At 40.3% G+C, this 72089-nt stretch overlaps 2 protein-coding genes across 2 annotated transcripts; one reads left to right on the top strand and one right to left on the bottom strand.

The window, feature by feature from the left end:
* The first annotated feature begins 48232 nt into the window (after positions 1-48232).
* LOC109214338 lies at positions 48233-49165 on the top strand. The gene has a single exon (XM_019378248.1). The coding sequence runs from the start codon at positions 48305-48307 to the stop codon at positions 48872-48874; it is 570 nt and encodes a 189-aa protein (XP_019233793.1). The 5' UTR covers positions 48233-48304; the 3' UTR covers positions 48875-49165.
* A 3929-nt stretch (positions 49166-53094) lies between these two features.
* LOC109214337 (sucrose-phosphatase 1) lies at positions 53095-60817 on the bottom strand. Its single transcript, XM_019378247.1, has 9 exons — positions 60572-60817; positions 58545-58628; positions 58180-58479; positions 57923-58024; positions 57569-57763; positions 57174-57464; positions 56539-56725; positions 53594-53640; positions 53095-53519 (listed from the first exon to the last, which is right to left on the bottom strand). The coding sequence occupies exons 1-9, from the start codon at positions 60668-60670 to the stop codon at positions 53424-53426; spliced, it is 1401 nt and encodes a 466-aa protein (XP_019233792.1). The 5' UTR covers positions 60671-60817; the 3' UTR covers positions 53095-53423.
* Between the last annotated feature and the right edge of the window lie 11272 nt (positions 60818-72089).

The following is a 72089-nucleotide window of genomic DNA, read 5'->3' as shown; positions in this document are numbered from 1 at the left end:
CCTACTCCTCCTCCCAGTCCCGTCAGACACAAAAACAAAAGAAGAATGGAAGATTCAAACAACTCAGCTGAACGGGTAGAGGTCACTCATGGTGCTATGGTCCCCAAGGAAAATGCTTCTCAAATAGAACAAAAACTACTGAAATTCCAAGAAGAGCTTGATCAAGTCCGGAATTTGGCAAGTCTGTCATTTTCCCTTACCACTCCAGAAGTCACCTTCCCAAATACTCAGAACCCCACACCTCCACAAAATATCCCGAAGCAGCCCGCTCATCACCACCACTGCAATACTTGCCACACTCCCAACAACACTCCACTGCTCATCCCGGAACCATTGAACTCCACAAATGACCACTGCCACACCCAACACAACACCCCCATCTACGTGGAGACCGTGCCACACTCCACCCAGCCCATCTCAAGCACACCCGAGTCCGATGATAAGGACTTGCTCATCAGAAATCTGGCCGAAGAGCTTAAGAAGTTTACCACCAGAATTCAAGGCGTTGAAGGTAGTAAGGGAGTTGAGGGGCTAAACTATGAAGACTTATGCATACATCCCGATGTCGAACTGCCCGAGGGGTACAAACCTCCCAAGTTTGAAATGTTTGATGGTACAAGGGATCCCAGGGTTCACTTGAGGACATACTGCGACAAGCTGGTCGGAGTAGGGAAAGATGAGAAGATCCGCATGAAGCTTTTCATGAGGAGCCTGAAAGGAGATGCTCTGTCCTGGTACATTAGCCAAGACCCAAAGAAGTGGTCAAACTGGGTAAGTATGGCATCTGACTTCATGGACAGATCAGCCCACTCCAAATTTCAAAACACCCGCACCCTCCTACCAAACACCACCGCCTACCTTTCAATCGCCTCCACCTCCTACATACCAACCTGCTTCACCCAGATATTCCCAACCCGCACACGTCTACCAAGCTTACAACACTCAACCATCCCACCATCAATCACCTCCCACTCGCCAAAACTTTCCTAGACCTCGACCAAATTTCAACCGCAGACCTCCCAAACAGTATACTGCCATTGCTGAACCAATCGACTAGCTGTATGAATGGCTCAAAGCTGCTGGTTACGTCACCCTATCCCTGCTATAACCCCTGAAAACCCTTCCCGATGGGTCAACCCAAATAAAACTTGTGCATACCATTCTGGCATGAAGGGGCATACCATTGATGAATGCCTCTCTCTAAAGGATAAGATCCAGACTTTGATTGACAACAAGATCATCGTGGAAAAGGAGCCAGCCCCGAATGTCCGCAATAACCCTCTACCAGACCACAAGGGTGGAGGTGTCCATATGATTAAAATAGAGGATGATTGGGATCCCAAGGGATCAATCGGTTTGATCACCGAAGGCGACGATCCAAAGAAACCAACAGTCACCCTTAATTCGATTGTAATCCAGATTCAGCCTTCTGAAGATGCTGAGGTAACATGTCCATACCACTTGAGTTTGAAACACCGGCCTCTACAAAGATGCCAACACCAATTGAGGTCGTGTTTGGGTCCCCAAAGGCGCTTGAGCCATTTGAAGTTGCTGTATTACCTTCCAAAGAAAGGGTGCCCATTCCGGTGGCAATGACAGCCGTAACGCCATTCCACACAAAATCCATACCATGGGACTACACAGCCGAGGCAAGAAGGAAGGGGAAAGCCAAGTTCGGGGAAACGGTTGCGGCACAAGGTATGACAAGAACCGGCAGGGTTTATACTTCGGAACACTTGGCTGAGTCGAGTAAGCAGACCTCTGGTCGACAAGCCATCACTGAAACCGGGCCCGATGATCTCTGGAGAAAGATACAAGCAAAGGAATACTCAGTCATTGATCAGTTGAACAAAACACCGGCGCAGATTTCTATCCTTGCTGTGCTACAGAATTCTGATGCACACAAGAATGCCTTGTTAAGAGTGATGAGTGAGGCATATGTACCAAGCAATATCACTGGAGGAGAAATGGCAAACATGGTGGGTCAGGTATTGGAAAGTCACAAAATCACTTTTCATGAAGATGAGCTACCACCAGAAAGGTTGAGTCACAACAAGGCATTGCATATCACCGTGCAGTACGAAGATTGTTTTATCACCAAAATCCTGATTGACGGAGGGTCCAACCTCAACATTTGTCCATTGGTAACTCTCAGAACGTTGGGAAAGAGCCTGCATGAGATCAAGGATGGAGCCATCAACGTCAAAGCTTTCGACGGTTCCCAAAGGTCCACTATTGGGGAAATTAGCTTACGTCTACAAATGGGGCCTACTTGGTTTGATGTTCATTTTCAAGTGATAGACGTGCTCGCATCTTACAACTTGCTTCTGGGGCGACCTTGGATTCATGCCGCTGGGGCCGTAGCATCAACCCTACATCAGGCAGTGAAGTTTGAATGGAATCACCAAGAGGTGATTATTCACGACGACGGTAGCAATCCCATATACAGTCGCCAGACTATTCCAGCGATCCGAGGAAGAAGGAAGATAGGTGGGGAAACCTATCATCACATCGAGCGAGTCAACGCCGTTGATAAGGACAAGTGGTGGGACAAAGAAATTGAAAGCATATTGAACTGGAGCGGGTATGAACCTGGCAAGGGACTTGGAAAGAATCTCCAAGGAATCTCTAAGCCCATCAAGCTCAAGAAACATGGCACCACCTTCGGATTGGGATATGAGTATACCTGGAAGGAATTCAATGAACGGTCGCCACCTTGGCGCGGTCCTTACTATCCATTGGAACAACCAATACCTCACTTAGAGCAGACTTTCCAGCCAGCCGATGTTATATATGGGTCAGAAGAAGAGGAAGCACTAGCAGCAGTGAGGAACCTATTCCTAGAAGATGATGACATGGATTGCTGTTTTATTTTTGAGGAGGAGGGGGAGGAAGGCCCTTCCATACAGGCTGTAAGCGGAGGAGCATGCCTCAACAACTAGACCATCAGAACCACCAGAGCCCGGCGTGCCTCGGGGTAGCAAGGCTGAACAAGCACCATGCACTATTTTACTTTTACTAGTTTACTTTCCTTTCGCATTTTTGTTTTGGCAAAAAAGAGCTCCGATGTTTAAAACATTTATGTAATTTATCAAAAGCATTTTGGTTTTCTTATAAATCTTAGTCCTATTATTTTCTCTCATTACTTTACTTATACAACATTACAATTACTTATCTTAATGAACCGTGACTGTGACTTGCAACGAGACAACGCAACAAACGGACATAGATTCAGAGGAAGATGATATACTGGAAGAAATTGTTAAAGAAGTTGATAATTTTGAGAATAGACCTAAGTCTAATCTAGACGAGATCGAAATCATCAACCTGGGAGATGCGGGAAACATCAAAGAAACACGAATCAACTTTCATTTGTCACCATCAGAGAAGGAAGAATATACAGAGTTTTTAAGAGAGTATGAGGACATATTTGCCTGGTTATACGATGACATGACTGGTCTGAGCACATCCATTGTGGCTCACAAATTGCCGACTAATCCGGCCTGTCCGCCAGTAAAGCAGAAGCTCAAAAAATTCAAGCCAGATATGAGTTTGAAAATCAAGGAAGAGGTCACTAAACCGGTCAAAGCTAAGGTTCTCAGGGTGGTAGAGTATCCAATATGGTTAGCCAACATTGTGCCAGTACCAAAGAAGGATGGGAAGGTCAGAGTCTGTGTCGACTACCGGGATCTCAACCGGGCCAGTCCAAAAGACGACTTTCCCTTGCCGAATATACACATCTTTATTGACAACTGCGCCAAGCATGAGCTGTAGTCATTTGTTGATTGTTTTGCTGGGTACCATCAGATATGGATGGATGCAGAGGATGCTGAGAAAACAGCTTTCATTATGCCATGGGGGATGTATTGCTCCAAGATGATGCCGTTTGGATTAAAGAATGCAGGGGCCACATACATGAGGGCCATGACCACCATTTTCCATGACATGATACACAAGGAGATCGAAGTGTATGTAGACGACGTCATCATTAAGTCCAAGAAAGTCGCTGATCACATGGAAGATTTGAGGAAGTTCTTCAATAGACTGAGAAGGTACAACTTGAAGCTGAATCCGGCGAAATGTGCATTTGGGGTTCCTGCAGGAAAACTACTTGGGTTCATTGTGAGTCGCCAAGGGATAGAGCTGGATCCATCAAAAGTCAAAGATATTCAAGAATTTCCACCGCCAAAGAACAAGAAAGAAGTAACGAGTTTGTTGGGAAGACTTAACTATATCAGCCGGTTCATAGCACAACCTACCGTTATTTGTGAGCCAATCTTTAAGATGCTGAAGAAGGACGCCGCTACCAAATGGATCGATGATTGCCAAAAGGCCTTTGACAAAATCAAGGAGTACTTGTCAACACCGCCAGTTTTGGTCCCGCCCGAGCCAGGTAGACCCCTAATACTCTACCTTGCGGTATTGGATGGAGCATTTGGATGTGTTCTGGGGCAACATGATGAAGCAGGGAGGAAGGAGCATGCCGTCTATTATCTCAGTAAGAAGTTCACCTCATACGAGGCCCGGTATTCTCTGTTGGAACGCACCTGTTGTGCTCTGACTTGGGTAGCTCAGAAGTTTAGGCACTATTTCTGTGCTTATACTACGTATCTCATATTAAGGATGGATCCTTTGAAGTACATCTTCCAGAAGCCTATGCCCACTGGCAAGCTAGCCAAGTGGCAAATCCTATTGAGTGAGTTCGACATTGTCTACGTAACTCAGAAAGCAATCAAAGGACAGGCTTTGGCAGATCACCTTGCAGAGAATCCCATGGACGGAGAATACGAACCCCTAAGGACGTATTTTCCTGACGAAGAGGTGTCATTCATAGGAGAAGACATTGCAGAGTCCTATGATGGTTGGAGGATGTTTTACGACGGAGCAGCTGTTGATACCCAATTTTTTCCTATATAATTTTTATATACAAAATACTTTCAAAATAGCATATATATGCATACATAAGCATACCTAAGTGTTTTGGTAGTTTTCCAAGCTTTTTAAGATTTTTAAAATTAATCTATTGTCCATTTTAGCAATACAAAATTAGTAATTATTCCCAAAACTATCAATATTGGTGAATAACCTATTTTATTCTCATATTTATATATCAAAATATATTTAAGGTGATTTTTGTATATTTTTTTACGAATTTATTTGGCATTTTCTAAGCTAAATTACATGCAATTGCAATTTTAGCCTATTGTAGCATTAATAGCATTTTATAATTATAAAATTGGGTCCAGTATTTTTAATTNACCCAAACTGATTGTCGGATATAGACTATAGTCGGATTATATGAAGTATAACAAAGAGCAAAGATCATTATTTTACCAGAATGAGGTAATAGTTCTTGTTAGAGGTGTAGACTCAATTATTTGTTGACTCAGCAGTTGGTTATGAGTTTCCACGCATCTCTTCCATCGTGAAGGTATTCCAAAAGTTGGGACAAGACTTAAATATATCATGCGGTGCATTGTGAGCATCAGATTCAGGGAATGTCGGCTATTATGATCAGAGAATGTTATTATGGTTCTGCGAATGACGTGGTGCATAGTGTGAATTCAAGAAAGGTATGCAATCTTGTATCGGTGTATCGTGTGGTGATTTATACGGTGTTCATATGTTGAAAGCAGGCCTGGCAGAGAATTTCGGATGTTGAAACTGGGCTCTAAGGCTTATTTGCCGTAAATGAAAGAGGTTATCTTTCGATTTGATCGAGCTAATGTGCCAACTGAGTTGTGGTAGCATGGGTAGGTGCACGAGGTGTTAAGCAAAGATTTCAGACTACTTCAGTGCAGTTCTCGGCACGTTCGAGGACGAACCTATATTTAAGTGGGAGAGAATGTAACGACCAGACCGGTTGTTTGAGCTCTGCGCGTCGATTCACTACCTTAGAAAAGTCCTTGATAAACCGCCGGTAGAACCCCGCATGCCCAGGAAAACTCCTCACCCCGACAGAAGTGGGGGGAGGAAGCCTTGAAATTACCTCTATCTTGGCTTTGTCTACTTCAATCCCATGCTTTGAAATTTTGTGGCCCAACACTATGCCCTCTTCAACCATGAAGTGGCATTTTTCCCAATTTAGCACAAGGTTGGTGTCTTCACACCGGGCCAAAACTCTATCCAGATTTCCTAAGCACTCTTCAAAGGAATCACCAACCACACTAAAATCATCCATAAAGACCTCCAAAATGTCTTCCACCATATCGGTGAAAATAGCCATCATGCATCGTTGGAATGTCGCCGGAGCATTGCACAACCCGAACAGCATATGAGAGAAAGTAAAGGTGCCATATAGACAAGTAAAGGTGGTCTTCTCTTGGTCCTCCGGAGCAATTAAGATTTGACTATACCCCGAATATCCATCCAAAAAGCAATAAAAGGCACGCCCCGCAAGGTGATCAAGGAATGGCAAAGGGAAATGATCCTTGCGGGTCACCTTGTTTAGCTTCCGGTAGTCCATGCATACCCTCCATCCGGTAACGGTCCGAGTGGGAATAAGTTCATTGTTGTCATTTGTCACCACAGTCATCCCACCCTTCTTCGGTACACATTGCACCGGAGAAGTCCATGAGCTATCGGAGATTGGATACACCACACCTGCATCTAGCCACTTGATCACTTCTTTCTTCACCACTTCTTGCATTGCCTCATTGAGCCTCCTTTGATGTTCCAAGGAGGGCTTTGCATCATCCTCAAAAATAATCTTGTGCATGCAAAATGCGGGGCTTATTCCCCGGCCAGAGTCCATCCAATTTCCCTTTTTCGCCTTTGAAGCACCTCCAAAGTGGCCTCAACCTGCATGTTTGTAAGGCAGGAAGAAAGAATAACTGGTAAAGTTGAATTAGAGACCAAGAATTCATACCTGAGGTTTGGAGGTAATGGCTTCAACTCCAACACCGGGGGTTCCTCGATTGAAGGGTTTGTTGGAGGCGTCTTTCTATTTTCAAGATCCAAAGAACGTTTCCTAGGCTGATAAGAATAAGAGCCCATTCCATGTAACGCATTCACGCACTCCACTCGGCCCGCATCATCATTGACATCCAAATTCAACAATATGGCCTCCAAAGGGTCCTCAACGTTGATCATTGCACTGGTATCATCAATTATCACAACCGTGACTAAATCCACAAATGAACACACTTCGGTACAATTGGGCTGCTTCATTGACTTGCACACATGAAATACTACCTTTTCATTACCCACCCTGAAAGTGAGTTCCCCTGCTTCCTCATCCACTAGAGCCTCCCCCGTAGCAAGGAAAGGTCTCCCTAATATGATCGGGACCTCATAATCTACCTCACAATCCAATATCACAAAATCAGCTAGCAAGATGAATTTTTCCNGGTGAATAACCTATTTTATTCTCATATTTATATATCAAAATATATTTAAGGTGATTTTTGTATATTTTTTTACGAATTTATTTGGCATTTTCTAAGCTAAATTACATGCAATTGCAATTTTAGCCTATTGTAGCATTAATAGCATTTTATAATTATAAAATTGGGTCCAGTATTTTAAATTAATGTTTATATATTATTAATTGTTTCAGTATTTTTAATTAGTTTTTAAAATCATTTTTACTATTTTTTTATAAATAAAAGGGTAAAACTGGCTATTTAACATTTAGCCCTATTTCCATTTCAACTACAGCCCCATTTTTTGTTTCAATTTTAGCCCTAATCGACCCAATTATGCCCAATTAAACCAGTCCAGTTCCGATTTGGACCCAACCCACGACCCAATTCCAAACGACCCAACCTGTTCCCCACCTACCCACTTAAATCTGGACCGTTGATCACTCAAGATCAACGGTCAGAATTGACCCTTCCTTAATTAACCTACCAACCTACCCGAATCCCCATCATTCTCACCGAACCCGCCGCCCTGAAACCCCAAAATACTCTCAAATCCTCTCAACAACTCTCCGAAACCCTAGCCTCCTCCCACCTTCTTTCACCGGATTTTCACCGGAATCCATGGCTTCCCAGGCCATGGATGGTCTCTACCCACCCTCTCCACCATTAGACCTTGGGTGTTCAAGGTCCGGAAAGATGACTTCGATGTTTCTCCCTCTGATCTTCTCCGGCCTTTGATTCCATGGCTTCTCCGGCCATGCTCCGGCACATTCGAGACTCAGGAGCCTGATTCTTGACCTCCCCGACTCAAGATCGGACCTGTCACCAAGCCTTTCTCATTTCTAGGGTTTCTCCGAAACTCTAAATCATTCGAGGTTCTTTTGCCGTTATTTGTTTAGATCTATACTATATCTATGCTTTTCTTGCCATTTAGAGTGTTTTCCCCAAAAGTTTTGTCAAAAATAGTTCCTCTCTGATTTTTAGGGTTTCTGCAAGGATTTTTTGAAAAAATCTTACTGATTCTTTTTCTTCTTTGCTTTATGTGTGTTTGTTTATGCCTTGTTTGTATGATTTCTTTTATGCATGTATTGTCTTTTACCTCTTCTTTTCTACTCCTATTAATCTCTGCTATGTTTTCACTACTCTTCTACTATATGTGCCTACCGTTAAAGTTATTTGATTTTGTGACTCTGTTTATGTCCTTACATGCTTCACCTACTTATGTTCAAGTTGTATTATTTCCTTCTTCTGAACTCGCTTAGGTTCTGAGTTTCCTCAAGTATGTTCTTCATAATTTCTCTTCCTTTGTCGTTCAAGCATGCTCTCATATCTGTTATGTTGAGACTCTGAAACAAATGGTTTGTTTTCTCACCTTCATGTCTGAGTCAATCGTGAAACCCTAGGATTTGGGGGTTTCTTTTTGACGATTTATGTTTTGTGTTCGAGTCAGGGTTCCACATTGGGACACTGGACTCTCAGACTCACTATGAGTCTGCAGGTCGAACCTATATCTTTTGCCCATGTTTCTGAACTTCTCTTTGATTAAAATTCTCTTTCAAATAACTTGACAGTCTCTTCTTGATTTACATGTTTGTGTGTTTATATATGAGAACTCTTCTTTCAAAAAAGGCTTTGCCAACTACTGATTGATTCCGGATTCCTTTAATTGTGCTCACTTGATTGTTACTAGGTTTCCTTAATTGAACCTTCCTTTACCCCTTTTTCTTGACTTGATTCATTCGAGTAAAGGTCTGAATTTTTAATTTTTACTGTTTGATTCCCTTTCCCTTTTTTACAAACCGTGTACTGTTAGTTGGTTGCCTTAAATAGCTTCTATGTACTTAACCTTTATTATACTACTAGGAAAATATTTTTTAAAATCCCTTTCCATAATTGTTTTGCCCGTTTGAAATCAGAATCCCTTAACTAAAGGGAGACTGATCACAATGATATTTCCTTACCTTTTTCTTGCTTATTTGCTACACAATAAAAAGGGCTCGACCCTTCTGCATTGACAGAGGCTTTAAGTTTTAAGCTTTGAAAAACTTTACAACTCTAGAACTTTGAATTTCCAATCACAATACTTTTTCAAACTCTCTACTCTCTGCTAAGACTTTTGTACTGCTTTGCAATTTGGCTTTTCAAGGCTGCTGTTTTACTTACCTATTTTCCCTAAAATTGGTATGTCCCAATTCAATTTCAGCTCCTTCCCTATGTGTTTACTTTACAGTTGACATGTTCTGGTTTACTTTGTTGTTTATACTCTGTATTAAGCATATTCTTTCTTTTATGTTTACTGCTTACCATAAAATCCCCATACCCCAATTCCCTATGTGTGCTGAGTTAAAGTTCATGGCCTGGCAGCATCCAAATTGCTACCCAGGTCTGAACCTGACCTTCAATAGGTCCTAACTCCCAAACTCAAGCTAACAGGCTGGTCAGAGGTGTGCCAGCATCCTAATTGCTGGGCATGACTACTAGTTTTGTCATGGATTTCCCTAATTCCCCCTCTATTGCACTTACACTTATTCTTAGACTCTAAGTTCTGACCCCCTCCTATGAGCCTTGCCTTGGAGACCTTGAGTTCCCTCTGAACTTGGACATTTGAGGGCTGGCCCTTCCACACTGCACTATAATCTGATCCTGCAAATGTAATTGGGTGTGAGCAATACCTGGAGTTCATGAAGCTCCTTGGAACTTTGACACACCCAAAGGATGAGAAAGGCTTTGGAAATCTGATCTTTGGAAGTTGGTTTATCTCATGTTTCAGACTAGGAGTCTGAATTAGGCTCTCCTTGCTTGGAACTTTAATTTCTGATGTAATTTTTTATTTTTCTTGATTCATTCGGGTTGTAATGATTTGTAATAACTTATGGGGGTGTATAGTGAAAAGGGGAAGGTCACTCATGTTATGCATGTGGGTAGACATCATGCTTTAGGTATTTATTTCTGCAATCACAGCCTGTTTTTCGCTTATGCATCTACATATAGAAATTCTGCCTATATGTTTATGCATCTACATATAGAAATCCTGCCTATAAGTTGATTCATTACTGCATTAGAAATCCTGCCTATAAGTTGATTCATCACTGCATTAGAAATCCTGTCTATAAGTTATGCATTTCATTAGAAATCACGTCTATAAGTTTCTGCACTTCTGCGTATAGAAATCATGATTATAAGTTTTCTGCACTTCTGCACATACAGATGTCATTAGGCAAACAATCCACAGGTTAAAGAATAATCAATTGCATCCTAGATATCATGCTCATAGGATTCCTGCACTTACATAACCGTTTTAAAATCAATAACGCTTAGAATTCATGCCTATAGGAGCAATCGTTTAAATCTAATACATCCGCAAAGTCTAAAATCAGTAATAATGTTGTTAACATCTGCAGAATTGGTTTATTTCTAAAGTCAGTAATCTTCTTTAAAATCAGTATGTTTGGCCTTGTTAGATATCATGCCTATAGGTTTCACCTAGGCAAACCATTAGGTAATCAATTAATTACACCAGTCTTTAATAATTACAACCAGCAGGCAGGCCTAATTCGGACTTCTTATCTGAAAATATGTAATAAATCAGCCACCCCCTTTACATAAGTTTAATTAAAGACCTAACCAGTACTTGTAAGTCATGCTAAACAATTTCTGCTTTGAATGAGGGGGCCTATTTGAGCCTTAACTGCTATGCGTTTTCCCCTTAACTGCTCTTATGTGTTTTGTTTGTCGCACTAGATTTTGTCCTTTTTAAACTTCAAAAGCCAATATCCCTTCCCTCTAGGATTAGTAGTCCCAACTGCCTCCGGGACTGATAGGATTAGGGCGGGTAGTAGCATGTAATAAGTAACGAGACCATTCCGCGCTTTAGTACCTTGATGGGGTGGGTAAGGGTAGACATGGATATGATGATCACGCGATAACACTACATGTATAATTGGTTATCGGGTGTTGCATGGGTGATCCATGTTATTTATAAGCCTAGGACCCCCTCCCTCTTTATGTGTTTACTTCTTTCTTTCGGAATTTTTAAATTGTCAGTTTTCAGTTCTTTTAAACCTTGTCCTTTGCTTCAATCATTTAAAAATCTCTTTATGTGTCCAAGTACTGTTTTTTTTTTCTCCCGAATTTCCGCCCCATTTCATCCCTTTGTTTGATTATTTGTATCAACTATTTGACCCCCATTTTTCTGCACTTGTATATTCTTTAAATGAATTATGAAATTGCCTAGTCCCAAATTTCAGCTCGTTTATTTAACTTTTATACTTTTCCTACTTGCAATCGTTATGTGAGAATTGTCTTGTATGTTTATTTGTTGTTTATATTTAAAGTCACAATTGTAGCATGGCCGGGAACCACACTAGTGGATCTTGGGGGGTGCCTAACACCTTCCCCCCGAGATAATTTCAAGCCCTTACCCATTCTCTGGTTCTTCTTCTTTTCATTTCCTTCTTAGTGTCCTAATGCACTTAATCATTAGGTGGCGACTCTTCTAAATCTCAAACCCAATTCCCAAAAGGAAAAGAGTTGTCCTCCCAAATGTCGTAAACCCGATTTCGCCTTTACAAAAAGGGGGGGCATCGACAGCATGGCGACTCCGCTGGAGATTTCTTTAGGCTTTTACCATTTCAGTTGCTTGTGACGTTACTGCTTATTATTGCCTTTAGTTAATGTCTTTATATCTTTTCTATTACGAAAATGACTTGGTTCTTTGTTTCTTTTCTTTAATGCTTTCTTTTACCGCGTTCCTTCAATACTGTTGTAACTACGAGCAATTATTGTAACCATTATTTTATGAACGTGAAAGTACATGACAATTTGTTAATTATTGTATTGCATTTTTTTCGACATCATATTCCACTCGTTCCAGACAAAAGACCATAGCAACGCTTATAATGAGTGGTTGCGCTCTTCCGATATTATCACCCCTAAATCCGGGTCGACCGTTCCGCGCCTTTCCCTCTTGAGTTGTCTGCTCAAGGGTTCTAGTCTAAAACCCCATAGAAACCCTACTCTATTTAATTGTGCATGTATCATGGTCAAACCTAGCCGAGTCAGTTATGTTGTCCGCATAATGACTCTTTAAGATAGCCTTGTCCAAAGTCCACTGGGTTTCCTTGAGACCCAAACGGACCTTACCACGTTCTGTGCATTCATTTGGAGAACTAAATGCTTCTTATGCTAATTATTGATGTTAAATAGTAGAGTCTGGTGGGGGAAAGGGGCCTAACCTTTTTGTTTTGCAGAAATGAGGCACGAAGTCCCCAGATTCGGCATGGTCACCCACATTCACCCAAATTGCTAAGCTGGTGGAAGGATCTTCATTCCAGCGATCAGACTCTTGTCCAGAAGAATCTAGGAAACCTGCCTTCTCTCCTAGACATTCAACCCAACAACAAAATCATAGAAGCTGCAACTCTGTTTCGGGACTGTGATAGGTCGGTATTCCGCTTCGGAGACATTGAGACGACACCTTTGCTTGAGGAGATAGGAGGACTGGCTGGGATACCATGGGAAACTTCAGGTTTGCTAATGTCGAAAAATCGTAAGGGTAGGGGTTTTCTTAAGATGATGGGTCTAAAGAAGAATCCCGACTTGACATGTTTGGAGAAGTCTTACATTCCCTTTGACCATTTGTATGAAAGGTACGGCCATAGCAAATCATACCGTACCTATCCGGATGAGTTCGCCATCACCTCATTGGGGCACATCCACCGAAAGGTATTTGTGTTTATGTTCTGTTTCTTGGGGATGATAGTTTTTCCAACAAAGAAAGCAAGAATCCATACCAGACTGGCCATGGTCACCAAGACCTTGATGGAAGGAATTAACAGGCAGCCATTCAGACTTGTGCCAATGATAGTTGCAAAAATATACTGAGCCCTAGAAAGATGTCAACAGGGGGGGCAAACATTTCGAGGGATGTAATTTGCTACTCCAACTATGGCTCATGGAGCACCTCCAAAGGGGTGAGTACCGGCAGGAAATCCATCGTAGAGACTGGGATGATCATATCACTTTTCATCACCCAAAGCGGATGAATTATATGCCCAACATGTTCACCCAACCAGAGAATGCTAGAGAGTGGGTCGAGCTCTTCGACAATCTTACTGAGACCGGGTGCAATGGATGTTTGAGTGGTTCCCTACTGAAGAATTCATCATACGGTCTAGGGATACTCCATTTCTGATACTGATCGGTTTAAGAGGGACCTACCCAAATGTCCCTATCCGGGTTATGAGACAGGCAGGCAGGAAGCAGGTTATACCAAGGGTCGACAAGATGAGTCATTTCCGGGCTGACTTCCAGGCTGACGATAGTTCGTACAAGTGTCAAGCTCAGCATGTGTGGCACTGCAAAATCATCCTGGGAAAGGATTCCATAGAACTAGACAGGTACCACGCTGGTTATAATCCATACTATCCAAGCTGGTTGGAGGACGATCATAGTGGGTTAGGACAACCCGGGCTTGTTCGAGGTCCAGGGTCATCGACGAAAAGGATGAAGTACAGATTAAGTACAACCAATTGCACAAGCGGATACGGGATGTGAAAATGAGCACCGCGAAATACAAGAAACCAATCAAAAGCTAATTGGAGAATGGAAAGATATGGCTGTCAGCGCCAACAAACGACTGATTTGTTTGGAGCGGGGCATAGTGGAGCTGGAAAAGAAGTTCCTGAAGAGGATTGAAGATTGCCGGGTTGCTGAAGGAAATGAAGGCGGACATCTGGCGAAGGCCTACTTGTTGCTAGGATTGCGCTAGTTGGGAGAATTGTACGAGGAAGCCAACAATGCCGAGTCTGGGGAAGGTCCTTCTGGGACCAAGTAGATAGGAGTTTATTTTTTGCTTTACAAATGTAATAGGGCCTATGGCCACTAGTGACACTTTATTTCCTGTTATTTAGTGTCGTTTTGGGATTCGTCTTATTTTGATCAATAAAATGAGGCATTTAGCATTCTAAGTTCTCCAAATTTACTTGTCGCTAGGCCTACCTCGGGCACAACGAGGCTCCCAATTTAGGACACGATTTATATTCTTACACTATGTGTTTAAATATTGCAACGTTTTGTTCTCACGATCCCTACTAACTTGTTACCTTTTGTTTTTGCTTTTGCTTATTCCCCTCCCCAAAGGTTAGTTCGTGCACTCTGGCATCGTCATCATATTCCATAAGATCCAAGGGTCCTCCTCCTCCTCCTCCTCCGAGTCCTATCAGAAACAAGAACAAAGTAAAGATGGAAGATTTGAGCAACATCAGAAAGGGAAGCTCAGTTGAAAGGGTAGAGACTTCTCAAGGTATTCAGGTTTCCAAGGAAAGTGCCTCCCAGCTCGAACAGAAGTTATTAAAATTTCAGGAAGAATTGGACCAAGTTCGGAACTTGGCAAGCTTGTCATTTTCCCTCACTACCCCGGATATCAGCTTCCCCAACACTCAAAATCCCATACCTCCTCAAAACATCCCGAAACCACAAAACCAACCCACTCCCCATCACCACTGCAACACATGCCACACTTCAAGCAACACCCCACTGCTCATCCCCGAACCACTGAACTCCACAAATGATCATCACCACAACACCCCCATCTATGTGGAAACCATACCACACCCCATTCAGCCCGCCTCAAGCGCACCTGAGTCTGATGAGAAAGACTCTCTTATCAATAATCTGGCCGCAGAACTCAAGAAGCTGACTAGCCGAGTTCAGGGTGTTGAAGGAAACAAGGGGATTGAGGGACTGAATTACGAAGACCTTTGCATTCAACCAGATGTCGAACTGCCCGAGGGGTACAAACCTCCCAAGTTGGAAATGTTCGATGGCACTGGGATCCCAGAGTTCATTTGAGGACATACTGCGACAAGCTGGTCGGAGTAGGAAAGGATGAAAAGGTTCGCATGAATCTCTTTATGAGAAGTCTGAAAGGGGATGCGCTGTCTTGGTACATTAGTTAAAACCCGAAGAAGTGGTCGAACTGGGTAAGTATGGCGTCCGATTTCATGGACATGTTCAGATTCAACACGGAGAATGCGCCAGATGTGTTCTACATCCAGAACTTGAAAAGAAACCCACGGAGACATTCCGCGAGTATGCTACTCGTTGGAGATCAGAAGCTGCTAAGGTCAGGCCGGCTTTAGAAGAAGAACAAATGAACAGGTTTTTCGTCCGGGCTCAAGACCCACAGTACTACGAAAGGTTGATGCTGATTGAAGGCCAAAAATTCTCCGACATCATCAAGCTAGGGGAGAGGATCGAGGAAGGTATGAAAAGTGGTACGGTCACTAACTTTGAAGCATTACAGTCTACCAACAAGGCTCTACAGTCTGGTGGCACGTCCAAGAAAAGGGATGTGAGTGATGTGATGGTTGCACAGAGAACAAAACCCCCAATCAAATACCAAACCTACCCAATACCCCCTCTTACATATCAACCTACCTCAAATTACCCCGCACCTTCCTACCAAGCTCCACCACCTGCCTATCAATCACCTCCACCTCCCACATACCAACCCACTTCACCTAAATATTCCCAACCCGCATAAGTCTACCAAGCCTACAACACTCAACCATCCCACTATCAATCACCTCCTACTCGCCAAAACTTTCCTAGACCCCGACCAAATTTTGACCGCAGACCTCCCAAACAATACACCGCCATTGCCGAGCCAATCGACCAGCTGTATGAAAGACTCAAAACCGCTGGTTATGTCACCCCTGTCCCTGCCATAACTCCTGAAAACCCCTCCCAGTGGATTAACCCAAACAAAACCTGTGCATACCATTCTGGCATGAAGGGACACACTATTGATGAGTACCGCTCCCTGAAGGATAAGATCCAGGCTTTGATTGATAACAAGATCATCGTGGCAAAAGAGCCTGCTCCGAATGTCCGTAACAACCCTCTACCAGACCACAAGGGTGGAAGTGTTCATATGATTGAAATAGAAGATGATTGGGATCCCAAAGGATCAATCGGCTTGATCATGGAAGGTGACGATCCAAAGAAACCAACGGTCACTCTTAACCTGATTGTAGTCCAAATTCAGCCTTCCGAAGATGCTGAGGTGAACATGTCCATACCGCTTGAGTTTGAAGCACCAGCCTCTGCAAAGATGCCAACACCAATCAAGGTCGAGTTTGGGTCCTCAAAGGCGCCTGAGCCCTTTGAAGTTGTTGTATTACCTTCCAAAGCAAGGGTGCCTATTCTAGTAGCAATGATAGACGTAACACCGTTCCACACAAAAGCTATACCGTGGGACTACACAGCCGAGGCAAGAAGGAAAGGAAAAGCCAAGTTCGGAGAAACAGTTGCAGCGCAGGGTATGACAAGAACCGGTAGGGTTTATACCCAGAACACTTAGCTGAGTCGAGTAAGCAGACCTCTGGCTGACAGGCCATCATTGAAACTGGACCCGGTGATCTCTGGAGAAAGATACAAGCCAAGGAATACTCGTTCATTGACCAGCTTGGCTTTATTAGAAAGTTCTGATGCACACAAGAATGCCTTGTTGAAGGTATTGAGTGAGGCGTATGTACCAAGCAACATCACTGGAGGAGAAATGGCGAACATGGTGGGCCATGTGTTGGAGAGTCATAAAATCACCTTTCACGAGGATGAGCTGCCACCGGAAGGATTGAGTCATAACAAGGCATTGCACATCACTGTGCAGTGCGAGGATTATTTTATCACCCGGATCCTGGTCGATGGGGGGTCCAGTATCAACATTTGTCCTCTGGTAACACTCAGAACATTGGGAAAAGGGCTGCATGAAATCAAGGATGGGTCCATCAACGTCAAAGCTTTCGACGGATCTTAGAGGTCCACTATTGGGGAAATTAGCCTACGTTTGCAAATGGGAACCACTTGGTTTGATGTTTGATTTTCAAGTGATAGACGTGCCAGCTTCTTACAATCTGCTGTTGGGACGACCATGGATTCATGCCGCTGGGGCCGTGGCATCAACACTATATCAGGCAGTGAAATTTGAATGGAATCACCAGGAGGTGATCATTCATGGTGACGGTAGCAACCCCATATAGCCGACAGACCATTCCAGCAATTGGAGGAAGAAGAAGATTAGGTGGGGAAACTTACCACCACATCGAGCGGGTCAACGCATTCGACAAAGACAAATGGTGGAACAACAAAATTGAAAGCATACTGAATTGGAGCGGATATGAACCTGGCAAAGGACTTGGCAAAAACCTCCAAGGAATCGCTAAGCCTATCAAACTCAAGAAGCATGGTACCACCTTCGGGTTGGGGTATGAGTATACCTAGGAAAAATTCAAGGACTGGTCGCACCATGGCACGGCCCTTACTATCCATTGGAGCAACCGATACCCCGTCTAGAGCAGACTTTTCAACCAGCTGAGGTTATCTATGGGTCAGAAGAAGAGGAAGCATTAGCGGCGATGAGGAACTTGTTCCTGGAAGATGATAATATGGACTGTTGTGTCATTTTCGAGGAGGAGGGGGAGGAAGGCCCTTCCATACAGGCTGTGAGCAGAGGAGCACACCTCAGCAACTGGACCGTCAAAACCACCAGAGCCCGACGTGACTCGGGGTAGCAAAGCTGAACAAAGCACTACGCACTATCTTGCTTTATTAAAGTTTATTTTCCTTTCGCATTTTTCTTTTTCTTCGCAAGAAAGAGCTCCAATGTTCAAACCACTTATGGAATTTATTAAAGTATTTCAATTTTCTTACAAATCCCTCTCTTATTATTTTCTCTCATAATTTTACTCAAACAGCATTACTATTACTTATCTTGATGAACCAACGACTGTGACATGCAACGAGACAACGCGACAAACGGACACAGATTTAGAGGAAGATGATATACCGAAAGAAATTGTTAAGGAAGTAGAGAATTTTGAGAATAGGCCTAAGTCCAACCTGGACAATACGGAGATTGTCAATCTGGGAGATGCAGAGAACATCAAAGAAACACGAGTTAGCGTTCACTTGTCACCGTCTAAGAAGGAAGAGTACACAAAATTTCTAAAGGAATATGAGGACATATTCGCATGGTCATATCGCGACATGACTGGTCTTAGCACGTCCATTGTGGCTCACAAATTACCCACTGATCCGGCCTGTCCGCCAGTGAAACAGAAGCTCAGAAAGTTCAAGCCAGACATGAGTTTGAAAATCAAGGAAGAAGTCACTAAGCAGGTCAAACTAAGGTCCTCCGGGTAGTAGAATATCCAACATAGTTAGCCAACATTGTGCCAGTACCAAAGAAGGACGGGAAGGTTAGAGTTTGCGTCGACTACCAGGATCTCAATCGGGCCAGTCCAAAAGACGACTTTCCCTTGCCGAACATACACATCTTGATTGACAATTGCGCCAAGCATGAGTTGCAGTCATTCGTTGATTGTTTTGCCCGGTACCATCAGATATGGATGGATGAAGAAGACGCTGAGAAAACGGCTTTCATTACGCTGTGGGGGATGTATTGTTACAAAATGATGCCGTTTGGGTTAAAAAATGCAGGGGCCACCTACATGAGGGCCATGACCACAATTTTTCATGACATGATACACAAGGAGATCGAAGTGTATATAGACGACGTCACCATCAAATCCAAGAAGCCACTGATCACATGGGAGATTTGAGGAAATTCTTCAATAGACTGAGAAGGTACAACCTGAAGCTGAATCCCGCAAAGTGTGCATTTGGGGTTCCTGCCGGAAAGCTACTTGGGTTCATTGTGAGCCGCCGAGGGATAGAATTGGATCCATCAAAGGTCAAAGCTATTCAAGAACTGCAGTCGCCGAAGAGCAAGAAGGAGGTTATGAGTTTCTTGGAGAGACTTAACTACATCAGCCGGTTCATCGCTCAGTCCACTATCATTTGTGAGCCAATCTTTAAGATGTTGAAGAAGGACGTCGCTACCAAATGGACTGACGACTGCCAGAAAGCCTTCGATAGAATCAAAGAGTACCTGTCAACACCGCCAGTTCTGGTTCCGCCCGAACCAGGTAGACCCCTGCTACTCTACCTTGCAGAAATGGATGGAGAAGTTTGGCCAAAACCAATAAATTCAGATGCAGTCAAGTGATGCTATGTGTAGCCATTTATGATTTCCTTTATGATGTGATTTGAACTACGTCTGACCTGATTCTGTTTAAGAGGGGATACGTAGGCAGCCTTAGGGGTTCGGTCACAATTCAATAAAATTTTCATTTCCCCCCTCCACCCCCCCCCCCCCAATTGGAAACTAGGGCAGAATTTTGAGGAGGACCCTCAAAATTCCGTAGCAAGAAAGGTCACAATATTTTGAACCACGTCGCGGTCGTTGGTTCATCTAAAGCTGTTTTTTTATATATACATATATCATATTTTTATATAACTCATGCATGCCTATTATCGAAATCGCTTTGTTTAGCAACGGTACCCGAGGGTACCCACAGTATCACCATAAACAGAGCCGAGCCAGTCAAGCGAAGTCCACGGGGATACGAACTAACCTTCCCCCTCTACAAAACTCACTATTTTTCTTTGGATGCAGGCACCCAAGTCGCAGATCATCGAATACATTTATACACTAATATTTTTCGGGAATACGACTCTTAGAACCATCACCTATTTACATTTGATATCCGCACACAACATCCCCAGCAGCCAGAATATCAATGTCAAATATCAGCTATCAGCTATCAGCTATCAGCTAAGAATTTTTTATTATTACTATTCATCTTTCATCTTTTGCATATGGCTACTACTCTGCCTTCCGAGGTTAAGCTCTACCTCCATCTGCACTCCTGCATTGCATAAGGCTACTATTCTGCCTTTCGAGGTTAAGCTCTACCTCCATCTGTATTTCCTGCACTGCATAAGGCTACTATTCTGCCTTCCGAGGTTAAGCTCTACCTCCATCTGCATTCTTGCATTGCATAAGGCTACCATTCTGCCTTCCGAGACTAAGCTCTGTCTCCATCTGAATTCTTGCATTGCATAAGGCTACCATTCTGCCTTTCGAGACTAAGCTATGTCTCCACTTTGCATGGCTGAAATATCGCCATTTTATTTAAATCCTGCATTGGCTAAAATATCGCCACTTCATTTAAATTTTGCATGGCTGAAAGATCGCCACTTCATTTAAATCCTGCATCGGCTGAAAGATCACCATTTTTATTTATGTTTTGCATGGCTGAAAGATCGCCACTTCATTTAAATCCTGCATCGGCTGAAAGATCGCCATTTTTATTTATGTCTTGCATTGACTTAAATATCGCCACTTCATTTAAATCCTGCATCGGTTGAAAGATCGCCATTTTTATTTATGTCTTGCATTGGCTGAAATATCGCCACTTCATTCAAATCCTGCATCGGCTGGAAGATCGCCATTTTTATTTAAGTCTTGCATCGGCTGAAAGATCGCCAAATCCTGCATTTCATGGGCTGAAAGATCGCCGAATTATCCAAAGGCGTCATTGTTCAGAGGCACCATTTTCATAGCCCGAGAACGTTATGCCATGGCCTGAGGACCCCATTTTTTTCTCTGCATCGCATTATTCAAGGGCATCATGGTTCAGAGGCATCATTTTCATAGCCCGAGAGCATCATTTCATAGCCTGCGAATCCTTTACTATGTGTTTCATGGCCCAGGACACCATAGTCCGAGGACGTCATCCTAACCGTCCAAAGACAGCATTCATGGTCCAACGGGAACTTGCATCACGTTTAAATTCACGCACAATATATGTTGGTATTATTCATTTGCAGGTACACCAGCTAGCAACGGCCGTCTCAGCAGGAGCGATCCCGCTCCCGTTCCCGCAGCCTATCAGACTCTGACCATCCTTCTCAACCGGAACATTGCGCCCTTCTTGGAAAATCTCCATCGGCATATTCCGTCGATGGACCCTGAACTACATATGGCCTGATTCCTGTAAGAACAGGGATATATAGGCAGCTCAGGAACCAGAGCACGCTCAAATTCTTCAAATTGTTTCGTTCGGTCAAATTGGCCATCATATCTTTACCCGACAATTCTTTCATCCTTCCCGGGTAAAGAGGGGCAGCTGTTGATACCCAATTTTTCCCTATGTATTTTTCATATACAAAATACTTTCAAAATAATGTATATGCATATATAAGCATGCCCAAGTATTTTGGTATTTTTCCTAATTTTTAAAGGGTTTTTAAATTTAATTTATTGTCCATTTTAGCAGTACAAAATCAATAATTATTCCCAAAATCATAGTGAACAATTTATTTTATTCCCATATTTATACCAAAATATAGTTAAGGTAATTTTTGTATATTTTTACAAATTTATTTGGCATTTTAAAAGCTAAATTGCATATAATTGCAATTTTAGCCTATTTTAAGATTAATAGCATTTTATAATTATAAAATTGGTTCCAGAATTTTTAAATTAATATTTATATATTGTTTACTGATTCAGTACTTTTAATTTAATTTCAAAATCATTTTTTACTATTTTTATAAAATAAAAGGGAAAATTGGCTATTTAATATATACCCCCAATTCGTTTCAATTGTAGGCCATTACATTTCAATTTTAGCCTCCAATTGACCCAATCTTAACCCCCAATTGGACCGGCCCAATTTCAATATTAACCCAACCCCTTAACCCGCTTATCCAACTCGCCCGGTTTTCTTTTAATCCAGGCCGTTGATCCTTTTGATCAACGGCCACGATTACCCCTTTCCTTTTTAATTCACCTAACCCTACCCTAATCCCCCCATTTCATTCTGTTAGCCGCCTTTGGATACTCTCCCTCTCTCAAACTCTCTCGAAGGTTCCCTGGAACCCTAGCCTCTCTCATCCTCTCCGACTATAACCTCACCGGAATCCATGGCTTCTCCGGCGATGGATGGCCTGTACTCACCTCCCTTCACTCTTAAACTCCTGGTACTCGAACTCGAGGTCTGACCTCGATAGTGTTCTTTCAGATCTTCTCAGATCCATAGTTTTGAGGCCTTTCCGGCCTTGCTCCGGCACATCCAAAGCATTAGGAGCCTGATTCTAACTCATCCGACTCAAGATTGACTTTCTTCCAAGCCTTTCTCATTTCTAGGGTTTCTCTGAAACCCTAAGCTATTCGAGGTTTTTCTCTGGTTGTTTTCTTAGATCTATGCTATATATGTGTTCTACTGGAGCTTTTAAAAAGTTTTCCCCAATCTTTTCTTTCAAAATTTGTTTCACTTCGATTTAAGATTTCTGAAAAAGTTTTAAAATGTTTTCTGACTCTTCTTCTTCTTTTCTTTGTGTGAATCTGTCTATGCTATGTTCATATGTTCTCTTTTCTACCTCGCATGTTCTTCTCCTGTGTTTTTATGTTTGTCGTATTATGCATGTTCTTCTATTCTGCTCCGTTCTTTCTTCTACTGGTTTCTATATTATGCTTTCACATGTCTATCTTATGTGTTCTTTTACCCCTGTGTTCTTTTACTGTATTTTTTACTGAGCTTTTAATCCTTTGTTTGCCTTTAGTGGACCTTTGTTTGAGTTCTAAACATGTTTCATATACTGTTTCTTAAGTTTATATCACCTATTTTCTCTTCTGAACTTGCTTAAGTTCTGAGCTTTTCTTAAAACATGTTCTTTATGCTTTAAATCAACTTTTCCACTCTGTTGCTTCAAAACTTGCTATTGTATCTGTGTGATTTCTCATGAGACTCTGAAAGAGACCTCTGAGCCTGTTTCAATGGCTTGCCTTCTCGTCTCTGTATCCTACTCGAGTTGGAAACCCTAGGGTTTGGGGTTTTTGGCGAGTTTGATCTTGTGTGTGGACTGGGGTTCCATTACGGAACCCTGGATTTTCTCAAACTCATTCTGAGTCTATGAACTGAACTTGAACCTCTTTGTTATGGCTCTGAACTTTTCTATGCTAGACTCTTTTCTAATTAGCATGACAACTCCTTCTTGTTTGACATGTCTGTATGCTTTATATATGAGGAATCCTTCCTTCAAAAAAAAGGTTTTGCCAATTTGTGATTGATTCAGAATTCCTTTTAATAAGGTCCGATTGATTATTACTGATTTTCTTTAATTAAACCTTTCTTCACCTTTTCTGGTTGGATTCATTCATACCAAAACCCAATTTCTGATTTTTACTGGCTGTTGATTGATTGTCTTTCCTTATTTGCACAAACCGTGTTGCTATCAAACTCTTTCCTTAAATAGTTTCTGTGTATTTTCCCTTCTTGTACTACTTTGGAAAAGATTTTGATCAAATTCTTTCCTTAATTATTCTGCCCGTTTGAAATCAGAATCCCTTAATTAAAGGGAGATTGATTTCAATGTTATTTCCTTACCTTGTTCTTGCTTATTTGCTGCATTATAAAAGGGGCTCGACCCTTCTGCATTGAAACAAGTTTCAAGATTTGAAAAAACTTTACAACTTTAGAACTTTTGAACTTTTGAATCCTAAGTTCAGTACTCATACTCTCACACGCATACTCTCAATCACAATACTCTTTCAATTCTCTACTCTCTTCTGAGACTGCTTTGCTTGCAACTTGGCTTTTCAAGACTGCTATTTTACTTATATGTTTTCCCTAAAACTGGTATGTCCCAATTTAATTTCAGATCCTTCCCTATGTGTTCACTTTACAGTTGCCATGTTCTAGTTTACTTTGTTGTTTATACTCTGTATTAAGCATGTTCTTTGTTCTAGTTTACTTTGTTGTTTATACTCTGTATTAAGCATGTTCTTTCTTTTATGTTTACTGCTTGCTGTAAAATCCCCATACCCTCATTCCCCTATGTGTGTTGAGTTAAAGTTCATGGCCTGGCCGCATCCAAATTGCTGCCCAGGTCTGAACCTGACCTTCAATAGGTCCTAACTCCCAAACTCAAGCTGACAGGCTGGTCAGGGGTGTGCCAGCATCCTAATTGCTGGGCATGACCACTAGTTTTATCATGGTTTTCCCTAATTCCCCCTCTATTGCACTTATACTTATTCATAGACTCTAAGTTCTGCCCCCCTCCTATGAGCCTTGCCTTGGGGACCTTGAGTTTCCTCTGAACTTGGACATTTGAGGGCTGGCCCTTCCACACTACACTACAATCTGATCCTGCAAATGTAATTGGGTGTGAGCACTGCCTGGAGTTCATGAAGCTCCTTGGAACTTTGACACACCCAAAGGATGAGAAAGGCTTTGGAAATCTGATCTTTGGAAGTTGGTTTATCTCATGTTTCAGACTAGGAGTCTGAATTAGGCTCTCCTTGGTTGAAACTTTAATTTTTGATTGTAATTTTTCTTTTATTTTTCTTGATTCATTCGGGTTGTAAAAATTTGTAATAACTATTGGGGGTGTATAGTGAAAAGGGGAGGGTCACTCATGTTATGCATGTGGGTAGACATCATGCTTTAGGTATTTATTTCTGCAATCACAGTCTTTTTTTTGCTTATGCATCCACATATAGAAATCCTGCCTATAAGTTGTTTCATTACTGCATTAGAAATCCTGCCTATAAGTTGTTTCATTACTGCATTAGAAATCCTGTCTATAAGTTATGCATTTCATTAGAAATCATGTCTATAAGTCTCTGCACTTCTGCATATACACATGTCATTAGGCAAACAATCCATAGGTTAAAAAATAATCAATTGCATCTTAGATACCATGCTCATAGGACTCCTTCACTTACATAACCGTTTTAGAATCAATAACGCTTAGAATTCATGCCTACAGGAGCAATCGTTTAAATCTGATTCACCCGCAAAGTCTAAAGTCAGTAATAATATTGTTAACATCCGCTGAACTGGTTTATTTCTAAAGTCAGTAATCTTCTTTTAAATCAGTATGTTCGACATTGTTAGATATCACGCCTATAGGTTTCACCTAGGCAAACCGTTAGGTAATCAGTTAATTACACCAGTCTTTAATAATTACAACCAACGGGCAGGCCTAATTCGGACTTCTTATCTAAAAATATGTGATAAATCAGCCACCCCCTTTACGTAAGTTTAATTCAGACCACAATCAGTATTTGAAGTCATGCTATACAATCTGCTCTTTTTGTGTGAGGAGGCCTATTTGCGCCTTAATTGCTATTTGCTCTTCCCCTAACTGCTTATGGGTTGTTGCTTGTCGCCTTAGACTTTTTATCCTTTTAAACTCTGAAAAGCCCCAATTCCCTTCCCTTTTAGGATTGGGGGGTGCCTAACACCTTCCCCTGGGTTAATTTCAAGCCCTTACCCATTCTCTAGTTCTTTTCTTTCTTGTTTACTCCTTGGTGTCCTAATGCACTCAATCATTAGGTGGCGACTCTTCTAAATCTCAAAAATCCAAATTCCCAAAAGGAATAGAGTTGTCCGCCCAAATGTCGTAAACCCGATTTCGCCTTTAGAGAAAAGGGGGGGCATCGACAGGTCTTCTATTATTCTATCTTAATCAAACTACTAATTGAAAATGCAACTAGATTAAGCTAAGAGTAAATTGCTACAAGTTGTATCTAATGGTTTAAAAGGCACTAGGGTAGTGACATCCGCCTAAGTGGGAAAATGACGGGTACTTGAAACTAACGCATAATTGACATGATTGGGGAGTATGAAATAACCGCTGCACTACTATACCCACTCTACACCTCTTGGTGGTTCGAGTGATTTTGCCTGAATTGGCTCTCTCAAGACCAATTGGGTATGCCAATTTGCACAAGCAACTTAGGGTTCAATTCGAGTATTACTCTCTCGAGGTTTAACGCTTTAATTGGGGCTATCAATCTCTTGAGTACGCCCCAATTTATTGTTGCACCAATTTCAGAGACTTAGGCTCTCTTTCTCGAGAAGAGCTCAAGTCAAGTCAACACAAACTAGTGTTTGCAACCACTAACTCAGAAATTAACCATGAAATTGGCCCAAATAACAAACACCCATAGTCAATTTAACCTTAAATTACAAGACCCATCAATTGCCCACACTAGGGTTGAGCCACAACCCTAGCTATGGGGTTTAGCTACTCATTCTTGAAGAGAAAATCAGAGAAATAGATGAAGAGAAAGACATATTAATTAATTACTAAAGTAAATACAACGGTTCAGTGATTAAAACTACGTAAAAGTGCCCAAAATGGCTAAGAAAAGTCTTCTCACGAGCGCAGCTACTGTATTACAACGTCAGATACCCTAAAAATGGAAAGAGAATCTATTTATACTAAGCTGGAAAAACTGGACAAAATTGCCCCTGCGGGGATAGTGCGGACCGCACAAAATGGTGTGCGGCCGCACTAGGCTCTTGAACTTGAAATTTCGACTCTCTGAACCCAGGCTCCGCGGACCGCACAGAATGGACTGCGGCCGCGGAGGCTTTCAATGCGGTCCGCACAGAATGGACTGCGGACCGCACAGGCTTCATCTTTTGAATTTGGCATCTCTCTGAACTTTGGTTCTGCGGACTGCACAAAATGGCCGTACGGCCGCGGTGCCTCAGTGCGGACCGCACAAAACCTTCTGCGGCCGCATTGCCTTGATGCCTGAAAATCTAACTCTCTGAACCTCCCTAGGGCGGAACGCACAAAGTGTAATGCGGCCGCACTAGGCCTATTTCTTCTTAGTTTTGTCTTGTCTTTGGTACTTGTGCAGGTTTCACTCCTTTTGAGCCGATCTTTGACATCTTGTCACTTTGTTGATCAAACCTGCAATCAAGCACAACTTATGAGCCTTTTGGGGACTATTTTGTATGAATTTATAATCAATGCATAAGCACAAAGGGGTATAAAATGCCTCAAAATCCCTAGTTATCATTGAGCCTTGACCAAAAATAGTGGCAAGAGACCTTTATAAGGATTTGACCCAAGTGGTGCCTCTTGGAATCCTACTCTTGGGAAGGGCGGGATTCGATCGTGACTTTTCTTGTCACAGGCTTCCATTTACGGGACAATCAAGCCTTTAATTGAGCTTAATTAAGAATCTGAATATTTGCTTGTAATAGTCCTTGATTTGTAATCTTATTTCCTTTGATTGAGGCTAAATGGATGTGCTAACTTTTTATTCCTTCTTCTCGTCCATTAATTCAGCAATCACAGCTTCTCATTTGTTTTCTTTCCTTTTGATGATTCCTGCAAAACAAGATAATTGAACATTGTCATCATTAAAACTTTGGAATTTAACTTAGCAGAATGTTGGCTTAACATTAGTGTATCTTTAGGGTATAAATTGTCAAAAATAGTTTGAATATTCTTATTTTTCCCTTGAGTTAAAAGTTATATCATATTTTAAGAGTGATGCAATCTCTCTCACTTTCTAACTGGCCGAAACTTTCAACTTTTCAATTTATCATATTACACTTTTATTTTATTAATAACCGTAATATTTATGAGGTTTTAAAACAATTTACTTATTAGAGATAATGTACACACGCAACGCGCGTAGTTTAAGACTAGTATTTAAATATTTTCTAATTATTTTAACTAAGATAACCTGAGGATGTTTAAAACCTCTCTGCAGATGACTATACATCTCCTAGTTATTTGAACCAAACAACCAGATGTTGTTTAACCAATTTTCCAATTGTTCTTGATGGATTGCAAAATTTTCTCCCTCTATTTTGAATTTTTTTTTAGCGTTCTTCACATCCAATTCGTTAGAAGAAGAAGAAGATGATGACGACAAAAATGCTAGAAGAACATAATGAAAGAGGAAGAATACGAACAAGAGGAAACACAGAAGAAGAAGAAGAAGAAAGAAGATGGAAGAGGGAGATTTTTAAATTTAAAATTTGAACTATAAATGTGGGAAGTGGAAATTTTGGAATCTTAATATTTTCCCCAATATTTTAGAAGTTATAATCAACCCTCAATTTTTTAATCAACTTTGGCTAGGCAAAATCACTTCCCATATCCTTCTTTCAAGACTCAAGGATCGAATAGCTTAAACGCATCTTATATTATACCTATATCCTTTTGTATTTGCATGAAAGAGTTTATATGTTTAATATTGATATTAAGGAAAAGGATAATACCATAGGTTTCCCCTCAGGTTTCAAGTTGTAATATTAACTTCCTTTAAGGTTTATGATATTACATAATAATTGTTTTTATTATTCATTAATTATGTAAAACAATTCAATATGACAAATAAATTTCACTTACTAATATTGAATTCTTTTGCTGAAAATTAAATTAGTTGATTGTCTGAATAAACTATTTAACAAATTTTAAGAATAAAAAACCTAAATCTCTAAACTCGAAAGTCCTCCTAGTTTCTCTTCCACGTTCTTCTTCCTCTTCAATCTTCTTCGCAAGTGCAATAAGCTATCTACTCTGCAAAACAAATCAAATTAGGTAATTTCTTGCAAATTTATGATTCCCTTTCTCCTGTTCAAGATTTGATTAAAAGTATACCAATTGGTAAAAGCGTTGAAATTTGTGAAATGACAATCGACAGAGTAGTTGGGATGATCCCAACAGACAATATATTACTACTGCAAGTAAGGGTACGTACAGTAAGATGGAAAACTCAATCAGTCGAAATACCAATCCGAAGGAAACTATTGAATTCTCAAGTTTCTTCTAACAGAATGAATCCATATCCTTCATGAACACGAATTCTTAATCTTTTATCATCCTGTAACAAAAATCTCGTCTTTCAAAAAGAAGGTAATGAGTTTTAACTAATTTGGCATATGTATGGGTCAAAATCTATCTTTAGAATACCTAAGTCAAAATAGTATTGCTGGAACGTTCCCAGTTGTCGCTTGTCGAAGTAATCTAAGAAACGGTGAAGTCTGTGGTCGAAGAGTCAACAAGGGCTGAAGCCGAGAAGTCATCAAGGATGAAGGTCTAGGTCGAGCACCCTTGAAAGAGTTATAACGGCTAGTTTCAAGATAGTACATAAAAGAGAATATTCTAGTGGATATTCTCTGCACTTATACAGTTAGGGTTTTTAGAAACACGTTCCCTATAAATAGAAAGAAACACAATGATAGAGGAAATGTGATATTCATTTGTAAAATACACTCTGACTTTAAAGAGAGAATCGGATCTTATTGCAGGCATACAAAAATAACCTTTTCACTAAGATTCTCATCCATACTTTCCCTTTGGATTCGAGAATAACTCAGATATTCAAAGGCTTATCTATCACACATCAGTGTCAGAAGGAACATTCACTTTTTTCATCCTTTCTTGGGTGACTCGTCCGTTCAATTTAGATAAATGTCATTTATTGTTGTTCATCACTATTTAATGCTATATTACTCCTTTTGACTTCTTAAATATTGATTGTGTGTCGCCGTTGCTATTGAGAATGTATATGCAAATCATTTATTGCACTTCAGAGAATTTCATCTTTGAAATATTATTGTTAAATAAGATTAACCCTCATTAGTATAAATTCAATTAGTTGAACCAAGATCTATATTTTTGGTCAAACAATTTGGCGCCGTCTGTGGGGATTTCTTAGTTAAATTTTTAGTTTCCTCTAGATCTACAGCAAACGCTAGTCACTAACATTACAAACCCCGAGATCTCCTTTCTTTGTATGTACAAAACCCTACAAGGCAGGTAACCAAGGAGAAAGGACAAAAATAACAATTGATTTCCGTAGCAACCTCATGAATGTTTTCAACGAGAGTTGTGAAACAGTAGATTAGGACGTGACGCCCAACACGTCCCCTAGGCGCGAGAGGTCGCCTCCCTCCTACTGCAGCATATCAAAACCCAATGGAATAGGGGCCTCCTAGACTGTAATGACCTGACCGGTCGTTTTGAGCTCTAGCGCATCGTTTGGCGATTTGAGGCCCTGATTAGCTTCACTTAATATATTATGACTTGTACGTATCGTCGGAAAAGAATTTCATGAAGTTCGGAGTTGATTTGCAAAGAAATTTCTAATTTCGGAAGCTTTACGTTGGAAGAATTGACTAAGGTTTGACTTTTGAGTAAACGACCTCGGAATTGGTATTTAAAGGTCCAATAGGTTCGAATGATGATTTTAGACTTGGGCGTATGTCCGGATCGGATTTTGGATGACCCGGGAGCATTAGGGCGCTTATTGTGGAAAGTTGGCATTTTGGAAGAATTTCATGAATTTGGGTTGAAGTGTATTTTAATGTTATCGATGTCCGTTTGGGATTTCGAGCTTTGGAATAGCTCTGTATGGTGATTCTAGTATTAGGAGCGCGTCCGGATGTGGATTTGGAGGTTCGTAGGTCATTTCGGGGTCGTTTGGCGCAAGCTGGAAGTTGAAGGTTTTTGGAAGTTTGACCGGAAGTGGACTTTTTGATATCAGGGTCGGATTCGATTTCGGTAGTGGGAGTAGGTCCATAATTTGAGGTCATTCGTGATTGATTTGATAGGTTTCGGCATCGAATGTAGAGGTTGGAGTTTCTTAGTTTCATTAGGCTTGAATTGGGGTGTGGTTTTAGTATTGTTTGATGTGATTTGAGGCCTCAACTAAGTCCGTGATATGTTTTGAGACTTGTTGGGATGTTTGAACGGGGTCCCGAGGGGCTTGAGTGAGTTTCGAGGTAGTTTCGGACTACTTCTAGGCCAGTTTTAGCTGTTGGTTTTTGCCTGCAGCAGTGTGCTATGCGATCGCTGGGAATTGGCCGCGATCGCGATGAGTAAAATGGGAGAAATGGGCCAGTGATTCGCGATCGCGGAAGACAGTTCGCGATCGCATAGAGGAAACTTTCTGCTGCAATGACCCAACTTTGGAAGCTTATATCTCGCAATCTATAAGAAATTGGAGATGATCCAAAACTGAAATTTGTAGCCTTTCGTGTTTAATTTTTAAAAAATCAAACCATTTGGCATTTGGAGTTGTGTACAAAAAGTTATGGTTGGTACACTACAGGTTGTCCGGGAAGATGTTTGGAAATCACGAAGAAGAAATTTGTATTGCACAGGGCTGACTTTGGCAGCTTATATCTCGAAATATATAAGGAATTGGGAGATGACCAGAACATGAAAGTTGTAGATCTTGGAGTCTAGTTTTCAAAAATTTAAACCATTTTTTTCGGAGCTTTGTACAAAGAGTTATGACCATTATACTAGATATTGTCCGGAAGAGTTGGAGAAGGCTGTTGGAAAAACTTGTTCTTCGCGATCGCGGGAGAAAGGCCGCGATCACATGGAGTAAAAAATGCACAAAAATTTTTGTGCTTCGGATCGCAGGAGTTTTGCCGCGATCGCATAGGGTAAATGATTGGGCAGAAGATTTAAGTTCTAAAAATGGGACTTCGTCCCATTTTCCATTTTTAACGATTTTGAGCTCGGGAAAGGGCGATCTTTGAGAGATTTTCAAGGCAAAACATTGGGGTAAGTGTTCCTTATCCTATATTGATTATATTTCATGATTTCATACTTAATTACTTCATGAATCCGTGGATTAATGGAAGAAAAATCAGATTTTTATAAAATCTTCCAAAAATGTAAAATGAAGATTTGAAAGGCAATCTGATGTCGGAATTTGATAATTTTAGTATGGTTGAACTCGTAATTGAATGGGTTGCCGGATTTTATGAGTTTCATGGGGTTCCGAAACGTGCGCCCCACTGCCAACTTTTCGAGTGGAGTTGAGAATTTTTATAAATTGTTAAATTTCAAGCATTGGAGTATATTTTTGACTAATTTGCACGTTGTTTGACTAGTTTCAGATTGAACGGCGCCAAGTTGGGCTTTAGAGCAAGGTATTTTATTGTTAGCCCATAGTAAGTGTCGAAGTCGACCCCTCGTCACTACTTCTTCGAGGTTAGACTAGATACTTACTAGGTACGCGTTGACATTTGTACTCATGCTACACTTGCTGCACATTTTGTGCAGGTACATATATGTCTAGTGGTCTTATGGGCGTAGAGGCGCGGCTATTGCGAGGACTTACGGTGAGCTGCATTCCATGTACGAATCTGCAGCATACAAAGTCCCCATCAGAGTTATTTACATTCTCCTGTCTATCTTGTATTCTAGACATGTGTTGTATGTTATCATATTTCCTGTGATGCTCATGCACTTGTGACACTGGGTCTTGGAGGGTCCTACTGGATGTTTAGTATGGTGGTTCACGTAATTATCATCGTTTCACCCTGTAAATTCTATTTCATATTATTTAAATAACGGAAATTATGATTTCAAAAGTAATAAAAATGAGTAATTAAGTGGATCAATCAATGTTGGCTTGCCTGAAGGCGGCGTTAGGTGCATTCACGACCTATAGTGGATCTTGGGTCGTGACAGAGACTGGATGAAAGAACACCAAGAATGAGTCGACAAGATACCAGGAGCACCTATGGTGTTGCCAAAAAGGGACATCGGCAGGTTCGTAGAGCAGCATAGCGATGATGCAGCCCCGCGTGCCAAACCAAAGACCTTCAAAATGTTGCCTACCTTAGGATATACGACGCAACAACCGATCTTTAGGATCATGTGACTTATTACGTCACCGCCGTGAAAGGAAACGACTTCGCCAAGGAACAAGTGTCCTTTTTTTGCTGAAGAAGTTTGGAGAAACCCTTATGGGAGGGGCACTAAAATGGTATTACAACTACCAGCCCGCTCCATAGAAATTTTCAAGGAAATGGCCGATAAGTTCGTAACTACCCATGCCGGAGCCAAGAAGACCGAAGCAAGAGTAAACGACATACTCGCTATCAAGTAGTCCTTGGGAGAGAGACTAAGGGACTTCCTCGCTCGATTCAACATAGTAAGGATGACTCTGCCGAACGTATTCGAAGGGATGGTTGTTGCAGCTTTCCAGAACGGGTTGAGTAGAGATTGTTCAAGAGAGATTAGAAAACTATTGAGCAGATTGATGAAGAGTGTCGGCAGCCAGGTCTGGCTCCTTGGACTGGCCAGCTGGTGCTACTGAAGCTAATGGTGCTACTGGATCTACTGGTGTTGCTGGAGCTGTTTCCATCATCATATCAAATGGAAGGTCACCAGCTGTCGCTATTTTAGTCACCTCTCGATATCCTCAATCTGTCTACCGATTTCTTAGACACCTGGGATTTCCTCATCTTCTTTACCTGCTTCCCAAGCTCCTCAATCACTCCTCCATGTGCCACCAAAGTGTCCATGATGGTCTTCTGGTTCTCCAGAATCTTCTTCAAAGTGTCCTCCACTGTTGGAGGAATCTAGGGTGCCAAGGTAGATGTCTGTGCTGCAACATCACTAGACAGGTCAGACAGCTTTGCAGTAGCTGTCTGCATCCAGTTGTTGAGGCTCTCCAGTGTCTGGGAGACTCGCAGCGCAGAAAGTGGATGAGCAGGCATAGGCACCGGCCTCAAGGTAGAAGTGGAAGGAACTGATGCTGACGGCTATGAAGATAGAGATGGAGGCATGGCGACTGTACTAGTGGAAGGCATGGCGACTGAATCTGCAACTACCACTGAAGGCTCATCAGACTAGCCCGGTAGTAGTTGACTGACCCTTGTTCTTCGGATTCCTCGGGTCCTTCAGAGAGTACCAAGTGAAGGGCTTCTTTGCCCGAACCTTCGTGTCAAAACTCTTGGACTCCGCCCCCGCATCCGTAAGATACTCCATGATAGTGTTGGGATACGGGTAGGAGTTGTCACCTTGCCATCCAACCAGAGACATGTTGGCCGACATCACGACACCCACATTGATTGGGTACCCGGCCATGATGGAAGCAAATAGAATTGCCCTCAGAATTGGGAGATTGGTTTCGTTCTGGCATGGATCTAGTCTGCTGCACACAAATTTCTACCACCCTTTTGCTTCAAAGCTGAGGGTGTTCCCCCGGATAGTAACCCCTGCTGTGATCCATGGCGGTGGTGGTCCCGGAGCTGCCAAAATCTCAACTAGCCAAGGGCGAGCTGCATCACCCAGTGCGAACTTTTCTAGATATTGCACGGACTCTACATTCTCAAACCCTAAAATGCATTCAAGGTGCTCTGATCGAATCTCACTTTTAAGTTCCTCACTTTCGTCACCTTGGTCCCCTTCTTGATATGCGCCACATTGGCGTAAAATTCCCGGACCAAGTGCTCTTTGGCATCCACCACACTTTGAGTGAACCATATCCACCCTTTTCTCTCCCAGAATTGTCTAGACACATTTGGGTTGTATCTATCAAGATATTTCAACAAAAAACTAACACTCAAGAGTGAGCGATCTCTATGGCCACCACTCTCGGAATTTGTTGAATGCAGTCAGGCTCACGAACCTATCTTCCCAAACTTCTTTCTTCTTTGGCCTCTCTAGGCCGGCAACTCTGGTATCACCCCCCTCCCCCCCTCTTGGACATCATCCGGGATATCATCCCCGTCCACTGTAGTAGCTAGGGCATCGGGGGCATGTATAGATGAGGGCTCTGAACCCTGACTATCATCTTTTGAACCCTCGGAACTACTCTCGGAGGTGGAGGCTCATCTCGGAGCTGGTATCTCCCATGAAGCTGTTGTGGCTGAGATTAAGCATCAGGTTGCTCTTCTATAGAGTTGCCCTTTGATGATTCCCTAAAAGGTACATATGAACTTGATACAGTGGGCTCAGCTCTACCTCTCCCGATTGTCGCCTTCTTAGATATAATCTTTTATAAGGCGAGTGGTAAGGTACTCTTGCCTCGACCTCGGGAGGGTTCACTCCTTCTCTTTGATGTATCACCACGTCCCCGAGATCTAACCATTTTCTACAATAAAAAGCAACAGGAGTCGATTGTAGTTCATGTGTAGATAAGTAGAAAGTTGCCACAAAAACATTATGCAGGGTAGGGAAGTGCGGTCCTCACAATTTTGAGTGCGATCGCACATCTGAAGTGCGGTCCACACAATTTTGTGTGCGGCCGCTCATTGTAACCCCAAAAATGGCAACTCTCTGAGGATAGAGAATTGCTTGATCTGCAGCCGCACACACTTTTTGCGGCCGCAATTGAATTTCTGCGGACCGCACAATTCCTTGTCCGGCCGCGCAATTCAAAATTCATCGGGCAGAAAACTTAGGTTCAATATTTGCCCACAAATTTGACATAGTAGTAGAAATAAACAATATCAACCTAATATCCATCCCCCATATACTAATTAGGAGTTTACACAACACAATTTACAGCCCACATGGTTATGAATTTGACAATTGGTCTAAAAATAACTAAACAAATTATAAATTAAATTAAGAAAATTGAAAAAATCTAAAGATGATTTGAACATACCAGTGATGAAGTGATGCTAAAGAAGGATCAAAGATTATGAATGAAGTGTCAGATGAGTGAATCAGTTGAGTGCAATGTTTTTTCCTTTGTTTTAATTTCTCGGAGTTTGTAAAGTTTCAACTGTAGAGTGATGCCTACTATTTATACTTAACTAGATGGCCAAAAGTTCAAGAGATGAGTTCAGCCACAGAATTCCTTCTGCGGTCCTCACTCTGTTACCTGATGTACATTTTCCCTTTGATGATCTGCGGTACACATAATTCCTTGTGCGACCGTAGATTTTGGTGTGGATCGCACATTTCCTTGTGCAGCCGCACTTTGGCCATTTCTCTGACAGGCAAACTTCAGAGAGTGTGCATTTTTTGATTTCTAATTGTGCGGCCACAGATCCCTTCTGCTGTGGAATTCCAAATTTTGCGGTCCGCACAATAAATGTTTGGTCCGCACTTTTTCCATAGACAATTTTCTGAGCAGTCCTTGAAAAGCACACTCATTCCTGCAACACACTTCAAAACCAGTTAGCACAAAACAAGACCTATCTAAAGAAGAAGAAAAAGAAAAAGAAACATGGGTTGCCTCCCAAGAAGCACCTAATTTAACGTCGCAGCACGACGCAGATTACCATCACTTGAAATGAATCACAGCCACGACGTGACCATCATCAACTTTTCCCAGATAATGCTTCACCTGGTGACCATTGACTCTAAACACCTCATCATTTTTATTCTTCAAGTCCAATGCTTCAAAGGGTGTCACACCCACAACCTCAAATGGGCCACTCCATTTAGACTTCAACTTTCCCAGAAACATCCATACCCGAGAATTGAACAACAACACAAGATCACCTTCTTTAAACTCCTTGTTCCGAATGTACATGCCATGGAGGTACTTCATATTCTCCTTGTAAGCCTTCCTATAAGCCTATAAAGCATCATCAAGTTTCTTTGACCAATCTGTCCGGTTAGCATTCACTGTTTTGGACAAAATACTTTTTATCTTTGGGTTGGAGACTTCCACTTGCTTGAGGATGATAGGGGGTCGTGACTTCATGAGTGCCACCACACTAGGTGAGTAAGGTATCAAAAGCTTTGTTGTATAAATGTGGTCCCCCATCACTTATGATAGCCTTTGGAGTACTAAATCTTGTAAAAATGTTCTTCTTCAAAAACGCCACCACACTTCTCGCTCCATTGTTGGGCAAAGCAACAGCCTCAATCCATTTGGATACATAATCAACCGCGACCAAGATGTAGGTGTTTCCACAAGAACTCACAAAAGGACCCATGAAGTCAATATCCCACACATCGAAAATATCAATATCCAAAATGGTGGTGAGGGGCATTTCATTTTTCTTTGAGATTTCACCAGCCCTTTCACATTCATCATAACGCTTGACGAGATCACTTGCACCCTTGTAAAGAGTGGGCCAATAGAAACCGCAACTTAAAACTTTGGCCGCCGTTATTTCTCCACCATGCTGACCACCATATGTTGAAGAATGAAAAGCCCCAAGAATTTCAACTTGTTCCTCCTCCGGTACACATCTTCTAATCACTCCATCCGCACAAATTCGGAAAAGGTACAGTTCATCTCAATAATAGTCTTGACAATCCCGTTTGAGCTTCTTCCTTTGATTTGAAGAGAACTCAACCGAAATGACACCACTCACAAGATAATTTGCTAGATCCGCGAACCAAGGCACCTCTTTCATAGAAATAGCCAAGAGTAGCCCTTTGGGGAAGGAGTCATTGATTTCAAGGTCATCATGCGGCCTATCCTCCTCCTCTGAATGAGACAAGTGGTCCGCCACTTGGTTTACACTTCCTTTTCGATCTTGGATGTCTATATCAAACTCTTGCAACAAAAGTACCCATCTCATCAACCGGGCTTTGCAATCTTTCTTGCACATAAGACAGCGGAGGTGCCACATGATCCGTATGGACAATTATTTTTGCACCTATCAAGTACGGGCGGAACTTCTCAATAGCAAACACGATGGCAAGGAGCTCTTTCTCTGTACCGGTGTAGTTGACTTGCGCACTATCTATGGTCTTACTTGCATAATAAACCGAATGAAAATTTTTGTTGATGCGTTGCCCCAAAACAGCCCCTACCGCTACATCACTTGCATTGCACATGAGCTCAAAAGGAACACTCCAATTTGGAGTGGTGATGATGGGAGTAGTATTCAACTCAAAGACTCTCATGCAATCATCATCGAAATGAAACTTGGCATCTTTCTCCAAAAGCTTGCACAACGGGTTTACCACTTTAGAGAAGTCCTTGATGAAACGCCGGTAAAATCCCGCATGGCCTAAGAAACTACGCACGCCTTTCACTGAAGTTCGAGGTGGAAGTTCAGAAATCACCTCAATCTTTGCCTTGTCAACTTCAATGCCATTCTTTGAGATCTTGTGGCCAAGGAAAATGCCTTCCTCAACCATGAAATGACATTTCTCCTAATTGAGTACCAAGTTTGTTTCTTCACATCTTGTCAACACTTTATCCAAGTTTGCTAAACAATTATCAAAAGAATTCCCGATCACCGAAAAGTCATCCATGAAGACTTCAAGGTAATCTTCCACCATGTCCGTGAAGATCGCCATCATTCACCTTTGAAAAGTCACTGGTGCATTGCACAACCCAAATGGCATCCGCGAGAATGCAAAAGTACCATAAGGACATGTAAAAGTAGTTTTCTCTTAATCCTCCGCAGCAATAAGAATTTGATTGTAGCCGGAATACCCATCAAGGAAACAATGGAAAGCACGGCCGGCCAATCTATCAAGCATTTGATCTAGGAAGGGAAGTGGGAAATGATCTTTCCTTGTGACTTTGTTGAGATTATGATAGTCCATACACACTCTCCACCCGATCACCGTTCTTGTAGGAATAAACTAATTCTTATCATTGGTGACCATCATCATGCCCCCTTTCTTTGGGACACATTGAAAGTCCACGAACTATCGGAAATGGGGTAAACAACCCCGGCATCCAACCACTTGATGATCTCCTTTTTGACTACCTCTTGCATGGCTTCATTGAGTCTCCTTTGATGTTCAGTAGATGGTTTGGCACCTTCCTCCAAGTTAATCATGTGCATGCAAAATGCGGAGCTTATTCCCCGAATATCCGCCAATGTCCATCAAATAGCCTTCTTCCTTTTTGTAGCACCGCCAATGTAGAATCTACCTGCACGTTAGTCAAACAAGAGGAAAGAATAACCGCTAAATTAGAAGAAGGGCCAAGAAATTCATATCGAAGATGTGGGGGCAATGGCTTCAACTCTAAGATGGGAGGCTCCTCAATTGAAGGCTTTGTTGGAGGAGTGGTTCTATTTTCAAGATCCAAGGACAATTTGCGGGGCTCATAAGAGTACGACCCCATTCCTTGTAAAGAATTCACACATTCCACGTAACCTTCCATCTCTTCATCATCACAATTGAGCAAGATGGCCTCCAATGTATCATATATTCATCACAACACTTGTTTCATCCACAATCACATCGGTCACCAAGTCCACAAAAGAGCACACCTCATTGCTATTGGGTTGCCTCATAGAATTACACACATGGAAAAACCACTTTTTCATCACCAACGGAAAGTAAGTTCTCCAGCTTCAACATCAACTAGAGCCTTCCCCGTAGCAAGGAAAGGTCTCCCAAGAATAATCGGCACCTCATAGTCAACCTCACAATCAAGAATGACAAAATCCGCCGGAAGAATGAATTTATCAACACGAACCAACACATCATCAATCACTCCCAACGGTCTGTTCATGGTACGATCGGCCATTTGTAATCTCATAGATGTGGGTCTTGGTTTCCCAATTCCCAAAGTCTTGAAAACCGAATTAGGGCATCAAATTGATACTTGCCCCAAGATCACGTAGAGCTTTAGCAAATTCGGCACTTCCAATTGTACAAGGAATTGTGAAAGCGTCGGGATCTTCCAATTTAGGAGCCATTGAATGCACAATTGCACTCACTTGCTGAGTCGTCTTAATAGTTTCACAATTCATCAACCGCTTCTTTGTCACCAAATCCTTCATGAACTTTGCATAACCGGACATTTTCTCCAAAGCTTCAACCAATGGCACATTGATAGATAGACTCTTCATCATGTCAATAAACTTTTTGAATTGATTCTCACCATTTTTCTTGGCAAGACTTTGAGGTTATGGAGGAGGAGGCCTAGCATTGGTGCCTTAGCCTTTTGCACTACCTGTTCCGGTATGATAACAATGTGCTCCCTAGACGGGTTCACTTCCTCCACATTGTCATCAACATCAATCTGTACTTCATCATTTGCTTGCACCACATTGTTCGAGATCTCATCATCTTGTACCACTTGCTCATTATCCACAAGTTTCCTTTGACTTGAGGTGGGTACATCCCCATCTTTTCCACTCCTTGTAGTAACGGCCATGGTATGTCCCGCGTTGTTCCCACCCTTTGGGTTCACCACCGTGTCACTTGGTAGTTCCCCCTTAGGATGAGTGTTTAGAGCTTGAGAGATTTGCCCTAATTGAACTTCCAACTTGCGAATTGATGTTGTGTGAAGCTAGTTGGGCATCGGAGTCGACATTCTTCTCCATCATTTGTTTGAACATATTCTCAATTCGTCCCATCTCATTGTTGGAAGAACTTGGACCGTGGGAAGGATAGGGAGGCGGGTTGTTCGGTTGTTGATACATTGAGGGCCTTTGAAAGAAAGACCCCCGATTTCCTTGGTTATTGTTCAATCCCCCTTGGTTGTTTCCTCCCTAATATCCTTGGTTTTTGCCACCCCAATTGCCTTGGTTATTTCCACCATTCCAATTCCCTTGGTTGTTACCACCATTCCAATTACCTTGAGGTCGCCATTGTTGTTGATTCGGGCCTTGAGAGTTGTTCCTTTGCCCTTGAAAGTTGTTCACGTATTGCACTTCTTCCTCTTGTTCATTGTAAGATTCATCTTGATCAAACCCACTATCTTCTTGCACATAATTCTCCACACGATTTTGCACTTGTGGACCCTTTTGCCTTCTCTTGTTCACCATCATACTAACTCCCTCCATTGCATTGACTTGCTTAGGACTTTGCACTTGTTGATGTTGAGCCTTGGCTAATTGATTCATTGTGGTGGTCAACTCGGCAATGGCTTGCCCATGATCATGCAATCTTTATGTAGATGTATCACGTCCGGATCACCTTGAGGAACATTTGTGCTACTTTGCCATGTCGATGAAGTATCCACCATTTCATCTAAAATCTCACAAGCTTCCGCATATGGCATTATCATGAAATTTCAAGTTGGTTGACCATGCATTGATTGGTAGTATTGATCCCTCGATAGAAAGTTTATTGAATCATAGCCTCCGTCATGTCATTATTGGGGAACTCTTTGATTATTGTTCGGTACCTTTCCCATATTTCATGCAACGGCTCATTGGGTTCTTGTTTAAATGCTAAAATCTCATTTCTATGAGTAGCCATATGCCCGGGAGAAAAGAACTTGGAAATAAATTTCTCCGCCAATTCATCCCATGTATGGATGGAATGGCCTGGCAATCTCTCTAACCAATCCAAGGCTTTCCCCCATAGAGAGAAAAGGGAATAGCCTCAACCTTAAAGCATCCTCGGAGACGTTTGTCTATTTACTCCCCCAACAAGTGTCCACAAACCCCTTCAAGTGTTTGTATGCATTTTGATTCGAAGACCCAGTGAAGAATCCTCATTGCTCTAGCAATGTGAGCATGACATTTATGATTTGAAAGTTGCCCGCCCTAATGCGGGGCGGGACAATGACACTTGCATACCCTTCATTCGAAAACACCCAGTGTGGAGCCGCTCTTGGTGGAGGTAGGGGTGGAACTCGAACATTGTCTTGAGGCTATCGGTCTCTTCTATTTGCTTGACATTCAAGAGGAACCTCTTCAACTTGGTCGTCCTCAACGCCCACATCCCCCATAGGCATGTTTCTGAGTGGATCATTATTGAAAGCCATTGTTTCACCTACAATTGTTTCACAAAAAAGATTAGTAACACGAAAGGAAAAGAAAATAATTCACACACAAAATAAAATATATAGCTAAATCCGTTTTTAGCTCCCCAGAAATGGCGCCAAAAATTGATCACGTCCAAATGCACGCCTTTAATGAGGTATGACACGGTCGTTTGCAATAATAAAACCCAACAAAGAGTCGGGATCGAATCACAGGGAGCTGAGATGGGAGTTAGTAGTATATAATTGGAGTGAGTACGTGAAGTATCTAGATTGCACTTCCACAAATAAGGTATTATTTTTACTTCTAAAATTAAGATAAGGATTGCAATTCTAAAGGTATAAACTAAAGAAGACTGTTTTTTGAATGTTTTTTAAAGATATAAAAAGGCCTAAGGCTGTGACCATGACCTAGGTGTTTGCCTAATGGGTTAAAGATTTTTATGTTGTTTTATTGACTGGGGTGTATTATAGCTCACAAAACTACGTTGCCTACTCAATACCTCTCGATCAGAGAGTGGTTTTGCCCAATTTGGCTTCTCAAGTCCAAATGGGTATCTACCAAAACGGTTGATAAGAGCTCAAGTTGGGTTATTACTCTCTCTAGGTTAAACCCTTTAATTGGGTTAATCAATCTCTCAATTGACCCAATTCCTTGTTATCTAAGTTAACCTAAACTAGGATTCTCTTTCTCAAGAAGAGACTAAGTCAAATAGGCATAAATCAATGTTTGCAACCATTAATTTCACAATTGAAGCATGAACCTAGCTAAATAACAAACACCAATTCATAAACAAGCATAAAATTAATCACCCATAAGGTTTACACACTAGGGTTGGGTCACAACCCTAGAAAAAATCTAGCTACTCATAGTGGGTGTAGAAGAAAACAAAGAACAAAAGATAATAAAACTCATATTGAAAGATTAAACTATAAAAACCTAATGTTAAATCACCAAAATAAGCTAGAGTTGCCTAAAGAAACAAGAAGAAACGGCTACAGCACTTTAAATATTCAAAACTTGACAGTTGTTCGTGAAAATATTCTACTAATACAAAGCTAGAATTTTCGGACAAAAATGCCCTTACGGAGGTTCTGCGGCCGCACAATTCCATATGAGGTCCGCACTTTGCTTCAGTCTTGACAGGATTTGAATTTGCGGCCATAAAAATCTGAAATGCGGCTGCATCGCTCATATCCTGAGGTCCACACATTTTTGGGTACGGCCGCACAGGGCTCTTCTGCGGACCGCACATTTCTGAGTGTGGCCGTGTAGCCGACTTCTGCGGCCGCACAATAATTGTGCGGTCCAAACTTCCTTTGTGTTTGAAATGAGAACTCTCTGAACTTCTCCTTTTGCTTAGCTTCTGCAGCCGCACATTTCATGTGCGGACCGCACTTTGCACTTGGTCTCTGATAAACTTTCCTTCACAATCTGCGGTTGCAGATGGAAATCTGCGATCCGCACTTTGAGCTTTTATGCCTGATTTTGTCCTTGAGTTCAGATCACTCCTTCTTGAGTTGGATTTCATCTTAGTGGCTCATTTTCTAATACTCCTGCGATTAAGCATATTTCATCAGTTTTCGGGAATACAATTAAACAGTTTCGGACTAAAATGAAAGCTAAAAGGCGCTAATAAGTAGTCAAAATCCCCACTTATCAGCCATCTCTCAACGAAGAAAGGACCGCGACCTATGAATATTCAGCTCCAAGGCCACGACCAGCTAAAAGATAAAAATAATAAGGACAAAAAGCGAAACAAGCAAACAACAGAAGCAAAAAGCATACAAGTACAGAAAATAAACCACAGAAGCGGAAGAAGATGCATGGAACAACTTTGAGATTTCATACTTAAACTGATTACAAAGGCTCGTGAAGATGCCGGCAAAAATACACAAAAAAAAGGTCAAAAAGAAAACTATTGGTCCTGGCCATCACGGCCTTCAGTGTCCTCGCCAACTTGGTCTTCGACAGCGTCACCACCTTGACCACCGATACCCTCACCATCTCGATCCCCCTCGCCATCGCTACCTTCGCCCTGAGGATAAGCGGTATCATACCAGGCATTCTCCTCAAGCCGGTCTACACCCTTGTCCCCATCCTCCTTATCGGCCTCAGGCCCAGCGGGATCATATCCACAAGCAACTCGAGCTTCACGAGCATCTTCAAGGGCAACCTCAGAAATGGACCCCGCCGTATGCAAATCTCAAAATACATCTAACCGGGCGTCGGCATGAATCCATTCTTCATATAACTCCCGAGGTACATTGGGAAAATCTGAAATACGGAAAGAGGATGGTTGTGCAAGTAATTGGGCCTTCTTGTCCTCCAAAGCGGCCACTCGATCATGAAGAACAGAGTTATCTTTCTCCACCTCTCCGATCCTCTCCTCGAGTCGATTTTCCTTAGCTCTCACTGTTGATTGATCCTTGTCCCGCTCGGCTCCGAGTGTCCTATTCGCCAACTCAAGCATCTCCGTCTTCCTCCGAGCATCCAAACGAGAGGACTCCGCCTTCTCAAGCTCCTTCTGCTTCTCAGCGATCTCATTATAGAGGGTCTCCAGGTGAGGTCGGCACTCTTCTAACTACCCCCCCACAACTCAACCACTTAAGCTTGAAGGTCACTACATTGGGCCTTCATGCCCCTGCTGACCTCAAGTTCCTCTTTCCTACTCCTCAACATCCCCTCAAGGACGCTACATTTCTCGATGGCCTGCACCATCTCATTATCGTTCTCTTTCAACTAGTCCCGAAAGGGCCTGCACATCGCCGCCTTCGCGAAATCGCCTGCGGTGATTTCGATACTTTCCAAGATACTCAAAATACTTATATTTTAATTTCACAAAGATTTTTTTACGCCTCTCCTCCCTCCGGGCGCTCTCGATCTCCAAAATCACCGTTGGCAATCATAAAAAGCAAAGAGAAGAAAGAAGCAGAACCAAAGACGCCCTGAAAATAAATAAAAAAAGAAGTCAAACACAAACACTCACCCTAAGAGCAAGGCCAACAATGCTCCTCGACAAAGCACCATCATCTATTTCTTTAAGGGTCTTACCCTCTATCTCGGAACAGAGAGGGCCGAGGGCAGGGACTACCACCTCGATGTTCACCAACAGATGACGATCCATGGGGATCGCGATAGTCCTTGTAGACCCCTCCAACCTTATCTCAAGCTGGGTAAGCCCTTCTTCCATCATCCTCAGGTCGTCCACATCAACTTCAGAACCTGACTCATCACCATCCTCATCGATGCCATTGCGCCTCTCGTTAGTTGGCAAGGAGGTATCCGCGGCTGTTCGAGAAGTAGATGCCTCCTCTCGCTGTGAAGGGTCATGAACGTCAACAGTCGTCTCTCCAGTCTTCATCACCGCAGAGAGAAGAGACACATCTACATCGGCTCCTACCGACCTCGGAGCCTCGGAACGGCTCGACATCATACCCCACTACAATAGTCACCGTCTCACGCAGCGAAATGTCCCCTTCTGCCATATCAACGGCCCGAGTGACTCCTTCACAGGCATCCACAGACCTCCTCTTTCGAGGTTAGTAATCTCCATCACTAGGCAAAGGCTCATCGTCCTAGTCATTGAGAGAATATAGAGGAGTCGAAGTCTCCACGGCCGAAGCAGAAATAGAGTCGGATGCGGCAACATGATGAGTTGGGACAAAGATAGGATCAACCACGATCAAAACAGGGGCGGAAATTGAGGGCGTAGTAGCCTTCCTCTTCTAGAACGAGAGCGCGGGAGCTCTCGACCTCCTTATAGACCCCCTGGCCGAAGCTAAGGAAAAATGGGAAAAGGGAAAATCAGTGAAGGAAAACCAACAAAGAAATGAAGATGCTAAGGGTAAAAAGAAAATTACCAGTCAAAGGGAGAGCAGGCCTGAATTTCTTGAAAAAACTTGGCCATTCACGAATCCTTACAATGTGAGGGAGGAGCCGCTTGACCCAGTCAGAAATATGAGCGTCCAAAGGAAGAGGCGAGGTCTTGGCTGCAAAAGAAGAAGGCGAGAAGTCAAAATTCAGGACCGAACACGGGAGAGAAACCAAAGTTCTTACGAGTATAGTTCCAAGCCTCTAGAAAGTCGTTGACATTGGCCACAACGTCCTCGATTCTAACAAAAAAGAAGTTAAACTAGAATTGACAACTAGCCTTATCGTCCATCTTCACCACCAAACATTTGCTCCTTGGGTGGTGAAGGTGCAGCATCGTTCCCCTATAAAAGTTAGGAGCGAATAGATGAATTAAGTGCTGCAGTGTCAGTTCGACCCCGGCCAGCCCAGTAAACTTAGTGAGCATCTTTATAGCTTAATAGATGTACGACGCGAGCTGAGTAGGACAAACGCCGTAGTGATGATAGAACTCTTCCACCAGTGGAAGGAGGGGAAAAGAATAGCCGACTTGGAAGGGGTAGGCGTAGAGGGGACAATACCCAGGACGGTGGACCTGTACTGTATCCCCCTCGGCCGGGATCAACTCGATATGATTGAGAATGTCGAATTTTACCTTAAGCTCCGCTAATTCCTTCACCGTCATCACTGAGCGAAAAGCTCCAGGTGCAGCCTCTGGTGATTTGGTGAAATCAAATCTGGAATCAGGGTTCCACGGTATTATCTCCTCCTCCGACGGGAAGGTTTCATCCTCAATGGTGGAAGGAACACTATCCCCATGGAAAGGGAACACCACTACCAAGGGAGCAACACGACTCCCCTCTCTAGCCTTAGAAGGAACGTTAGACATGATTCAATGTAAGGAAGAAGAATAACCAACGAGAGGGAATGAAGAACAATGTAAGTCGCTGAAAGAGAGAAGAGAAATTCGGAGAAGAAGAGAGCAAGAGAAATGTATGGGATTTTGAAGCATTAGAAAATTTTTGGAAGTCCAAAATCTTATTCAAAGACCTCTATTTATAAAGGTCATGGCACCGAAACCGAAAACATCTCATCATGATTGGCACTGGAACTGAAGCGGCGGGTCTAATCGGAAATATGTGTCATAATGACACATGACATCATGATGTCATCCTAACTCATGGACAGCATAACGCCAGCAAATCGCCCAGAAAATTTGAAGCATTTGAAATGTGTGGCCCACAGAGGGCCACGTTACCTACTTGCCAGAACAACCACGACCTACGTAGTCAGCTTGATTAGCTCGATTTTACCACTAACAACACGATCTGTTCATCGAACCCGTCCGCGAAGCCGGCCTCAATAAGCGGAGGGACTAACTGTATGGGTCAAAATTTATCTTTAGAATACTTAAGTGAAAATAGTACTGGTGGAACCTTCCCAACTGTCACTTGTCAAATTAATCTAAGAAACGGTGAAGTCCGTGGTCGAAGAGTCAGCAAGGGTTGAAGCCGAGGAGTCATCAAGGATCAAGGCCGATGTCGAGCACCCTTGACAGAGTTATAACGGCTAGTTTCAAGATAGGACATAAAAGAAAATATTCTAGTGGATATTCTCTGAACTTGTACTATTAGGATTTTTAGGAACATGTTCCCTATAAATAGAAAGAAACACAATGATAGGGGACATGTGATATTCATTTGTAAAATACACTTTGACTTTAAAGAGAGAATCAGATCTTATTGCACGCATACAAAAATAATCTTTTCACTAAGATTCTCGTCCATACTTTCCCTCCGGATTCGAGAATAACTCAGATATTCAAAGGCTTATCCATTACTCATCATTGTCAGAAGGAACATTCACTGATTTCATCCTTTCTTGGGTGACTCATCCGTTCTATTTACATAAGTGCCATTTATTGTTGTTCATCACTATTTAATGCTATATTACTTCCTCTAACTTCTTAAATATTGATTGTGTGCCGTCATTGCTATTGAAAATATATCTGCATGTCATTTATTGCACTTCCGAGAATTTCATCTTTGGGATATTATTGTTAGGTAAAATTAATCCTCATTAGTATAAATTTAATTAGTTGAACCAAGATCTATATTTTTTTGTCAAATAGTATACACACATGGACTTGAACTTCGACTTATGCTCGCAGTTCCTTTTAGAACTCGCATGTCTTCAAACTAAGACGTAGGGGTTGCTCATATATGCAGTAATAACTTGATATTATAATTAGTTTATTTATATTTATAAATTGATTTTTTTTTTTTTTGTTGCAAATAACTGGTGGAATATATTAGCAAGGTAAATTTGTCATGTTGTAATATTTTTAACATTAATTATATACTCCCTCCGTTTCATATTAGATGAGTTAGTTTGACTCGGCATGGAGTTTAAGAAAAAAGAAGAAAACTTTTGAAACTTGTGGTCTTAAAAGCTTAAGGGATAAAAAGTTTGTGGGGCCATGACATTTGTGTGGCTATAAAAGCTTTTCATTAAGGGTAAATGGGTAAAATAAAAGAGTCTAAAGTTGAATTATTTCAAAATTTAAAAATGTGTTATTTGTTTTGGAACAGACTAAAAAGGAAAGTACCTCATCTAATATGAAACGGAGGGAATAATAAATAGATAAAAGAATTGTTACGAATCAAAGTATCTAAATCACCTCGGAAGTTATTGTTACGGAAACTAAAATAACTGTTCTATCATTTTGAGCTTTTCAAGTCATAGTATATGCATTAACATGTGTCAGGAAAAGCTCTCTTCTCAGAATAAACTAGAAAGAGAGGTGCTAAATTCCCTGGAACCAGCAACTCTAAAATGAACCTGTGAAATGAAGGTTGCTATATATATTTAGACAATCTATATTTAAGCATAGCCACTAGATAATAAAACTTTTATGTATAAATATTACCCACTTTCCTCATATCATTTACCCTTATCCCATTGGTTTTCTCCTTCTTTCTACGCTAAAACAAAGAAAAGGAAAAAGCAATGGCTCTCCAAACACAAACTATGCTTCTTGTTATTGCCATTTCTTTCTTCCTATCAATTCTTCCCTCTAAGGCATATGATTACCCATCAACATCTCTTTCACCATCACCATCCTTAGATTCATCCTCAGATTCATCATCTGTCTCTTCCTCTTCTCAAATCTTTGATATTCCCACAAAACCTCTAGTTGCCAAAGCAAGTGATATTCCTTCATTTGTCAAAGCAAGTATGGTTGGTACCATGACCAAGACCGAGGAATTCATCAAGAATGTCATTGATAAAAGGTTGGCTAATAAAGATATGGACAGCTATCATAAGGATTGCCTCGAGACATGCAAGGAAGTTTACGAAGACGCCATGGATTCCATGACGAAGGCCACAGAAGATGTCAATTTAGGAAATTACTTCAAAGCCAATGTGGATATTAGTGCCATGACCTCATTCATTGAGACTTGCAAAGACTGTGCCGCCGAGATGTATGGAGATGACCCTGCCTTTCAGAAATTTCAGAATTGGGCTGAAGGCATTGCCAGCGATTGTCTTGATAAAGTCGCTGGCGCGAGGAGTTAATATGGTATTCAATTTATAACATATGAAACCAAGAATTGTTGGTTGCTCTCTAAGTCAGGTGGTTTGGTGGAATAATTGTGACGTTTTGAAAGAGGAGTAGGGAAGAAAGTGATATTATGATACGCTTTTTCAACATTTTCCTTGTGTCTTCTTTACACAGTGGATTGTGTTGTATTAAGGGGGAAAATGTGGTGATGACTCTATGCTACATATTAGGGTTTCATTAAAACTATATCTAATGAATCTATTTCACATATTTCGATTCAAGTAACTCTAAATTTTATTGTTTTCCATCCTTAGTTCATCTGATTTAAACTACGCACAACAACATCAAATTAAGTTCCAAGTCTCATATTGATAATCTCCAATAGTGGGTGTCCGCTTGTACTTGTCATAGCCTCCTTCCTACAATCTTTCTTCGTTGCTTAGCCAAAGGTCTAGTAGAAACTGCTTAATCGAGGGAAACTAGAAGTCTGACTGGCCAGAAAAAGGTTATCCAAGAAGGCTCCGAGAATCCCCTTTTTAGGAATATACCGGTGCCATTCTTCTAAGAAAATAATAAAGTAGGGCAATAGTTGACTCTTCACACTTGAACTAATTGAACAAGGAGGGCAGGGGGTGCTTATTGTATATAAACGCTGCTCTCCCTTCTTTGACAAAGTTTCACTAGTGAACGTTTGAGCTCTCAAATGCCTTCTTCGTCGGTTCATGCTTATGCATTTTTCTTATCATATTCTTGGTCGTCTTCTCAGTAGCCTGCTCCCAGGCAACCCCGGATTGAGGTAAGTCCTCAATAAAGTCCAAGCTTATCTCTGCCAACATTCTTACCAACTACTACTAATGTCATCAAAGACAATCAATATAAATCTGCGCAAATATTACTAACAGCTGAATTCACTAACCTTGAAAGGTAATAGGGTGCATTGGTTAGTTCAAATTCAAAAGCATAACCATATACTCATAATGCCTTGAACAAAAAAATATGCCTTGAATGAGTTTTATATGCAGATTTGTGTACATCCTCAGATGACATGCTCAATTAGTTGCACGTATACCTCAAGTCTATTCTAGGTAAGACCTTAGCTCAACCGAATTCAACCAATAGGTCTTCAATGATAGGGATGTGACACTTATCCTTAATGGCCCGCTTGTAGGATATCTCTAAGGTCTTTGCTATACAGGTAAGGTTGTTCGGCTGTAGAGCTACTTTATGGTCAAATACACCTCTAAATGGTAGTAATCCAGCATTTTCTCCAGATGTAACTTTGAACCTTATTAACAATTTATGTAACTAGTAATGTCCATCACTATCAAGCATGATTTCAGAAGAATGAAGCTGTACTGTGGGTTGTTTAGGCCGATAAGTGTTTACCAGATGCCTAATGCAATTATGCCCCTTCTTTGGAAAGTTTTTCTCCAGCAAACCTCGCCTTACCAATTGCTCCTCCCAGTACATGTTTATTGTTAGCATAGATGATGAATTACCTATAAATTCATTTTAGTAGCACCGAGGTTCAGCAAGCATTGAACACCTAGCTCCACATAACTGGTCCCAGAAGATGGTATAACAAAATCTGCAGAGAAAGACCCCTGCAACATATGTTGGAATCTAGAACAAGCTTCAGAAACCTAGATTAGCAGTGCCATTAACAACACTTGCAGACTGTTCTTTGGGATGGTATTGCACTTGAATGCTTCAGAAACGTACTATAGAAAAAATTTATGGGCACTACCAGTGTCAATCAAGATTTGAACAGTGATGATGTCCAGTAATCCTTTGTTAATACCCAAAATAGACAAAAACTTACTGAAAATTTTGACAGACTTGCTGAATGAACAGGTCAGTCGAGTTGAAGGCCAGCCTCTTGAACTCACGTCAGCTGCTTAGTTGAGCAAGAGTCATTCGCCTTTTACATGCTAGGGGCTACGCCTAGAATAAACTTGCCTCAATCAATTAAGCAAAGACTTGACCCGTAATTACACCCAAACTAAGCGGGTAAGGTAGAATTTACCATGACAAGAATAAGTTATTGTATTAGACTTACTCAAGAAGATCAGCTTCTACAGTAGGTGGAATTAGTAAGTTATTAACCGTAAACCAAGGAACGTATACGGATCAACTGAATGAGGATCAAGTCGGCTAATTAAATAGAGTTCTAGAATAAGGAAGGACAGTCAATAAAGCTGCCAACTACCACCCTATGATCTGGAACATACAAAATTTTGGAGGGATGCAAAGGGGTACGGGTAAAGCACGCCCAATAGCTAGTCATACTCATATCTCTATGAATATGCAAAAATTGTACATAATATCATCATCCAAATTGAACATATCAAGTTCCTCTTTCTACCAATTCAATATAATTTTAAAAGCCTTTTCTTTTATTTATTAGTTCCTCTAGTATTCCTTTTACATATTTTGTTATTTATTGCACTTTTAAGCTATTCATCAAATCACCAAGTACTAGTCTTTCGTACCTTTCGCCAATTATGACCTCTTGTACAGTGACTCATAACCCATAACTAAGAGACAAAGTCCTCTTAGTATATTGCTTGAAGCGGAATCATCCTTGTGAATCACCTGTCTTTAGCTTCTTAGCTTAATCGACTATGAGAAGATTCACCAATGCACTTATTGGTCAGAAGCCTAAAGAAGCATTCATAGCATAGAGTGACGTAAAGAGACGCTCTCACATAACAGATGAGTTAGACTCCTCTTGTTCCTCACAAGTTAGGCAATCTATTCTCCACTCAAATCCACCTTCAGAAACTAAACCTGTTTAGAAACCTTGCACATATGTCATAACACCATTTCTTTATCACAAAAGCAGATAGACCTTTTTCCCTTCTATCATGATCCTTTTAATTAAACTTCAAAAAAAATCTAATTCAGATAGCCTAGAAAAAAATTAAGGGTTGGTAGCACTCAGAGTAGGAGTTTAAGCTAGAGAATTACCTCCAGAATCCATCATAATGGAGTGTTAAGGTTTGGTGCAGACCCCCGAATCTGCATACATGATGTTCTTCCTCCATTTTACTTTCTTCTTCAAATCCTAGCTGGAATTCTTCAATTCAGTCGTCACTCTGAAAGTTGTTGCACAAGCTCCTTGAGCTTTAGTATATCCTTGAGGCTCCTCATCTCATCGAATCACTTTAGGCATTTTCCGTCATATTGTGAAGGCAATTGTCTTCGCTACCAACTGATAGATAATTCATAATCTCAGATGAGTTTTTTATGAAGCAACTGAATTAAGAGATCTCGAAAGACCTCAAAGATTCAACTTAAGTTTGAGAAGCCTCCTGCGCGTTGGTAGGATGTAGAGAGGTTCTGTGAAATTTTCGGAATGAACTATAACATATACTACTATTTATATCTCATTTCTCATGCAATACAACTAGTGTTGACTAAATACTCCATTGTAACTCACTCGTTTCACTTATGCTACTCTCTGAGTTAGTGTAAATCGGACTCTTTTCACTTCATGCAATTAACATGTGCTTCATCAACTGTAACTAACTGACTTAACTGCCCTCAAATGCATAACAATTAATCAAAGAAACGCTTGTGAGCTAATTTTAACCTAAGACTTAAGCTGAAATTGGCACCGACTAATTTTGAGCTGCCATTTGGTTTAAGTTTAACACCATTGAACAAAGAGCATAGTTACAAAAATGTAACTTTTAATTTGATGTTGTTATCTTACTTATATGGTTAAATGTATATTACTTCCTCTGTTTCAATTTATATGTCTTACTTTCCTTTTCAGTATGCTCCAAAAAGTATGTCACTTTCTATATTTGGTAACCCTTTAATTCCAACAAACTCACGTTATCCCTAAGGGCACTTCCTTATAAGAATGACACGGCATGTTTAAGGCCACAATATTCAAAGAGCATCGTTGGTACGTTAAGCACACTTTTAATTTAAGACCACAAGATTCAGAAGTCTTCCTTACTCTCTTAAACTTTGTACCTAGTCAAATTAAGACACAAAATAAAACAGAGGGAGTACTAAATTTCATCGACAATTTGCAGTCTATTTTTGTCCTACCCCTGTAGAAAATCCTAAATTTACCTCTGCATGTTCAACAGATGTTAGTGCTGACGCAAGTGTTTGAATTCAAATTATGACAGCTCACACAACCTATTAGGTCTCTCCTACTCCCTGTTAGCTATGTGAAAAACAAAATACACCAATGCAAGCTTAAAGAAAGACTTTCTTTTCAAGTAAGAACTTATATTCATGTTGCAATCCAAATTGAAATATCACGATGTACAGAGGTGCTTATTATTTGTGACAATCTCTTAGTTACTTGACAGCTACAATTGTCAAAAAGGATAACACTAATTATTACCTAACTGATTAGCCATCTTCACAGATCTAGATGGTATTATGGTAATACATTCATCATCAAAGAAGAATGACAACAAACAGGGTAGGAAACAGAGAGGGCCGCAAACAGAGGTATTTGGGAGGGGGGCCATCGATGCATATAGCTAAAATATGATTTTGTGCTTATTCAGTCGGGCTGGTAATCTGATGACAATTTTAAAAGAACCAGGTCCCAGAGTCACTTGCTGCTGCTCCCTGCAGCCAAGTCTGATGCACGTGTGTCCAAGTGAGCCCATCCGCGACCGTCACATTCTGGAAGCAAAAAGCAAATTATAACAGGTTTGGCTTGTAAGATATAAGTGAAATGATCCTTTAACAAACATCACCTTTGAACTTAACAAGACAGTAGTTATGCAACATTGTCGCTCTTCGCCTGCAAGAAACAGCATATTGTAAGAAAAACAATATTAGAAATAATAAGAGCCGAACAGAAAGAAAAGGCGGATCACATAGTATTAACATCCGTGCAGAAAATAAGTCATTTTCATAAGGCGTAATGGCTTCCTGGCCACTTAAACTTGTACCGGTATTTTAAAGAACACTCGAACTTGACGGAATGAGTACAAATAAATACATCCAGTAGTGCGTGTATATCAATTGCGCTGACATGTACAACACGTCATATCTAGACTATTTATTACTTGACATGTGTTATTTGTGGGTCCTATTCTTAAATAGTAAATAAGCAAAAAAGAAGTCACAAATTTATTTTAAAAAAAAAAGGAGAGAGAGAGAGAAAAAGACCTGACACTTCCCTCTGTTCACCCACCTCCATTCCTTTCCTTAATCTTTTTTCTTTCTGTTTTTTTTTTTCCTTTTCTTCAGTGTTCTTTCTCTCTCTTATTTCTAAATCAAATTTCATTTGTCTGCCAAGGATACAAGTAATCTCTTTTTCCTTCTTTTTTTGGTGGTCAACTGAAAGACATATTCATTTTGAAGATTTCCCTATATATGTAGAAGACTAATTAATGGCCTCATATAGATCACATGAATTAGATTACCTAGATTAGGATTTAGAATACACCTGAATCACAAAATTGGCAGAAAACAATCACTATCGAGTAATTTTATACTATGGACAACGTTGAAATCTTTATACGCAAATGGTGAAATCAAAGAATTTGATTTTATCCCCAAAACTTTTGATGTGCATCTGGTAGAAAATTCACCCCAAGATAAGAGGGGGAAGGGGGTAGATTAAAGAGGGGGAGAAAGAAAAGAAGGGGGATATGGGGGAAAAGAACCCAGGGGGTAAAGGGAATTTAGCTGGGGGATGGGGAAGTGGGCTTGGTTTATTTTCTTTCTTTTTAATTTGTATTTTTTTTTTTTGGTTCTAGATTTTTTTAAATCAAAATTATAGTACGCGCATAATTTTGGTGACTTGCACACTTTGTCCACATCATCTCTGTCACTATCACATGTGCATGGTCAACGGTCAAATAGGTTTAGTAGTTACCGGATATGTGAGTTTGAGTGTTCAAATGGGAATGATGTATGTTTGTATATCGGCTTTAAAATACGGTACAAGTTTAAGTGGCCAGGCAGCCATTACGCCTTTTCATAATTACTTGAGCTCACCTACTCATTTCTATAATCACTTGATTAAATATGAATACAGCCGAATGCCTAAAACAGTGTGGCAGGTGTGCGCAAGTACCAACATCTAGAGAAGCTTGGCAACTAGGTCGATCAAACATAAGCCATTAAAGACTTGATCAAAGTACTCCTGCTTAATGACATGAATTCTGAACCAACATCATTACATGCACTCAACCTACGGTGGAATCAAATAGGATAACAGGGTGCCTCTTTGGTTTATAACTCAACTTTTTTTTCTGGTTTGACCTCCTGGTGGGTGAAAATATCTTCCTAGAGCATCTTAACAAAATTTCAAGTGTCAAAAGCTAAGGAGCACTTAGGGGAGGGCATAGTTTGGGCAAATCCGAAATTCAAACCGAAATCTGAATTTTTTGGATTTTTGGTTTGGATTTTCGGATTACGTATTGGATTTTGGATTTCGGGTTGGATATTGGATTTGGTTCGGATTTTTGGATATCTGAAAATCCAATATTTTTATACTTTATATTTAGTCCATTATCCATATGCCAATAGTAATAAGTTCAATACCCTACCCATTAGATATTATCTCATATATTCAATATTAATTACTAAGTTACTGTCACAATACTTTCTATTTGGACATGATTTTACTATTGCTACTTCTTATCGGCCGTATTAATGTCTTAGTTGTATTTTTTTGATAATAATTTCATTACTTGAATACTTTATTTGGAGGATTGCGGCAAGAATTAGAAACTTTTCAGGAAATTTAACATGAGTATTTCATTTGGATATTCATTTTTGTAAAAAGTAGAAACATCTCAACTTATACGCTCAAAACCGAAAATCTATAATATCCAAACCAATTAATCTGAAACCGAACTTAAAAAATCTGATCCAATCCGAACTTATTTGGATTGGATTTGGATTGTTATTTCTTCAATCCGAAAATCGAAAATCCAAACCGAAATTCTCATATTCAATCTGAACTGCCCGAACGCCCACCCCTAGGAGCACTAGTTCACATGGTGTGCGCATAATCTGAAAAATGGAGGCTCAAATACTAATATCAAAACGCTTCCACTGTAAAGTTGCTCAAATATGGAAAAGGTTAGACACCTCAGTCATCATACTATTCCCCCTCTATTTGCTGCAAAATTAAATGTTCATTCTGAGGCTTATTTGGCACTGATGCTATAAAGGTGCATGATACAGACCATGGTAAGTGCTCAAAACGTCTTTTTGGACAAGGCACAGAATCAGTGTACATATAGTAGACTATAGTGGTGGTTGCAAGGCTGTCTATCTGTGCAGATTTTTGTGTGAGAATACGGGAGCCAAGGAAGAGTTTGGTAGAAAGAGCCATTTTTTTAATGGTTAGATATAATTAGCTTGAGGCATCAAAAAGTTCCAAAACAGGGCTAGTCTCTGCTGCTGAAAGCGCAACCCCAATTGTAGCGCATCTTCGGCAGCAGTTAATTAATACACCTCCTTTACAGAATCACAATAAAGGCAGGTCTAATGAAACAGTGCTTGAGCCACACATGATATGAGCACATAAAGGAAGGGGTAAAAAGGCGGTCACAGACAATTGCAGCCAAAGCCGTGTAGGGGAAAGCTTCAGCTGGACTGTATAAAATCAAGTCAAATGAGACACGAGAAATGAAGAAAGAAAAATAAAAGACCATCTAATGAGGCAGAAGACACTTACCACAAAGCTCCCATTTCTTGAAACTCACTAACCATGAGTCTGAACCAACCTGTGTAGGTAAGACTTGATCAACCCAAATACGAAATTGTTTACCCTGTTTGTCACCGTGACACGATCTCAATGTATTTATGCAGTCCTCAAGAGATTTCTCAGCTCCAGATGGGTGCACAAAAGTACCAGATGGTCTCTGCACCAACAAAAGAGAGCAAATTCGGATTGTCGTAAAAGTAAAGGCATTAGGGAATAACCAAAACTCGGGTTCAACCCACCCACAGCCTCTACTCCTTCCCAACTGACAATCGAATAACAAGAAGAAAATTAAGGAAAGAGAGAGAAAGGAAATGAAGAGCATAGGATACTGGAAACTCATCAGTTTTGTCACTTTATAGTCATATAAGCAAACGAAAATTAACAATATTTTTTCTCTATATAGCAGCAGGAGAGGCTGTTAGCAGTGTTGAAATTAAGATCTAGGTAGAATCTATATTTGGAAAGCAAGCCAGAAAGACAAGAAAAAAGAAAAAAATTGAAAAGAAAAGAAGCTCACATCCATATATAATTCTCAAAGGGAGAATTACCACAATCATTCGACAGAAGACAACACCACCAAAATAGGTATAGGGTACTTAACATACACAAACTGCTTTCAGGTTTGACAAGTGAAGGTCAGAATTCTCAATTTCTCCACGCCTCCATTTCTCGAAAAACAAGTAAAATTTGACGACTTCATAAGCAGGAACAAAATTCTCCATCTTGCAGTCTGACATATCTGTAACATCTCTAGGAGAGGTATTTGGTCCCAGGTTGAAATGCCCAATTGCTTGTATTATACCCGCAGCACATCTCTCTGTTGCATGAATTACTTTTGGATTATCTTTTGCATTTTCAGCACACCATTGTAATAACTCCTCCTGTGCGTTCGCTACCTGCAAAGTGAGTCTAGATTTTTAGAGCAATTCTGAACTCAAAATATAAGCAATTTATCATAAGACCGTAAATTATATATCGGAGAAGGAGCTAAACTACTGACCATCACACCATAAACATCTGGGATACTGAAAAGCTCAGCATCATTTCCAGAGTCACCACAGGCAATCGTGTTGTTTGGTAACTTGCCCTCACTCTTTAATTTCTTAAGCAAATATGCAAGTGCTTGTCCTTTGCCAGCACCTTGTGGCAAAATGTCCAAATCCATCCCTCCGCTATAAATTATTTTGACATCCAACTGATGGTAAATAAAGAAATATTAAAATCGGAACAAAAAGATATGAAACATAATCATAAATTCTGCTCACTCCAGCACGACAACAGGTACATGCTCAGATTTTACTTTTAAGGGACATCATATTGTGCCATAATCTATAAGTGTAAAGTGGCATCATACCCCGCGTTCTTCCAAGCGCTTGGAAAGAGTTCTCATTATATCTTGAGCCTTGTCTTTCTGAACATAGAAACTGACCTTGTGTGGTCGCTGCTCTGTTTCTGACTGAAGGGTGAAAAGAAGTTGATATATGAGACATCAATTACAAAACTATATCCAGCATACAAACTGGTTTTACACCGAATTTGGTTTGCAAATTCTGGTATCAAAATTTAAACTTCATGAAGCAATATATAAAATGACGAAAACATAAGCTGTACCTGAAGGGTGAGCTCGGGATATTTGCTTGTCTCCTCTGTCACTATTTTCCGATCCCACTTATTATTTAAAAATGCTTCCCAACCATCATCTGGCTCCATAGAGTTACCATAAGTTATTTCAGTCCCCACAGACATAATGGTAATATCAGGGGTTAGCATGGGCTTGTCTTTTCTCAACTCCTTGTAAAGGGTAGGTGATCTCCCAGTTGAGAACACTAACAAGGAGTTTTCACGGTAATTGGCCTCCCATAAAGCATTAAACCTAAGCAGAGAAAGGTTCTCAGGATCATGATGATCGACCTGTAAAGAAAGCCTCATATAAGTTACAGCAGCATAAGGAAGAAAGGGGAACTACAACAACCCACCATGGTATGGTCAAGATCCGAGACTATCATGAGACGTGCAGCACTGGTTAGCCGATCCATGATTGATCTAAAATTAACTTCAGTCTGATACAAGAGAAAGAAGCAGGAGAAGAAAAGTGAGTAAACTTTTCATGAAGAAGTATTACGGAAGTTGCCTATCCTCTGGAATGCACATCCATACACAAAACTAAGAGAAACAAAAAGGAAGCATTATTATATTCTATTTTCTAGGCTAGAAGACACAGATTGCCTTGAAGGCCTAGTTTCTATCATCTTTCAACTATCATTGTAAGTAAGCAAGAGAAAGCTCTTGTCAACAAGAAATATGCCTATAGCAGGTCAGAAGCAAACAGCAGCTAACTCTTTCTTAATGTAGCCCAATGAATTCTCTGTCTCCTCGTCACATCATGTCATAATCAATTAATGATTTTCAAAAAACCCATTGGAGCTTTTGGTTAGCTAGGAGTAGGTAGGATCAAATCACAGCCAGATTATATGTTAAGGACGAGGATGGGGCAGTGATGAGGAGATTTTAGCTATCCATATGAAAAAAAAATTACCATGAGTCCACGAAAACACACGCTGGACTAATTAGGCCAGTCCCACTTAAATACGTCACGTATCTCAAAACCAAACAACATAGAGAGTAAAGGTGCCTGGAGCAAGTAATTGCCCTTAGTAAACGAAATTTGTGCATGTTTTGCATCAAGTTACATTCCACATGCAAAGAAGGCAATTAACAAGTGAATAGGAGAAAGAGAAGTATCGAAGCATTCATGTGGAGCACATTGGCTCAGCTTTCAACCATCAGTTACTAAGGTCATCTAAACATGCAATTTTCCTTTCTTTTTAATCTGTCTGGCATATAATGGTCTGTTAAGCTAGAAGCATGAATTAAATGGGAAATTAAGAGAAAGCAACTTGAAGGGCCTCAAACCAAGCAACGTCTAGAAGATCTCTTGCCAGAGTTGAGTTTGAACAAATATAAAGTGAAGCTAAATCTTTGGACATAGAATAGAACGAATCATGAATAAACATTCCACTAATGTTAAACACTTTGAAATATCAATTTTGACCAATATTTTTTGGATAAATCATATTCATTCATATATCAATCTTGACCGCTTAAAATGCCGGAAGTTGTCTATGTATCTTTTTTTTTTTTTGATATGGAAGTTGTCTATGTATCATATCATCCACTTTAACATATAAAGCTTGACAAGAGCATTTTAATTTGGAAAATGCAAAACCTGATTAGCTTTCAATTTGATAAAGGAATGACTAAGAAACACAACTTCTTCTTGACCGAACAAATATGTTGAGCAGTTTGGATAAGTTGGGTTTGTGACACTTGCAGTTAAGAGTTTCAGCCAATATATCAGGCTGTTTTGGAGTTATATTGACAGCTGAATGGCAGGTCAGCTTCATCGATTGGACTGAACAAACGCTGATCAAATTTTAAGCTAACCCAAATCACAATAGTAAGCTTAGGTATCAAGGCATAAAAAAGAAGTTATTTAACTTTCCGCTCATTACAAAATCAAGATACAAATCAAAATTCAGATGAAATCTGCTGGAACACACTTGAATTTGGCAAAGGGGCTTGGAATATTTCTAGAACTATCACTACATTTTAAAGAAATTTTTCTTTAACTATATTCTGAACTTAAAATAAATGAATTCACTTATAATTCCAGCGATTTCAGCAATTAAAGAAAATTAGTTGAATTTGCCTAATAAAAGCACCAGAGAAACAGAAAATCCTTACAATCTACAAGTAGAAAGATCTAAAAATGCCAAATCAGCCCAAGTTCATTTTGATCACCCTAATCTCAACAGACAAAAGCTAATGTATATCAGAACTGATTCATTACAAAAATCGCAGCACACCCAATAAAATTTCAGATATACAGATGAATGGGCGAATATACATAAAAATCTTCCCCAGAAAAAAACTTACTAACAAATAAAAACAATTATACGCACGCACGCACGCACACATTTCTAGAGAGAGAAGGACGGGTCACCTGAAAAGAGGTGAAAGAAGAGAGTTTGGGAGTGGGAGTGGAGCAGCAACGTGAACGGGGGAAACCAGAAAAACTAAATCTTAGGGTAAGTGAAGGCATAGACTAAACTAGAGGACAGTTATTTGCGTTTTCCACTTCTGTCTGTGGATCCAATTCCATTGGCGCTTCTTTTGTAAAAGGCAAGCAACCTCCCAAAAGGGATACCAGTCAGAGTGAAATCCTTCTGATTTATTTAAAGGGAGATGGGTCAAAACTGTCCTTGACTATTTGATTTGCTACATAAATACCTCTGTCTACATATTGAGCCAAAAATGTCACTACATTTATCTTAGGGACCAATTATGCCCTTATTACTAACAAACTTATTTGGAGAAATTAAATTAATTCACGTGTCACCGTTCCATTGATCTAAATATTAATCCTTACCAAAATTTAAAAAAAAAACACCAATAACCTGGGTTTTCGTTATTGGATCCGTCCCAGAAAAGGACCCGCTTCACTGCCAACTCCCTCTTTCTTCTCCAATCTCCATGAAATCGAATTAGAGGAGGAGATAATGAATTATTTTCTCAGGCCCATTTTATACCCATTTGATTTCATTAATGAATTTACTCTCATTTATCCGATTACTTCCTAAGTCAGGATCCGAAATTTTATTACCCATACCCATTTCATTTCATTCCTAAAATCAATATTTTCTTGCTTAAATTGTTACTTTCGTGTTGTGGTGACGTAAATTCTATCATTTGCAAAGCTTAATTAAAAGAAGAAGAAGAAGAAGTTACATTGTGTTTTAAGATTAAAGGATTTAGATTACAGGGTTTAAAATCGGTACGGGCCAATAAAAGGTGTTAGTATTTTTTTTTAAGTCTAGTAAGAATTTATTTACCCAATGGGACAGTGACACGTGGATATTAATTAAATTTTCTTTTTTTTTCAGATAAGTCCGTTAGAAATAAGGGCATCATTGAGCCACTAAAATAATGGTAGGGGTATTTTTGGCTTAATGGGTGGACGGAAGGTAATTTTGTACCAAATCGAATAGTCTAGAGGCAGTTTTGATCCTTTTCTGTTATGTAATTTTAATTTTAATTGGCAAAAGTAGAACTCAAGTTGTTAAGAAGTTTGTGATAAAATCTCTATTAAACATTGAAGCTGCTTTGACTTTTGATAGTCAAGCCATATAATGTTTTACCTATCTTTTTATAATGTAATCTACAATCAAAATGTTTAAGTTAAAAAATGATTAAATTGAAAAGTGCCAAGTAATTGGATTATCAAATTACATAATTTTGACCCTAAAACTTGTATTGGTATAATTAATGTGAGATTAAGGTAATCTGTCTAACTTAACAAAGTAGTGAAGTACCACGTTTGAGGAGTTTATGGTAGATGAAAATGTTAAAAAAATTAGCCACTTACACTTTATTGTAGACCAAAATATAGTAAAAGTAAAACAGTTGTTATTGTTAAAAAGTAGCAAGACCTAAACCGTGCTTACGATATTTTTTTTTTCAATTTTTTGCATTTTATTCATCTTCGAAAGATTACATTAGTGTTGAGGCAGTAATCAAAAAAGCCTAACTACATAAACTACCTTTGATACAAATGAAGATGATGTAAATGCATTGGAGACACTACTAGAAATCCGGAATTTAGCGACCAAAATTTTGCGACCAAACTTGATTTGTCCAGATTAGCGATCAAAGTTGGTCAGTAAAGGGGAGAAAAACATTTTATATTTATTTTATATAAATTACCGACCAAAGTTGGTCGGTAAAGTGGTCAATAGGTTGACCCAGATGGTCAGCATTATGTAGTCAAAGAAAATTTTACATTACTGACCAACTTTGGTCGGTAATGTGGGACCCAGTTAAAAAATTCTAATTGTTATATTATTATTTAAAATATTTTATAAAATATAAAGAAATCTTATTTAAAATTACCGACCAAAGTTGGTCGGTTAATACAGGGGAAACATTTACCGACCAACTTTGGTCGCTTTTTTTTAACATCTGGAAAGTAACCGACCAACTTTGGTCGGTTATTTGGTCAACATTAGTCAAAATTTAATCACTTTTATATTTACTATCTAAATAATATAAATGTAATCCGTTAACACTTTTGTAATACAAGGGATGAATACACTAACATATAATATAACATGCTATACATGTAGTTAAAGTAGTACAACGAAGCGCGTTATATATATATATATATATAGACGTTTTATTTTTAATATTCAACGATACATACACACAACTACTTTATTGTAATACTTTAACTATATATATATAGCTTGTTATAGTATATGTTAGTGTGTGTATATATATAACACACACACTTCGTCATAGGCCGAGACGTTTTGTTTTTACTATTAACAGATATAGGTCAGACGTTTTTGTTTTTAATTATTCAACGATGCATCTGAGTAAGTGATAAGTCGATGAATCAATTTACAAACAAGTATATTTGATGATAAATTATATATACTAATTAGGATCTTCACAAGTCTATCAATCCCTAAAAGAACTCGACNTGAATAAAATTTGACTTCGGTCAACGTTTTGGGTAAACAGACCCGGACCCGTGATTTGACGGTCCCGGAGGGTCTGTAGGAAAATATGGGATCTGGGCGTATGCCCGGAATCGAATTTCGAGGTCCCAAGCCCGAGAAATGAATTTTTAAAGGAAATTGTTTTCTGAAATTTGTTTAAGGAAATTTGAAATGAAATTTGATTAGAACGTGTTGGTATCGGGCCCGTATTTTGGTTCCGGGTTCCGATACAGGTCTTATATATGATTTAAGATGTTTCTGTAAAATTTGGTGAAAAACGGACGTCGTTTGACGTGATTCGGACCTAAATTGCTATATTTGATACTTGATGAAGTTTGAGAAAAATTTCTTGATTTTGAGGTTTGATTCATTGTTATTGAGGTTATTTTGGCGATTTGATCGCGCGGATAAGTTCGTATGATGTTGTTGAGTTAGTACGTGTGTTTGGTTGGGAGCCCCGAGGGCTCGGGAGTGTTTCGGATGTGTTTCGGGAAGTTTTGAACTTGAGAAAAGTTGCAGATTTCTGCTGTTAGTGCCCAGAGATTTTACCCTTCGCGTTCGCATTGACCCACTCGCGAACGCATAAGGCAAAAATCCCAGGAGCCCATTTTCTTTTTCGCGAACGCGAAGGTTGAAACGCGGACGCGAAGCTGAGGAGGTAAGACCCTTCGCGAACGCGTCCCTTCCACTCGCGAACGCGTAAGGTTGAGGGGAGGGGTCCCCAGTTGTGCATTGCGAACGCGAGCCTAATGTCACGAACGCAAAGGTCACCAAAGCTGCACTCATCGCGAATGCGACAGGCCTATCGCGAACGCGATGAAGGCCTGTCCAGTGATTTTAAAACAGAAGCAAAACGGGAGTCTTCATAATTTTCATAACTTTTTCATCTCAACTCCAAATTGGACGACTTTTGAAAGAGGATTTCACCACAAATTCATAGGTATGTAATCTTAGACTCATTTTCTTCAATTTCCATTAACACCCATTAGATTTCTAGGCCTAAAACATGATATTAAGGGTAGAAGATTAGGGATTTGGGTAGAGTTAGGGCTTTTTGATTAATTGTGATTTAGACCTCGTTTTGGGGTCGAATTCTGGAAATAATTATATATTTGGGCTCGTGGGTGAATGGGTGATTTGATTTTGGTCCGAACCTCGTGTTTTGACCAAGCGGGCCCGGGGTCGATTTTTTTGGTTTTTGGGAAGAATGATTAGAAAGCTATAATTAAGCATTGGAATTGGATTGTTTAGCATTTGTTGATGTTATTGAATCGATTATGCATAGATACGATTGTGTTGGAGCCAAACTCGAAAGGAAAGGCAGTGCTTGAGGCTTGAGTTGGCCGTGGAAGTTCGAGGTAAGTGTTTGGTCTAACCTTAGCTTGAGGGATTAAGAGTTGTGTCTATTTGCTACGTGTTAATTGTGGAGTACGACGTATAGGCATGGTGACGAGTATCTATACGTTGGTGTCAAGCATGCCCGTGAGTCTTGTGTTATAATTTGTTATGACTCCGTTGTGGTTTATTATGCCTCACATGTTATTATTATCATTGTCCCCTTGCCGGAAAGTTATTATGTTGTTCTTGTTCCCTTGCCGGGATTCCTTGTGATCATTGTTGGTTGTAAATGGGAGCGGGTGGCACGCCTGCCACGAGATATGAGATGAATTGTGAAAGTATAAGTGATAATTGAACCTCTAGAGCATTGGCTCGGGTTGTGAAGTGAATTGTGAAGTAAAAGTGAGAAAGAGAAGAGATCCTTATGTTGTCACCCTTGCTGGACTATTGTTGATTTATTTGTTATCTCCCTTTCCGGGATGTGGATGTTATTGATGTTACTCCCTTGTCGGGATTTAATTGTTGACTTGTTGTTCCCTTGCCGAGATTCTTATTGCAAATTTCCTTTATTTCCTTGCCCTATTGTTTGTGGTTGTTGTTTGGGTGAGGAAGAGAGTTAAAGCACGAAGGGTGATGCCGTGCATTGTTTGTTTTGTGAGGAAAGAGTGTAAAGCACGAAGGGTGATGTCGTGCCGCACGATGTACCATTCCGTGCCTATTATATTAATTTCATGGTGAGGAAAGAGTGTAAAGCACGAAGGGTGATGCCGTGCTGCACGGTGTACCATTCCGTGCCTATTGTATTAATTCTTATGGTGAGGACGAGAGTAAAAGCACGAAGGGTGGTGCCGTGCACTTGTCCTTGATTTCCCTGATTCTTGCTGATAATTGAGTTATGTTGTCCTTTACGTTTATTTACTGATTTTCTATTGTTATTTGGTTTTATTTCGAGGTTATAGATTCCCTTACCCTATTTTCCTGTGATTGTTGTTTGGGTGAGGAAGAGCGTAAAGCACGAAGGGTGATGCCGTGTATTGTTTTGGTAAGAGAGAGTAAAAGCACGAAGGGTGATGTCGTGCACTTGTCTTTGATTTCCTAATTTTTATTGATAATTGTGTTACGGTTTCTCTACACTAAATTGATGGTTTCCTGTTGATACTTGTTGTACCACGCAGCATGATTTCCCCTTCCTATTTTCAATTGAACTGTGGTGATCCTCATATTTACTTGTTGTTGTTCTGTTACTATTCGATGTTTCCCGCAGCATGTTTTTCCCCCTCCCATACTTGACTGTATATGAATGTTTCTTTTTGTACTTCTTTTCTGCTGTATATAGTTAAATTGCACATGTTTATTTGGTAGTCTGGTCCTAGCCTCGTCACTACTTCGCCGAGGTTAGGCTAGGCACTTACCAGCACATGGGGTCGGTTGTGCTGATACTACACTCTGCACTCTTTTGTGCAGACCCCAGTGTTGTAGACTTCGGACCGCAGTGGGATTGTTGATTCTCGTTCATCAGGCGACCCGAGGTAGTCCTGCAGGCGTCCGTAGGCCTTGGCGTCTCCTTCTATCTACTATTCATGTTTCTTTCATGCTTTGCCAAAGACAGTGTTGTATTTATTTCTTTCAAACCTTTATTTGTAGTATTCTTAGACCGTCTGTGAAACTATTACACCAATTTTGGGTAGTCGAGACTCAAACGGTTGTATTAGATACTCATGTTCAAATAGCCTATTGTTTTTCTTCCGCTTATGTTAAATTCCGCTATTTACATGATATTTCTTCGAAATTGTTAAAGAATATAAAATGGGTACAAAGGTAAATTGTTTAAATAATTGGCTTGCCTAGCTCACATTAGCAGGCGCCATCACGACTCCCGAGGGTAAGAAATCCGGGTCGTGACATGAATCAATTTACAAACAGATATATTTGATGATAAATTATATATACTAATTAGGATCTTCACAAGTCTATCAATCTCTAAAAGAACCCGACCATTATCTATATAGATATAGATATAGGTGAGACGTTTTGTTTTTAATATTCAACGATGCATCTGAGTAAGATATATGCCGATGAATCAATTTACAACAGATATATTTGATGATAAATTATATATACTAATTAGGAAGCTAGTCGTCCACTACGTAAAGGAAGTCCGCACTCTAAGTTGTCTGTTGCAGTTAGATTACTAAGTATCAAATCTGATTGGAATATTTCTCAAGCAGCCATGGACTTTTTCATTGACCTTATGAGTGAACTAGTTGACCCTAATATCAAATTACCTGGTGATTTCTATAAGGCAAAGAGATTGGTTTCTAAGTTAGGACTTTCGTCAATGAGAATTGATTGTTGTGAAGATGGTTGCATGTTATATCATAAAGATGATGCAACTTTAGACAGTTGTAAATTTTGCAAAAAGCCCCGTTTCAAGAGGCCTTCCAGCGGAAAAATGGTCGCTATCAAGGCGATGCATTATTTACCTCTTATACCTAGGTTAAAGAGGTTATATGCGTCGATGAGTTCTGCTCCTCATGTGAGATGGCACTTTGAAAATAGAAGACCACCTGGTGTTATGTGTCATCCTTCAGATGGAGAAGCTTGGAAGCACTTTGATAGGACATATCCAGATTTTGCTAGTGAACCAAGGAACATTTGGTTAGGTCTGTGTGTGGATGGCTTCACGCCTTTTTCTGTGTCTGCGACACCATATTCATGCTGGCCTGTCTTTCTTACACCTTATAATCTACCACCCGAGTTGTGCATGACTAGTCCATATATATTCTTAAATTGTATTATCCCTGGTCCATGTAATTTGAAAAGTTTGATTGATGTATATTTGCAACCTTTGATTGATGAGCTAAAACAATCGTGGTATGATGGTGTTGAAACATATGACATATCAACCAAGCAGAATTTCAATTTGCGTGCTAATTTAATGTGGACGATTAACGATTTTCCTGCGTATGGAATGTTGTCTGGGTGGATGACTGCTAGGAAGCTAGCTTGTCCTTACTGCATGGAAAATAGTAAAACGTTCACTTTGAAACATGGCCGAAAGGAATCATGGTTTGATTGTCATTATCAATTCTTGCCTCATGATCATGAGTTTAGAAGGATGAAAAATGCATTCAAAAAGAATAAAATGGAATATGATTCTCCACCTCCGATACTTTCAGGTGAGGAAATTCGGGAGAGGGTCCAGAACATCAGTAAAGTTACTGAAGCTCCACCTTATAGATTCCCCGGATATGGTGATACTCATAATTGGACGAAACAGAGTATATTTTGGGAGTTGCCTTATTGGAAGGATAATCTTCTCCGTCAAAACCTTGATGTCATGCATATTGAGAAGAATTATTTTGATAATTTGTTCAACACAGTGATGGATGTTAAAGGTAAGACAAAGGATAACCCGAAGGCTAGAATGGACTTACAAGAATATTGCAGGCGGCCTGAATTATACTTGCAGACAACAAACAATGGTAAGGTGTTCAAGCCCAGATCAAGTTACACATTCACTTTGGAGGAAAGACGGCAAATTTGTGATTGGGTTACGAAATTGAAGATGCCTGAGGGTTATGCGTCGAATCTTGGAAAAAAAGTAGATATGGAGGTAGGGAAGTTGAGCCATTTGAAAAGTCATGACTGTCATGCTTTCATGGAGACCTTAGTGCTTATTGCATTTCGTTGTTTGCCTGAAAGAATCTGGAAACCCATCACAGAGATTAGTTTGTTTTTCAAAGACTTGTGTTCTACCACATTAAGGGAAGAAAACGTACTCCGGATGGATCAGAACATTCGTGTTACTTCTAGTAAGATAGAAAAGATATTTCCATGTAGTTTTTTTGATGTGATGGAACACCTTCCAATCCACCTTGTACACGAGGCACGACTTGGAGGGCTTGTTCAATGCAGATGGATGTATCCCATTGAGAGGTAATATTATAAGTTTGATGTAATTTTCTGTTTTATTTGAATGTTCTTGGCTAACATGACATTATCTAGGACAATTGGCAAATGCAAATAATATGTTAAGCAGAGGAATAGGCTTGAAGGATCTATATACGAAGCTTATCTTGCAAAGGAAACTGCTCATTTTTGTTCTTATTATTTTGAGAGTAACGTGACATGTTCTAGGAATAGGCCCAATAGGCACACGGTCGAATGTGTGAATGATCCATTATATCCGTCAATGTCCATATTCAATCAACCAGGCCGATGTTCTAAGGATGTTACAAATAGAAGTTTGAGTGATATGGAGTACAAGTCAGCTACACTTCATGTGTTGCTAAATTGTCCCGAAGTTGTACCATTTGTCAAGTAAGTATTGATTTATTAGTTATCAAAATATAAAATTTATTGTGATTAAATCTTGATGCAATTACTAAAAATATTTGATGTGTTACAGTCACTTCGTGGGTCAATTTGGCCATGATGCTGTATATACGAGATTTGATACGTGGTTCAAATAATTTTTGTAAGTTTATCCTAATAATATTCTAACACTATGTACGTAAATAATTTTTGTAAGTTATGCTAACTTATGAATTCTTTTAACGCTATGTAGGTAAAAAATCCAAATAATGGTGTAAACCAATTTTTGATAGATATATCTTGGGGACCTAGGCTTGAGGTCACAACAATGTCTAAGTACGTAGTGAATGGTTATAAGTTCCATACAGAGGATTGCTCTAAAAATAAAAATAGCAACAACAGCGGGGTGCTGGTTCAAGGTGATATGGCAACCAAGTTGGAGATATTGATTATTATGGTGTGCTCAAAGAAATAATAGAACTAGAATATACAGGTTGGCCATTTAAGAAATTGATACTCTTTAGATGCAAGTGGTTTGACCCAAATCCAACAAGAGGTACAAGAGTACACAATCAATACAACATAGTTGAGGTTAATCATACGAGGGAATATGATCGCTATGATCCTTTCATAATTGCACATAATGTTAGGCAAGTGTATTATGCTCCTTATCCATTGCGGCGGAATAAGTCCGGTTGGTGGGTTGTAATAAAAACTAAGCCTGTAAGTAGGGTGAAAGTGGAGAATGTGTTAGAAGTTGCATATCAAAACGATATCTCCAGTGTTCACCAAATAGTGGACGATCAGCTAGAAAATGATTTGGAACATCCTGAACACATATTTGAAGAAGTTGATATAAATGAAGTAACAATTATAGAAAATGAGGACGAAGAATCAACTGATGAAGCTCAAACAAGTGAGGACGAAGAATTCTCGGACGAGGAACAATACGTCGATAAGCTTTAAAAAGTTGGTTTTTCAAATAACTCTTGTTTTATAACTAGTTTCTTATATGTTTCAATCTAAATATGTATTATATTATGCAGATGGCAGGCAAGGGTCAAGGTAACAATGACCCTACTGGTTCTCGGGGTCGAGAAAAAGCTAGGAAGGAAAAGAGGAGGGTAGTTAATAATACTCCCTCTTTTCCACCCTCTACAGAGATGCATATGTATTATCCTCCACCCCACGGCTATACTGAGCTGCCACAGCATCACGAGCCCTACACCTTCATGCAGACACCAGGTCTTTCATCACAGGGCCATAGGACCATACGTCCGACATACAATCCAACTTCCTCACGACCACATGGATCGCAGCCACCTGCATCACATGGATCGCATCCATCCATGTCATAGCCACATGGATCACAGCCACTCAGGTCACAACCATCAGTATTACAGCCACTTGAGGTCCATCCAGCTATGTCGCAGTCATAGGGATCGCAGCCATCTTCATCAGCGATTACATCTATTTCAGGCCTTCGCCTGCGAGGTAGTAGCTCTGACCCCCCTACACCGTCCACACATGCCTCTGTTGATACCAAATTTTTTTTTCCTATATATATTTTCAAAATAACATATATATGCATATATAAGCATGCCTAAGGATTTTAGTATTTTTCCCAATTTTTTAAAGATTTTTAAAATCAATTTATTTTCCATTTTAGCAGTACAGAATCAGTAATTATTCCCAAAATCCTCAATTTTGGTGAATAATTTATTTTATTCCCATGTTTATACAAAAAATATAGTTAAGGTAATTTTTTATACATTTTTTACAAATTTATTTGGTAATTTAAAGCTAAATTGCATATAATTGCAATTCTAGCCTATTTTAAGTTTAATAGCTTTTTTAATTATAAAAATTGGTTCCAGTATTTNTAAGTTATAGCGTTTTAATTATAAAAATTGGTTCCAGTATTTTTTAAATTAATATTTATGTGTTATTAACTGACTCAGTACTTTTAATTTGCTTTTAAAATTATTTTACTATTTTATAAAATAAAAGGGAAAAGGCTACTTAACATTTAGCCTCATTTCGTTCAAATTACAGCCTATTTACATTTCAATTTTAGCCATCAATTGACCCAATCCTAACCCCCAATTGAACCGGCCCAATTTCAATTTTACCCAGCCCCTTAACCCGTTTATTTAACCCGCCTGGCCTTTCTTTCAATCCAGGCCGTTGATCATTTTGATCAACGGCCAGGATCGTCCCTTGCCATTTTTAATTTCCCTACCCTAACCTAATCCCCCCATTTTGTTTGGTCCGCCGCCTTTGAATACTCCCCTCTCTCAAAACACTCTCGAAGGTTCTCCAGAACCCTAGTCGTCTTCAACCCTTTTTCCACCGTACTTTCGCCGGAATCCATGGATTCTCAGGCCATGGATGGTTTGTACTCACCCCCCTCCACCATTAAACCCTGGGTGTTCGAAGTGTTGAGGTATGACCTCGATGGTTCTCTTTCAGATCTTCTCAGAGCTATAGTTCTATGGCCTCTCCGGTCGTTGCTTCGGCGCATTCAAGCATTTCGAGCCTATTTCCGACCTCTCCGACTCAAGATTAGGCTTTCTTCCAAGCCTTTCTCGTTTCTAGGGTTTCTCCGATACCCTAAGCTATTCGAGGTTTTTCTCTGTCTGTTTTCTTAGATCTATGCTATATCTGTGTTTTATTGGATTTTTAAGGTGTTTTCCCCAATCTTTTCTTTCAAAATTGTTTCTCTTCGATTTAGGGTTTCTGAAAGGATTTCAAAACGTCTTCTGATTCTTCTTTTTCTTTTCTTTATGTGTGTTTGCCTATACTATGTTTTACCACGCATGTGTTGTTCTTCTGCTTTTCTTTCTACTATGCATGACTCTCATGTAATTTGTATTCTACTGTGCCTTTAAACTAGGCTCGCATGTCAATCTTTGTTATGTTTTTCTATCTGTTCTTTGCTATACTTTTTAGTATTCTTCTACTATATGTGTTTCCTACTGAGATATTAAGTTTGCTTGCCTTTAGTGAACTTCTGTTTGAGTTCTAAACATGCTTCCTTTACTGTTTCTTAAGTTTATATCACTTCTTCTCTCTTCTGAACTTGCTTGAGCTCCGAGATTTTCTCAAATGTGTTCTTTATGTTTTCAAACCTGCTATCATATCTGTTTGTTTCTCATGAGTCTCTGAAAGAGACCTCTGAGCCTGCTTCAATGGCTTGTCTTCTCATCGCTGTATCAGATTCGAGTTGAAACCCTAGGATCTGAGGGTTTTGGCAAGTTTGATTTGGTGTTTGGACTTGGGTTCTACTTTGGAACCCTGAACTCC

The sequence above is a fragment of the Nicotiana attenuata genome, unplaced genomic scaffold (genome assembly GCF_001879085.1).
Source record: "Nicotiana attenuata strain UT unplaced genomic scaffold, NIATTr2, whole genome shotgun sequence".
Taxonomy (NCBI): Eukaryota; Viridiplantae; Streptophyta; class Magnoliopsida; order Solanales; family Solanaceae; genus Nicotiana; species Nicotiana attenuata.
This window is presented reverse-complemented; position numbering and strand designations above follow the sequence as displayed.

Excerpts from the sequence above, each read along its gene's own strand:
- LOC109214337 (XM_019378247.1), bottom strand. The coding sequence starts at position 60,670 with ATGCCTTCACTTACCCTAAGATTTAGTTTTTCTGGTTTCCCCCGTTCA. Across the intron at positions 58,480-58,544 it reads CGGATCTTGACCATACCATG|GTCGATCATCATGATCCTGA; the intron begins GTGGGTTGTTGT and ends CTTTCTTTACAG. Across the intron at positions 57,465-57,568 it reads CAGATGTTTATGGTGTGATG|GTAGCGAACGCACAGGAGGA; the intron begins GTCAGTAGTTTA and ends CTCACTTTGCAG.
- LOC109214338 (XM_019378248.1), top strand. The coding sequence starts at position 48,305 with ATGGCTCTCCAAACACAAACTATGCTTCTTGTTATTGCCATTTCTTTC.